The sequence below is a fragment of the Lolium perenne genome, chromosome 5 (assembly GCF_019359855.2).
Source record: "Lolium perenne isolate Kyuss_39 chromosome 5, Kyuss_2.0, whole genome shotgun sequence".
Taxonomy (NCBI): Eukaryota; Viridiplantae; Streptophyta; class Magnoliopsida; order Poales; family Poaceae; genus Lolium; species Lolium perenne.
In genome coordinates, this window is record NC_067248.2 from 57,870,069 (window position 1) to 57,941,205 (window position 71,137).

The 71,137-nt window shown below is 45.5% G+C and overlaps 5 protein-coding genes and 1 non-coding gene across 6 annotated transcripts; 4 read left to right on the forward strand and 2 right to left on the reverse strand.

Annotated features, from left to right (window-relative positions):
- Positions 1-18,346: 18,346 nt before the first annotated feature.
- Positions 18,347-20,031, forward strand: LOC127299244 (probable glycerol-3-phosphate acyltransferase 3). The gene has a single exon (XM_051329186.2). The coding sequence runs from the start codon at positions 18,347-18,349 to the stop codon at positions 20,024-20,026; it is 1,680 nt and encodes a 559-aa protein (XP_051185146.1). The 3' UTR covers positions 20,027-20,031.
- A 1,414-nt stretch (positions 20,032-21,445) lies between these two features.
- Positions 21,446-21,517, reverse strand: TRNAG-UCC (transfer RNA glycine (anticodon UCC)). Its single transcript has one exon. It is a non-coding gene; the product is annotated as a tRNA-Gly (tRNA).
- Positions 21,518-25,614: 4,097 nt separating this feature from the next.
- On the reverse strand, positions 25,615-28,335 carry LOC127299246 (protein REGULATOR OF FATTY ACID COMPOSITION 3, chloroplastic). The gene is made up of 5 exons (XM_051329189.2): positions 28,091-28,335; positions 26,892-26,946; positions 26,755-26,811; positions 26,562-26,639; positions 25,615-26,241 (listed from the first exon to the last, which is right to left on the reverse strand). The coding sequence occupies exons 1-5, from the start codon at positions 28,325-28,327 to the stop codon at positions 25,769-25,771; spliced, it is 900 nt and encodes a 299-aa protein (XP_051185149.1). The 5' UTR covers positions 28,328-28,335; the 3' UTR covers positions 25,615-25,768.
- A 258-nt stretch (positions 28,336-28,593) lies between these two features.
- LOC127299245 (rhodanese-like domain-containing protein 6) lies at positions 28,594-31,838 on the forward strand. The gene is made up of 9 exons (XM_051329187.2): positions 28,594-28,797; positions 28,879-29,040; positions 29,155-29,260; positions 29,405-29,606; positions 29,700-29,781; positions 29,886-29,968; positions 30,059-30,191; positions 30,331-30,502; positions 30,990-31,838. The coding sequence occupies exons 1-9, from the start codon at positions 28,594-28,596 to the stop codon at positions 31,715-31,717; spliced, it is 1,872 nt and encodes a 623-aa protein (XP_051185147.1). The 3' UTR covers positions 31,718-31,838.
- Positions 31,839-32,378: 540 nt separating this feature from the next.
- Positions 32,379-37,922, forward strand: LOC127303352 (intermediate cleaving peptidase 55, mitochondrial). The gene is made up of 13 exons (XM_051334094.2): positions 32,379-32,512; positions 33,409-33,519; positions 34,339-34,602; positions 34,684-34,776; positions 35,156-35,362; positions 36,010-36,113; positions 36,318-36,384; positions 36,461-36,568; positions 36,663-36,755; positions 36,864-36,954; positions 37,061-37,131; positions 37,320-37,448; positions 37,539-37,922. Exons 1-13 carry the CDS (start codon positions 32,465-32,467, stop codon positions 37,653-37,655), a joined length of 1,503 nt encoding a protein of 500 aa, XP_051190054.2. The 5' UTR covers positions 32,379-32,464; the 3' UTR covers positions 37,656-37,922.
- A 31,326-nt stretch (positions 37,923-69,248) lies between these two features.
- On the forward strand, positions 69,249-70,078 carry LOC127299247 (uncharacterized). The gene has a single exon (XM_051329190.2). The coding sequence runs from the start codon at positions 69,392-69,394 to the stop codon at positions 70,046-70,048; it is 657 nt and encodes a 218-aa protein (XP_051185150.1). The 5' UTR covers positions 69,249-69,391; the 3' UTR covers positions 70,049-70,078.
- The last annotated feature ends 1,059 nt before the right edge of the window (positions 70,079-71,137 follow it).

Consider the following 71,137-nt stretch of genomic DNA (forward strand, 5'->3'; position numbering starts at 1 on the left):
CTGGTAATGTTATTATTGATAATTTCTATGCAAGACTTTCTTTTCAAGACAAGACCTTGCTGGATACTTCTTGTTCTGGATCATTTACACGCAAGAATGAAGAGTTTAAAAGGGACCTTCTTGATCGGATCCAAGAAAATACTGAAGGATGGGAGAACGACAAAGATAGAGAATCAGGTATAATTTATGATTATAAATGCATTGAAGCTTTTATGGATACTGATAAATTTCGTAATATGAGTGCTACATATGGTCTTGATCCCCAAGTTGTTGCAAATCTTTATAAAGCTTTTGCCTCTCATTATGAATTGCCTAAGAAGAATTTTGATAAGTATCATGAACCGTATAAGGATAAAGTTGATTCATCTGTAAACAAATGTGTAGTGATTGAAACTGTTGATAATGTTATTCCTGAAGCTTATATTGAAAAAACTCCTTTCCCTGCTAAAATGAAGGAGTACTCTGTTATATCTAGTGCGGTTAATAAAAGTGAAAAGAAACCTAAAGAACCTGAAGAACAAATTAAAATTGAACCTCGTTGCAATAGTTAAAGATCTTGTGACTGAAAATGTGGAGGATGGTCATATTATTTTCTGTGAAGATGCTTCTAATATTGTTTCACATCCTAATAAACCCAAACAAGTTAGTGTTCCTATGCTATCTGTTAGAATTGGTGATCATTGCTATTATGGTTTATGTGATATTGGTGCAAGTGTTAGTGCTATTCCTTATGAGCTTTACACGGAGATTATGCACGAAATTGGTTCTTGTGAACTTGAAGATATTGATGTGGTTATTCATCTGGCTAATAGAGAAACTATTTCTCCAATTGGTATTGTTCGAGATGTGGAAGTTCTATGTGGTAAGATTAAATATCCTGCTGACTTTTTGGTACTTGGTTCTCGCTAGTGATCATTGTCCTATCATTTTTGGTAGACCTTTTCTAAATACTTGTGGAGCTATTATAGATTGTAAGAAAGAGAAAATTTTGACTAGATTTGCTGGTGAACCTTATGAATTTAACTTTTCTAAATTTACCAAAACTCCTTATAAAGCTGACTTGCCTAGTAATGATTTTAAAATGGAGCAGTGTGCATCTATTGTTCTTGTTCCTAATAATCCTTTGCAGCAACATTTGGAGAATAGTGAAAGTGAAGCTTTTAGGAAAGAAAGAGATGAGCTTGAGGAAATTTTTCTTCGCCAACCTATTCTCAAGCATGATTTACCGGTGGAAGATTTGGGTACAACACCGCCACCAAAGGAAGATCCTGTTTTTGATCTAAAGCCTTTACCTGATAATCTTAAATATGCTCATATTGATGATAAGAAAATATATCATGTTATTATTAGTTCTAAGCTTTCAGAGATTGAGGACGAAAGGTTATTGGAAATATTGAAGAAACACCGAGGAGCTATTGGCTATACTCTTGATGATTTGAAAGGGATTTCTCCTTCTATTTGCCAACATGCTATTAATATGGAAGAAGATGCAAAGCCTGTTGTTGAACATCAACGTCGTCTAATTCCGAAGATGAAAGAGGTGGTAAGGAACGAGGTATTAAAACTTCTTGAAGCTGGTATTATATATCCTATTGCTGATAGTAGATGGGTTAGTCCTGTGCATTGTGTTCCTAAGAAAGGAGGAATGACTGTTGTGCCTAATGATAATGATGAGCTTATTCCTCAAAGAATAGTTGTAGGTTATAGAATGTGCATTGATTTTCGAAAAGTTAATAAAGTTACTAAGAAAGATCATTACCCTTTACCCTTTATTGATCAAATGCTAGAAAGGTTATCTAAAAATACTCATTTTTGCTTTCTTGATGGTTATTCTGGGTTTTCACAAATTGTCATAAAGCTAAAGATCAAGAGAAAACCACGTTTACTTGTCCTTATGGAACTTATGCTTATAGGCGTATGCCTTTTGGTTTATGTAATGCTCCTGCTACTTTTCAAAGATGCATGTCTGCTATTTTTCATGGTTTTTGTGAAAGTATTGTAGAGGTGTTCATGGATGATTTTCTGTCTATGGGAATTCTTTTGATAATTGCTTGCGAAACCTCGATAAAGTTTTGCAGAGATGTGAAGAAACTAACCTTGTTCTTAATTGGGAGAAATGCCACTTTATGGTTAATGAAGGAATTGTATTGGGACATAAAATTTCCGAGAGAGGTATTGAAGTTGATAGAGCTAAAGTTGAAGCAATTGAGAAGATGCCCTATCCGAGGGATGTTAAAGGTATTCGTAGTGTTCTTGGTCATGCTGGGTTTTATAGGAGATTTATTAAAGATTTCTCTAAAATTTCAAAGCCTCTTACTAATCTTCTTCAAAAAGATGTACCTTTTGTTTTTGATGATGATTGTAAGGAAGCTTTTGAAACTCTAAAGAAAGCCTTAACAACTGCTCCTGTAGTCGAACCTCCTGATTGGAATTTGCCTTTTGAAATTATGTGTGATGCTAGCGATTTTGCTGTAGGCGCTGTTCTTGGACAGCGGGTAGATAAAAAATTAAATGTTATTCATTATGCTAGTAAGACACTTGATGCTGCTCAAAGAAATTATGCTACAACTGAAAAGGAATTGTTAGCTGTAGTCTTTGCTTGTGATAAGTTTAGACCCTATATTGTTGATTCGAAAGTTACAATTCATACTGATCATGCTGCAATTAGATACCTTATGACAAAGAAAGATGCTAAGCCAAGGCTTATTAGATGGGTGCTTCATTTGCAAGAATTTGATTTACATATTATAGATAGGAAAGGTGCTGATAATCCTGTTGCTGATAATTTGTCTAGATTGGAAAATATTGCTTATGATCCTGTTCCTGTTAATGATAGTTTTCCAAATGAACAATTGGCTGTAATAAAGGTGAGCTCGCGAGAGAGCCCTTGGTATGCAGATTATGCTAACTTTATTGTTTCGAAGTATTTGCCTCCAACCTTTTCAGCTCAGCAAAGGAGGAAATTCTTTTATGACTTGAGGCATTATTTTTGGGATGACCCACACTTATATAAAGAAGGAGTGGATGGTATTATGCGAAGATGTGTTCCTGAATATGAACAACAGGAGATATTGAATAAATGTCATGGTAGTGTTTATGGAGGACATCACGCTGGAGATAGAACCGCGCAAAAGGTTCTACAATCAGGTTTTTACTGGCCAACACTCTTCAAAGATGCAAGGAAATTTATTTTATCTTGTGATGAATGTCAAAGAGTTGGTAATATCTCTAGACGCAATGAAATGCCTATGAATTATACTCTTGTTATTGAACCATTCGATTGTTGGGGATTCGACTTCATGGGTCCTTTCCCTTCTTCAGATGGTAACACTCATATACTTGTCGCTGTTGATTATGTTACTAAATGGGTAGAAGCTATACCTACAAAGAGTGCTGATGGTGAGACCTCTATAAAAATGCTTGTAGATGTTATATTTCCTAGATTTGGAATACCTAGATATATTATGACTGATGGAGGTTCTCATTTTATTCATGGAGGTTTTAGAAAAACTCTTGCTAAGTATGGTATTAATCATAGAATTGCTTCTGCTTATCACCCTCAAACTAGTGGTCAAGTAGAATTATCAAATAGAGAGATTAAAGCTATCTTAGAAAAGACTGTTAATAAATCTAGAAAGAATTGGGCTAGCAAATTGAAAGAAGCACTATGGGCTTATAGAACTGCTTATAAAAATCCTATGGGAATGTCACCTTATAAAATGGTTTATGGAAAAGCTTGTCATTTACCTTTAGAACTAGAGCACAAAGCTTATTGGGCTGTTAGAGAACTAAATAAAGATCCTAAATTAGCCGGTAATAAAAGATTGCTGCAATTAAGTTCTCTAGATGAATGGAGAAGTGAAGCTTATGAAAATGCTAAACTCTTTAAAGAAAAAGTTAAGAAATGGCATGATAGAAGGATTATCAAAAGAGAGTTTAATGTTGGGGATAAAGTCCTATTGTATCGGTCTCGTCTCAGATTCTTTGCAGGGAAATTACTCTCGAAGTGGGAAGGACCATATGTTGTTGAGGAGGTGTATCGTTCAGGAGCAATTAAAATTAGCTCTCTCCAAGGCAATGCCACACAAGTGGTGAATGGACAAAGACTCAAGCATTATATCTCGGGTGATTCTTATAATGTTGATGTTGATATTATTCAAGTGGAAACACCGGAGGCCTTCATCAAAGGACAAATTGACAGTCCGCCAGAACTCGACTTTGAATAGGTAACAGTACAGGTAATAAAAAGTCTTCGTTTACCTTTCCAAACATTATTTCTGCTGTTTTTAGGAAATATGAAAAATTACGAGTTCGAAACGGAGTGGAAAGGACGCACGAGGGGGTGCCACCATAGGCCGGCGCGGCCTGGCCTGGGCCCGCGCCGACCTATGGTCTGGCCGCCTCGTTGCCCCTTTCCGACTCTGGTTCGATCTGGTACTTTCCTTATGTCGTGAAATTTTTTGCTATATAATCCCCCGGACCCCTGGAGGTCCGTAATATCGTTTTCTCGTCGTGTTTTGTTTCGAGCTGTTTTCTGCCAGATTTGTTTTGATCTAGAAGCACCATGGTCTCCAACAACAAGGACAAGGAACCTTTGAAGGAAAATATTCAAGACCCGGAACTGAAGGAAGAAGACGCAAGAGAGGATGAGGAAGAAGTGGAGGAAGCTCCGCAGGAACACCAGCAAGCCACCGTTGCAAGTATTGGCGTGATATCAAATCCATCCAACATCAAGAGGAGTGCACGAATCGCTACCGGAGGAGCGGTTCCACGTCATTACTTGGCTCCAAGGACATCTTCTCCTAGCAATTACAACCCTTACCGCAATCTAATCTATGATCGTCAAACTGAAAGGACCCCCAAGGTAGTGTTGCCAAGTAATTGGGATATAGATCGTTCTGACATTGCAGGAGAGATGAAATCTGAAGCTGAAGGATGGGGAAACAACTCTAAGAGTTGGAATTCACCACCTGACATGATTATGAGCCGCGTTGAGCACAACTCGGAGATGATTCGCAACCTCACCTATGAGATTGAAGATTTAAAGGAGCTGGTTAAGAAGCTTGTCGAGAGGAATCCATCGCCATCATCACCGAAGGAGTAATTCATCATCGGTATTGGCATCCCCTTGGTTTGTTCCAAGCTTGGGGGAGTGCCGCGGTATCACATCATCACTACCTTTATCTTTTACTATCAAGTAGTGTCATATCATGAGTAGGGAAGTTATCATATGGAATAGTATGCAATGTGGAAGTATCTCTCTTAGTTAGTTATCTATGTATCCGTTGGTGTGAGTTATCGTTATGGAATATTAATGAGAAGTCTTATCATTTACTTTTTGCACACCTTATTTTAGTTTGCAATCTCCATTATATGATTACTCTTGACATAAGTATTGATATCACTTTGGGAGCATCAAGTAAATCTATTTGGTTTTGGCAAACTTAGCATTGGTCAATAGCAGCAACACCATGATGTTTAAATAGAAGAGAGAAATACACTTAGATATATTACTCTATTATCTCTATGCTTAGTATTCTGAAGTTAAAATTGCTTGTGCTTATGAGAAAGATGCATGATTGTTTCTATCATATGTATATTTGTTTGTTTCCCTCAACCTTTATGCTTGCTATCAAACCTTGCTAGCCAAAGACCTGTATCGAGAGGGAATGCTTCTCATACATCCATAACCTTAGACCAAACCTATGCCATTTGTGTCCACCATACCTACCTACTACATGGTATTTTCTGCCATTCCAAGTAAATACTTCATGTGCTACCTTTAAATAATTCAAACTATACTACTCTTTATTTGTGTCAATGTTTTATAGCTCATGAGGAAGTATGTGGTGTTTTATCTTTCAATCTTGTTAGGCGAACTTTCCCCAATGGACTAGTGGCACATCCGCTTATCCAATAATTTTGCAAAAAGAGCTGGCAACGGGGTTCCCAGCCCCAATTAATAACTTTCATTAATAATTCTCTTCACATGTTTTGCTCTGATTTATCAGTAAGCAACTTAATTTTGCAATAGACACTCCTCCATGGTATGTGAATGTTGGAAGGCACCCGAGGATTCGGTTAGCCATGGATTGAGAAAGCCAAGGTTGGGGGGAGTGTCATCCTTAATAAAACTAAAATACATGTGTAAACAAAAGAGAAGGGGGATGATCTACCTTGCTGGTAGAGATGCCGTCCCTCATGGGAGCCGCTCTTGGAAGGTTCGTTTGGCAAGGGGGTTAGAGTGCCCGCTACCATTCGTTGACAACAACAAACACCGCTCAAAATCTTACTTTTATGCTCTTTATATGCTTTCAAAACTTGAAAAGCTCTAGCACATGATTTAATCCCTGCTTCCCTCTGCGAAGGGCCTATCTTTTACTTTTATGTTGAGTCAGTAAACCTATTTCTCTCTATCTCAAGCAAGCAATTGAGTTGTTGTGAACCAATCATTTATGCTATGATTCAGTTAATCATGTCTCTTATACTTTCTTGTTTAGTACCAATTTTATCTGAATGAATATGACTTTGAAGTTATCAATGATTATGAGGAGATTTTTATGCTTGAATATGAAGGCTCAGCTATAAAATCTAATATGAAAGCTTTGCTTAGAAGTACAATCCGTTAGTAGTTCTCTGACCAAGAACAAAGTTTGCCATCACCAATTATGATTTCTCATGCACCTTTACTTGTGATTTCTCTTTACTTATTTCAAGATGAGTTATATGAGGAAGTTGTTTACTAGAATGTCTTGTGTGAATAAATATGATGCTTCTTGTCCGTATTTTATTTATCGACTCTTCACTCCATAAACATGTGGTCTTGTTTATCGAGCTCAGTTTCGCTTGGGGACAAGCGAGGTCTAAGCTTGGGGGGAGTTGATATGTCCAATTTGCATCACTATTTTGTATCATAATTTGCTGTTATTCATTGATATATTTCACATTGGGACACAATACTTATGTTATTTCATCTATTTTGCATGTTTCATCATCATTGGAGGATCAAGCACCGGAGCCAGGATTCTGCTGGAAAAAGCACCGTCAGAACGCAATATTTCGGAAGATCAACTGTGGAAGGAAATTTCACGTAAATTCCTATTTTTCCAGATGACGGAGGGAGCCAGAAGGGGAAGAAGAGGGGAGCCACTGTGGGCCCAGACCATAGGCCGGCGCGGCCCATGGCCTGGCCGCGCCACCCTGTGGTGTGGGGGCCCCACAGCCTCTTTTGCCTCCTTTTCTTCGCGTACTCCTTCGTCCCGAAAACCTAAGCCACAGAGAGGACCTCACGAAGGGTTACAGCCGCCTCTGCGGGGCGGAGAACACCAGAGAGAAAAGAGCTCTCTGGCGGGCAGGAATCCGCCGGGGAAATTCCCTCCCGGAGGGGGAAATCGACGCCATCGCCATCGTCATCGAGCTGGACATCATCTCCATCATCATCATCATCATCATATCCACCATCTACACCGCCATCACCACCGCTGCACCTCGTCACCGCTGTAACAATTTGGGTTTGATCTTGATTGTTCGATAGGGGAAACTCTCCCGGTGTTATTCTCTACTTGTTGTAGATGCTATTGAGTGAAACCATTGAACCAAGGTTTATGTTCAGATTGTTATTGATCATCATATCACCTCTGATTGTATTCCATATGATGTCTCGTGAGTAGTTCGTTTAGTTCTTGAGGACATGGGTGAAGTCTAAATGCTAGTAGTGAATTATGGTTGAGTAATATTCAATGTTATGATATTTAAGTTGTGGTGTCATTCTTCTAGTGGTGTCGTGTGAACGTCGACTACACGACACTTCACCATTTATGGGCCTAGGGGAGTGCATCTTGTATTCGGTTGCTAATTGCGGGGTTGCCGGAGTGACAGAAACCTAAGCCCCCGTTAGTATATCGATGCAAGAGGGATCGCAGGATCTCAGAGTTTAAGGCTGTGGTTAGATTTATCTTAATTACTTTCTTGTAGTTGCGGATGCTTGCAAGGGGTATAATCACAAGTATGTATTAGTCCTAGGAAGGGCGGTGCATTAGCATAGGTTCACCCACACAACACTTATCAAAACAATGAAGATTATTAAACCACATGAAGCGAAAGTACTAGACTAAAATCCCCGTGTGTCCTCAGGAACGCTTGGTCATTATAAGTAAACAAACCGGCTTGTCCTTTGTGCTAAAAAGGATTGGGCCACTCGCTGCAATTATTTCTCTCGCATTTTACTTACTCGTACTTTATTCATCTGTTACATCAAAACTCCTTGAATACTTGTTTGTGAGCATTTACAGTGAATCCTTCATCGAAACTGCTGCCAACACCTTCTGCTCCTCGTTGGGATCGACATTCTTACTTATCGAAGATACTACGATACACCCCTTATACTTGTGGGTCATCAAGCACACACAGAATGGCGCCAGAAAAGTACTGTTACCTGGAACCGGAGTATGAGTGCCTTTTACCTTTCCTCCCGGCAACGGCGCCAGAAAAGTGCTTGATGTCTACGGGTGCTTCTATTCTTGTAGACAGTGTTGGGCCTCCAAGAGCAGAGGTTTGTAGAACAGCAGCAAGTTTCCCTTAAGTGGATTACCCAAGGTTTATCGAACTCAGGGAGGAAGAGGTCAAAGATATCCCTCTCATGCAACCCTGCAACCACAAAGTAAGAAGTCTCTTGTGTCCCCAACACACCTAATAGGTGCACTAGTTCGGCGAAGAGATAGTGAAATACAAATGGTATGAATGAATATGAGCAGTAGTACGGCGCCAGAAAAGTGCTTGCTGGCGTGCAGTTGATGGTAGTAATATTGCGGGAAGTAAACAAGCAGTAGTAACACAGCAGTAGTAACTCAGTAAAACAGTAACAAGCAGCGATAGCAGTATTTAGGAACAAGGCCTAGGGATTAGACTTTCACTAGTGGACACTCTCAACTTTGATCACATAACAGAATAGATGAATGCATACTCTACACTCTCTTGTTGGATGATGAACACATTGCGTAGGCACGAACCCTCAATGCCGGAGTTAACAAGCTCCACAATTCAATGTTCATATTTAAATAACCTTAGAGTGCATGAAAGATCGACATGACTAAACCAAGTACTAACTTAGCATGCACACTGTCACCTTCACATCATGTAGGAGGAATAGATCACGTCAATACCATCATAGCAATAGTTAACTTCATAATCTACAAGAGATCATAATCATAGCCTACGCCAAGTACTAACACGGATGCACACACTGTCACCATTACACCGTGCAGGAGGAATAAAACTACTTTAATAACATCACTAGAGTAGCACATAGATAAATTGTGATACAAAACACATTGCAATCATAAAGAGATATAAATAAGCACCTCACTATGCCATTCATAACAGTGAATAAGTATTCTGTGAAATATAGCCTAAGAGACCCACACGGTGCACACACTGTCACCTTTACACACGTGGGACAAGGAGTCTCCGGAGATCACATAAGTAAAACCCACTTGACTAGCATAATGACATCTAGATTACAAGCATCATCATATGAATCTCAATCATGTAAGGCAGCTCATGAGATTATTGTATTGAAGTACATAGGAGAGAGATGAACCACATAGCTACCGGTACATCCCCGAGCCTCAATGGAGAACTACTCCCTCTTCATGGGAGCAGCAGCGGTGATGAAGATGGCGGTGGAGATGGCAGCGGTGTCGATGGAGAAGCCTTCCGGGGGCACTTCCCCGTCCGGCAGGGTGCCGGAACAGAGACTCCTGTCCCCCAGATCTTGGCTTCGCGATGGCGGCGGCTCTGGAAGGTTTCGCGTACCTTGGCTTCCTCCGTAAGGGTTTTCGATGCAGGGGCTTTATATAGGCGAAAGGGCAGCCTCGGAGGGTCGAAGGGGCGACGACACCATAGGCTGGCGCGGCCAGGGCCCAGGCCGCGCCACCCTATCATCTGGGGCCCACAGGGCCCCCCTCTGGCGGCTCTCGGGTGTTCTGGATGCTTCCGGGCAAAATAGGAACCTGGGCGTTGATTTCGTCCAATTCCGAGAATATTTCGTTACTAGGATTTCTGAAACCAAAAACAGCAGAAAACAGGAACTGGCACTTCGGCATCTTGTTAATAGGTTAGTTCCAGAAAATGCACGAATATGACATAAAGTGTGCATAAAACATGTAGGTATCATCAATAAAGTAGCATGGAACATAAGAAATTATCGATATGTTGGAGACGTATCACCCCACAGCCCCTCTCACCTCCTTTTCTTCGCGTACTCCTTCGTCCCGAAAACCTAAGCCACAGAGGGTACCTCACGAAGAGTTACAGCCGCCTCTGCGGGGCGGAGAACACCAGAGAGAAAAGAGCTCTCCGGCGGGCAGGAATCCGCCGGGGAAATTCCCTCCCGGAGAGAGAAATCGACGCCATCGCCATCGTCATCGAGCTGGACATCATCTCCATCATCATCATCATCATCATCTCCACCATCTACACCGCCATCACCACCGCTGCACCTCGTCACCGCTGTAACAATTTGGGTTTGGATCTTGATTGTTTGATAGGGGAAACTCTCCCGGTGTTAATCTCTACTTGTTATTGATGCTATTGAGTGAAACCATAGAACCAAGGTTTATGTTCAGATTGTTATTCATCACCATATCACCTCTGATTGTATTCCATATGATGTCTCGTGAGTAGTTCGTTTAGTTCTTGAGGACATGGGTGAAGTCTAAATGTTAGTAGTGAATTATGGTTGAGTAATATTCAATGTTATGATATTTAAGTTGTGGTGTCATTCTTCTAGTGGTGTCGTGTGAACGTCGACTACACGATACTTCACCATTTATGGGCCTAGGAGAGTGCATCTTGTATTCGGTTGCTAATTGCAGGGTTGCCAGAGTGACAGAAACCTAAGCCCCCGTTAGTATATCGATGCAAGAGGGATCGCAGGATCTCAGAGTTTAAGGCTGTGGTTAGATTTATCTTAATTACTTTCTTGTAGTTGCGGATGCTTGCAAGGGGTATAATCACAAGTATGTATTAGTCCTAGGAAGGGCGGTGCATTAGCATAGGTTCACCCACACAACACTTATCAAAACAATGAAGATTATTTAGCTACATGAAGCGAAAGCACTAGACTAAAATCCCCGTGTGTCCTCAAGAACGTTTGGTCATTATAAGTAAACAAACCGGCTTGTCCTTTGAGCTAAAAAGGATTGGGCCACTCGCTGCAATTATTTCTCTTGCATTTTATTTACTTGTACTTTATTTATCTGCTATATCAAAACCCCCTGAATACTTGTCTGTGAGCATTTATAGTGAATCCTTCATCAAAACTGCTTGTCAACACCTTCTGCTCCTCGTTGGGTTCGACACTCTTATTTATCGAAAGTACTACGATACACCCCCTATACTTGTGGGTCATCAACCGTCCACTTCGGGCCTCGTGTGTCCGACGCCTTCTTCTTCTTCTTCGTCCTCGCGCCGTCCGCGTCTACCTCCACGAGATCATCGTCACCGGCACCCTCCTCGTCCTCTTCCTCGCCGCCCTCTTCGTCCTCCTCGTAGTCCTCGTCGTCGTCCTCCACCCCGTCCTCTTCCTCGTCGTCCTCCTCCTCAACCCCGTCGTCCTCCTCAGCAGCGGCGCCGTCGTATTCGAGCGGACCCCTGCGGCCGGTGAAAGGGTCGCCATCCGGACCGGGTCCTGGCTCGCGCTGCTCGTACGCTGGGGAGTAGAGGTTGTTGGGGTTGAAGCCGCTGTGCGGCAGCGCATCTTGGTAGTGCGGCGACAAGTTAGGCGTCACGCACCCGGGAGTGGCGGAGGGGCCGTCGTTGTAGAAGGCGGCTTGCGACGGAGAGATCACTCCCGGAACGTACACCGGCAGGGACGTACTCCATGGGCTCGCGTTGGTGGCGGCGATACACCCGGCCATTATGTGCTGGTGCTGGCGCGCCGCCTGAGCCTTCTTCTCCAGCTCCGCCGCCCTCCGTCCTTTCCGCTCCGCCGTCGATAGCTTCCGGCGCAGACAATCTTGCTGCCATTGATCGTCGGTCCATCCTTCAGGCTTCTTCTTCGCAGCCGGCGCCTTCCGCGGCTTCGCGAACGGCGCTTTCGCCCCTTTCGTCCCATTGCCCGGCGGCTTCTTGGCCGCTTTCTTCGCCATCTTTTTGGGGGCTGTCGGCGGCGCCATGTGGAGAGGGTAGCGGCGGCGGGTAGACGGCGGGAGGGAGAAAGAAATCGGCGGGATAGGAGAAATGAATCGGCGGCGGGATATGTTTTGGGAGGCCTGAAATGCGCGGCGGGATAGGCGCGATTTGGCGGGATTTGGCGGGAGTGTGAGACGAATTTTCCCTGTGCCGCTGACGCGTCGGGCCCGCGTCGGTTCGCATCGCTTTTCGTTGTGTCCGGCGTGCCCGGAGCGTCCCCTGTGGGACGGGGACGGGCTCGGGGCGCCGAACGCCGTATCGGGGCGCGCCGGACAAAAATGGGCTTTGGGGGACGCGGCTGGAACGCGTTTTTTGTCCGGCGCGCCCCAAATCCCTTTGGGGGACGGTTTGGGGGACGCGACTGGTGTGGTCAAGATCTCTTCTACTTTGCCAGGCTCGAACAAAGGTTGAAGGGAGGCGAACGAGGGCTGAACAAAACCATCTACAACCCTTGTCTCATGGGCGAATGGGTGGGGAGGGCCGTTGAGGGTGTCATATTCCTCTTCAGCTTGAGATTAGTCAATGATGCAACATACATGGTGCAACTACATATATTAACCTACAACATATATGCGCTCGGTCGTTAGTGATGTCTGATGAAGGTAAAGTTTCTTTAGAGATTTATCTTCCAACAATGAAACTTCACCTTCATTAGAACAATAGTAACCGTTGGATATACATAGTGCATGTCTTAGGACTCCGGCTAAGCACCTCCAAGATCAGCTCCACAAGCCCAGCGACAAGGAACCACACTAGGATTTTATAGATATGGCCAAAGGTGGTTTATAGGATGTGTAGATGAACATAAACCACCGCGCCAAACCTCTTGTTATCTCTTGCAGATAAAACGGGAAACCTTGCTACAAACCGAAACGAAAAACGTCGGGCTTCCCTTCACTTTGCGTCGCGAAACCGGAGATACTCCACACCATTTGCTTGTTTTTAGGAATAGCTAGACATACTCAAGCTTAGTATCAAAGTGTTGTTAACAAACATCAAAACAACTTAGGAGACGAAATGCTCTTTCACCCCTCTCCCCCACCAAATGGGGCACCAAGTTGGCTCCGACATGGGGAACCCATAATGCGTGCCACTTAGGATTTCCTTCATAGGTCCCGCTCAACAGCGACCCAATAATTTCATCCTACCCTAGGTTTTTCTCCGCGAGCTCTCGGCTCTTCTCCCACCTAGGTGTCCACCATCAAATCGCTTTTGAAGCCTCCCACAATTCGACACACCGATAGTTTGTAGTTGTCGCATCGCCTGCCCGCTCCACTCCCGTCATTGTTTGGAGTCTCCTTATCCGGCCGCTCCGCGTTACTCCGCGACCGTTGTCGATTGGAGTTGGACCAACTACCAACGTCTAACATACTGAGCTGGAACGATAGAGATACCTCCAGCGAGTCTTTGTTCGGCCATGTGAGTTCTTCTTCCCCATTGCACCAACAATGTAAAGATTCGGGGTTTGAATTAAGGAAATTTTTACCATTCGTGCATATTTTAGAATGCAAAATATGGTGTTGCCACCCGGTGGTAATGCCCCCCTCTGGAATGCCGTATGATCAAACTTAGAGATTCGTGTTGCATGCAATGGAACTATCAAATGAGAGCATCTCCAGCCGCGTCCCCCAAAGCGTCCTCCAAAGGGATTTGGGGCGTGCCGGACGAAAAATCGTTCCCAGCCGCGCGCTCCAAAGGCCCTTTCCGTCCGGCACGGTCCAATACGGTGTCCGGCGCCTCGATCCCGTCTCCGCTACACATGGGACGCTCCGGGCACGCCGGACACAACGAAAAACGAGGCCAGGAGACGCGGGCCCGATGCGTCAGCGGCTCGGAAGGATAAAACCCCGTCGCCTAACTTTGGTCAAGCGATGTTAATTGCGTCCCAGCTTTCCCAGGCGACGCAGGGACACGTCTCGTCGTGCATGGCTGCGTGGCCATCCGTGCCGACGTTTATTGCGTCCAACGCCCCGCTGTCGCTTCGCCTGCCGCCGATGCACATTAAGAGCACCCCTGCTTCCTTCCCAATACCAATCTCTCGCCCCTCCAACCTCTCGACGCTTCCAAATCTCCTCCTCCCTCGCCAATGTCGTCCTCATCATCCCGCAAGATCGCCGCGGCGAATGGCTTCGGCCGCGGCAGCCTCACCGTGGCGGAGGCGTGGGCGCTGTACCCCGTGGGATATCCCGTCCCACCGGACATGCGCCTGCTAAGTAGTGGCGGGTGGAGGATGGCCGTCAACGGCGTAGGCGTCCCGCCGCCGCCGTCACCGGGCACGGAGCGCTGGAGGGACGCGATTAGGGCCCAGCGGTCTCGCCTCACCGCCGAGGAGCGGGCCGATCCAACTTGGGCAGCCACCGGCAACGACGCCTGGTGGGTCGCCTACTTCCAGGCGCAGCACGACGTCGAGATGAACAACGCCGCAGGCCTCGTCGGCCGGCGGAACAGCTGGAACAAGGACATAAGCCTCCTCTTCTGGGGCGTTTCGGGGCGCACCCTGGAGCACATCATCGACAACATCCATAACGGCTCGCCGAGGTTGGAGACGCCGTCGTCACCGTCACCATCTCCTGTAGCGCGCTGGCAGCCGAGGAGGATGTACTCGTCCTCCTCCAACTCTTCCTCGTTAGGGCCGGCGCGATTGTCCCCAAGCGCGTGGTGAAGGAGGAGCCGGAGTTCGTGATGCCGCCCATCAATCCGAGGCGCGACAGCAGCGGCAGCCGGCAGCAGCAAAGGCGCGCCGGCGGCGCCCTCCTCATCCCGAAGCCGGAGGTGAAGGAGGAGCAGGACGACGAGGCAGCCGGGACGGCGGCGCTGCTGGCGGAGTACGAGCGGTAGCAGCGTCTCATCGCCAGCAGCGACGACCCCGAGGACTGTCCTGGCTTGCGAGCGGCGTGCTTGGCGTCGCTGAACGACAAGGACGCCTGGAGGGGTTACCTCGAGGCGGCGATCGCCATGTCCATCCGCGACACCGGGAAGCCGATCGTGGACCTCAACGACGACGAGGCTGGGCCAAGCGGCGTGGTGAAGGACGAGCCCGTGTCGACGAGCCCGACGAGCGCGTCAAGCAGGAGGTCGTCACCGACGATATGTACAACTTCCACCAGTACTACGATGCCGCTGGCCGCCGCAAGTACTTCTAGATTACGGTTTAGTTTAAATTTCATCGAATTTCTTTCGAAATTATGTAATATATAGCAAATTTGAATAAATTCGCTCAACTTTTAAATATCTAAAATTTTATTTAGGGGAGGCAACCTCACCCAAACGGCCACGAACGAAATACGTCTTCCAATCGCTCGATCCGAGTCGTTTGGGTGCGTTTTGGGACCCGTCTGCAGATGCTCTGATATGCTCTAATTAGCAACAGACATGCAAAACGTCTGGCCGGGCTGTAGCATGCGCAGTCACATAGCAGCAGGTTGGCGAAAATCAAGCTACTTTAGCGCCCCCCATAAAATGCCAAACTCAGGCGTGTCAGCACTCAGCGAGGCATGCATTTTATGTCTGACCGAATACTATTGAGCGTGTGCAGACAAGAGGAGTAGGACCATTTTGGTTGTATCGCCCAGGAGTACTATCAAACATGTGAATGAGCACGATAGGATCATCACTTAATTTTGGTTGGCCCGACCGTACGTGGAGTTGTTCTAGTCCTAGCTAGTATGTATATGTGGAGTAGTGCCCTTGTTGATTTGTACGTGGAGTACTAGTTTTGGTTAAGATTATTTCTACGTTGCTAAGGTAGCAAGAGCCTTGCCGTTAGGAGCTTATAGGTTTTATCGTGTTTGAGTCAGCTTCGATTAAACGTGGTAGTCTCCATGTGTTGAGTCTGTGGACGGCCGTGTATGAGTACCAATCTTACTAGGTTAGCTTGTGGGTATTTAAACACACCAGGGCATAAAATATACTATCATACATACAGCATCACGTAGGCAGCAAAAGTCGCAGCATCGTTCTAAGTTCTAGCGAAATGAACAGCACGTCGAAGCATGCATGAAGCGCTCATCATCCTAGCATAGCTGTACGTGCATGCAGGGCATAAGTACGGCGCACTTAATATGCAATTTTTCCGGCTCACTTTTTCATGTGTAAGAGCTGACATAAGCGGTCAGTTAGACGGGTCTTACGCTGCATTGCTCTGCAGGTCCCTGACACTTCAAGCGTCTAATTAGGTTATAAATCAGTTTACAACGCGATCGAGCAAGTACTAATTGCATCGTGGGTGACATCTGGCAACACAGAACAAATCTCCACCAACTCATCTGACGACAGCCACCAGGAAGGCATTGCCACCGGGTGGCAACAAATCCACTCTCTTTTAGAATTTGGGCTATTTTTGTTGATGTGCAGTACCCCGAGGTGGACTATGCACCAGAAAACGATTTTCGATCCAACATGGAACAACCTTTCCGATGCCGAATCGGTCAAGCATTGCTGCATCCACGACCGTCACCCCATCGGTTATACGCCCATTCAAAACATAACAAAAGTAGGGTGCTATATAATTTAAATTTAGTAGTGCGATGATTTACCCATGTTTGTTCATAGTTCATATGTGTAGGATACCATCAACTATGACTTTGTGAGTTGGCTGATCTTGAGTGGCATTTGTCATTACAAGGTGCACTATCTACTTTGTGGGGGCATGTATGAGAATATCAACAGTTCTAGAACTTATGAGAAGATGAAAAATGCAGAGTTGATCAAGAATTTGTTTAGAGAGAATAATAAGGTCGACAACAAATACACCATCTTATGGGAATGCGAAGAAGTGGACGGATACCACTCAGAACCGTGTGTCGGAGCAAACATGGCAAAAATGAAGGAGAGCTGTGAGGTGCAAGCTAGGATTGAGTCGGTGATGCAAGATGAAAAAGAGAGAAGAAACTTGCTACTAGAGGAAAAGAAGAAATAGGATGATTAAAAAATATAGAACTGAAGGAGCAGAAGAACAGGTTAGAATTCATGCCGTTTGATCTTGTGAAAGCTAGCTAGTATGCAAATAAGGACAAGATGAATATGGTAAGGCAAATTTGTGACCAGTGAGCGTTTACCTTTAGATCTTCTTAAGCATGTTTGCTAAACAAAACTAAGTATTAGTTGTAATGTTTTTTAAATTGTACCGTGAGATCGACTAGTTAGCATAGAAGTTTATGTAAAACTATGGTCTTGTTTTGAAAACAGAATTTTTTTGGGCTGGTGTATATGTGTCGCCGGTGTGAGTAACCGTCCCCAAATCTGCGGCAGTTTCTGCCGATGCTAAGCAATTGTCTGGCATAGTTGTCGGATGCTATTCGGACGACGCGGGTAAGATGACTTCGGAAAAAAGATGTTTCATACTCCCTCAGTTCCTTTTTATAATGCCTATAGATTTTTAGCATTTGTTTCAGAATATAAGGTTGTAGCTTGGCTTTTTTTCAATTACCCCCTCTATCGGTCAGCTCCCACATGACATGCATGAAAAAAATCCATACAAAAGGGAAACAATTAACTGAGATTTCTAATGCATGACCCAACGATTTCTTAGATTTAGGAATCATTGTTTTTCTTTCCTTAATAGTAGAACCTGACTGCACATATATGAAAAGTCAACCAGAGAGATTTGTGTGATTTGTTATGTTAATTTAGGAATTTATCAATTTTCCTCATTCTACTCTGATCTCAAATCGCTAAGTCAGGGGTCTTATGTAAAGAATATTCTTGCGCTAATTTCCGTGCCAAAAAACTATAGGCACTATAGAATGAACGGAGGGAGTACATCACAAAACTGTGCGGTATGTGTGTTTTTTTATTTGATCATATATCGTTGATGGTCATAAATTTATTGATTTAAACTTGGGGGCTTTTTGAGCCTTCCACTTTATCTCAGCGTGCTAGATTAGAAGAAGTGCTTCGTCATCTAAAAAAAAAAGTGCTTCGTTGACGACAAGACGCATCAAGATTAAGGAGTAGAGAGAGGACGAAGAAGATCTGGTCAGTAAAAGTCCAATTGTTGGCAAATTGATAAACTGTTGACTGTCAGCTAGCAATTTTGTAAAAAACATTGATTGGGCGTGCACACGTACAGTACGTGGCAAGTGGTACCATGCCACCGTGCAATATATAACACGAAAGGTGACTGCTACGTCTAGCTGCATGCTGATCACACAAGATGGCGGCAGCTCAAAATTTTCTCTTCTCCAACTTCCTCTCGCTGCTCTTCCATGGCAGCGGCGGCGGTGCCCCGCCGGCTGCATTGCGTCCACACTCCTCTGAAAAAGTGTGCATACACAGGCGTGCACCTGACGCGGCGCGGCTCGCCGAGGCCACCGCGCTGGTCGTCGACGTCGAGGGCGGCTTGCTCCTGTCGCACTCCCTCTTCCCATACTTCATGCTGGTTGCCGTCGAGGCCGGCGGATTCTTCCGTGCACTCATACTTCTCCTCCTCTACCCTGCGATAGCCTGCGCCGGCGCCATCGGTGGCGGTGACGTGGCCGTGCGGGCTATGGCCTTCGTCGCCTTCTGCGGGCTCAGCGCCGCGCGGTTCCGCGCCGGCCGTGCCGTGCTGCCACGGTGGCTCCTGGAGGACGTCGGGCTCGAGGCGTTCGACGCCGTGCGGCGGAGGCCGTCTGGTGCTGCCGGTAAGAGGGCGGTGGTGGTGTGGGCCAGCAGGATGCCGAGGGTGATGGTGGAGCCATTCTTGAAAGAGTACCTGATGGCTGACGCCGCTGACGTCGTCGCGGCGAGGGAGATGAAGGTGCTGTGGGGGTTCTACACCGGCCTCATGGAGGAAGGCGACGGAGAAGCGGCGTCGAAGGCGAGGAAGAAGCTCATGGAAGGGGAGAGCGCCTTCGTCGGCGACGATGTCGTGGGTATCTCCGGAGGATCCATGGAATTCTTCCTTGGAAACACTCTGTCTTCCTCGTGCAAGGAGGTGTACGTGGTGAGCGCCGAGGAGAAGAGCAAGTGGCGGCCGTTGCCGCGGCGCGAGTACCCGAGGCCCCTCGTCTTCCACGACGGCCGCCTCGCCTTCCTTCCGACGCCGCCCGCCACCGTCGCGATGCTCGTCTGGCTCCCCTTCGGCGCTGCACTCGCCGTGGCTCGCCTCACCGTCGCCATCGTGCTCCCCTACCGCTACGCCACGTTGATCCTCGCCGCCACGGGCCAGTCCTGGCGCCTCCGCGGATCGCCGCCTCCATCATCGCGCTCGCCGTCGCGCGGGCAGCTGTACGTGTGCAACCACCGCACGCTGATCGACCCCGTATACGTCTCCATCGGGCTGGACCGCCCCGTGCGCGCCGTGTCCTATAGCCTGAGCCGCCTCTCGGAGCTCCTCTCCCCCATCGGCCGCACCGTCCACCTCGCCAGGGACCGCGTTCACGACGGCGCCGCCATGGCGCGCCTCCTGGACGGCGGCGCGCACGTCGTCGTCTGCCCCGAGGGCACCACCTGCCGCGAGCCATACCTGCTCCGTTTCAGCCCTCTGTTCGCCGAGCTCAGCAGCCAAGGTGTCGTGCCCGTGGCGCTCGCCGTCGAGACGGCCATGTTCCACGCCACGACCGCCGGCGGCTGGAAGTCCATGGACCCGCTCTACTACATGGCCAACCCCAGGATGTGCTACACGCTGGAGTTTCTCGACATAGTCGACACGACTCCCGTCAGAAACGGCGCGGCGGCGAGCACCGACGTGGCCAACCGCGTGCAGCGGATGATGGCGGCGGCGCTCGGGTACGAGTGCACCATGCTCACTAGGAAGGACAAGTATCTCATGCTCGCCGGCAACGACGGACTCGTGGGCGCAAAGGGGCCAACACGTTTCAGTGAGTGTGGCTGGACATTATTGAAACCATAAGCGTCGAAAAGAAGAAGAAAAAGAGAGATTTGAAAATGAGAGCGACTGAAGCATATGTATGTAACTACACTAGTCCTTTTAATTCAAATATATATATAGGGAGTACTGTTAAGTGTTTGTCAAAACCTTCGACACGCATTACTTTTTATGTGAGTGTGTTAGTAAGAAAAGGCGTCTGAATATTTCTCAAAAAAGTATATTGATAATACAAATAATCTAACAAACAAATGGTAGTCTTAGGGAAGAAACCCCTATGTAGTCCACTGCATCGCTAGAGCTGTCCATGCCAATCCTATTACGAAAACAATCCAATTATTCATATTTAGAAAGATTACCACACATAGCCCACGATGTATCTAAGCAAATGCATCATATACTCAATAGTGACCACCAATAATCATTCTACAAGAAAAATGGTGTTGCAATACAATGAGAATTAGAAATGGTTTAAAATTATTGCCTATGAAAAAGGTTTGGAATATGTTGGGCTAGGGTTAGTTTTTAAAATATAATACTCCCTCCATTCCTTTTTAATTGACTCAAATTTAGTACAAAGTTCTACTAAATCTGAGTCAATTAAAAAACAACGGAGGGAGTAGAACTATAGCCACAAAAGTTTTAAAAAGTGTGTGACTAGTTCTTAGTCGACTAAGAAAGTTTTCATGACGTCATCGAATCCCAGTTACAACTCACCATTAACACGAATTACGAAACAAATCTAGGTTCGGAGTCATTTTTTTTTGTTGCAACTGAATTTTAACCTAACTCATCCCTCAAGTGCACAAATCATGATGCAAATCTACACTTAGTGTAGAACTCGACCAAGAACTAGCAAAATAGTAAAAGAAAAATGGTTAGCCATACGACAACATACTCCCTTCGTCTCGGTTTAACAGGCACACACGTAGTTCAAGAAATTACTTCGACCATTATTTTAGTTAATAAAATATGAAATAAATTTCACAAAAATTATATCATTGGAAAGCTTTTTCCATACGAATCTAATGATATAGATTTTTTAGACATACAATTTATATTTTGTTAACCGAATCGATGGTCAAAATTTGTCTTAAACTGTGTGCATGCCTGTTAAACCAAGACGGAAGAAGTACACAATCTGACTAAAATAGCAACACACACAAAATACCATTTGCATCTTAAAACGTTTATTTCTGGCTGTTTGGTAGAGCAACCCTGATTGCTGGAATTGTAGAGCAACTTTGCAGCAATGTGGCGACAGTGTGACCTCGTCTCGAAAGCAAATGAACTCCTACAAATCAAGTATCTTCCCAATTCTAGCTTTCAGACAAAGTACTTTCCTTAACAGAGCCAATTGGGGTGAAGACCTAAACGACAAGCATCTAGCAAGTTGATTTGTGACCCGAAAAAGAAAACAAACGTACGAGGGAAACAAAAAAGTGCGTCTGCCGGGAGTCGAACCCGGGTCTATTGCTTGGAAGGCAATTATCCTAACCGTTGGACTACAGACGCTTTCATGCCAGTGCAACTCGTTATGTCATAGTATTTGGTTAAGTATGACGTCAACACGCCTCCCAACTTGCTCGGAGCATGCAACTTCAAGACGCTACCTTGATTCTCTGTAGTCACCACACCATGATTAATCAGTGATCCACACTGTTTCTTTTAAGGTCTATAAACAGTGGAAAATCGGCTCCATTGATCACATGATAGACGGCCTGGATAAGTCTTCTGCCATGAAAAGATTTACTGGATAGTTCTTATACCATAAAGAAAAAGGATTACTGGATATTTCCTATATTCTTATACCTTACAAAAAAGGATCTGCTGAAATATTGTCCTGGTCAACTTTTGGGGAATGAACAGGACAAAGTAGTTAGGCAATGACAGCCTGCCACGATAAATAGGCACTAACCAGTGCAGGAATTGAACAGAAACTTATGGAGCTTTCCACATCCAAGTCCATACTGTTACGTTACAACATAGCCATAATGTTAAAGAGAACCTACGCTCAGTACATCACATGATGAACTAACAAAAATCCAATACGTTTATCTGTACAAGCATGGTGGACATCAGCGGGTAGGGTATTTGTTTGCAGGTGAATCAAACATAGCAATGATAAAACGACAAGATGTCACATGAAAAGATTTCTGCCATGGATAAGTTTCTGTTCAATTTCCTATTGGCCTGGATAAGTTTTCTGCCATGAAAAGATTTACTGGAAATTTTGCTGGATCTTATGCCATAAAGAAAAGGTTTACTGGAAATTTTCCTGGATAGTTCTTATATTCTTATACCATACAAAAAAAAAGGATCTGCTGAAATATTGTTCTGATCAATTTTTGCGGCATGAACAGGGCAAAGTAGTTAGGCAGTGACAGCATGCACGATAAGTAGCTACTAACCACTGCAGGAATTGAACTGAACAGAAACTCATGGAGCTTTCTACATCAAAGTCCATAATGTGCTCAGTACATCACATGGTGAACTAACAAAAATCCGATAAGTTAATCTGTACAGTGATGGTGGACATCACCGGGTAGGGTATTTGTTTGAAGGCGAATTAAAGAGAGCAATAATAAAACGACAAGATGCCAAGATGAAACTGGTCACTGGAAGATATTGGAAGTTCCCAGATCATTGTCAGATGGATAAAGGAGACCATAACGGGTGATCAAAGTTTCCAGACCATGGATACAGTGTTCAAAGCAAAGTGCATGATCATGCACAACAGTAGTACAATTTATTGCTAGTTGTGTACCCATTTCAACTCATCAATGCACCCCAGGACAGATAACGAATACAGTAAGTGAGAACTAAGTGAATTCTCTACGAAATGCAGCATGATTATGTTCGGCCCAAGTGAGATTTCTTTAGTCAAGAAAGTCTGAGGAAATAGCAGATCACACCACTTGTTGGTGCTATTTTTGCAAAGAACCACAACAATGGTTTGTTGTTGCAAGGAACACCATATTTTGCTTTAATTGTTTGCACAGAACACATAAAAGTAATTAAGCAGCTTGATGGCCAATCCGTTAGCCATGCTTACTGTTACGCGGGCAATTCCTCTTGGTTTGACGCATCGCCAGTTTGGACCGGCCCAACTACCATTTTTTTTTTGTTTCATTTCCGATTTTCCTTTTTTATGTTTATTTTTTCTAATATTCAAAATCAGAATATTTTTATAAATTGCATATTTTTAAAAGCCAACCAATTTTTAAACAATTTTTTGTAATAGTAAACTATTTTATAAACACTATGAACTACCCATGCATATTATCATCACATACTACCTCCATCCCAAGGCTTATGCCACCCTTTCTCATTATATGGTGACAAAGTACCTCGGGCAGTCATCGTCGCTGCTGTCGATAAGGCGCTGCTGTCCAAGGTACTCCGCTACCTTCACGGCCTTCGTGGCCTCCGCCTCGTCTTCCTCCTCCTCCTCCACCTCCGGCTTCGGGACAAGGAGGGTCCTGCCACCGGAACTCGCGCGTCTCCACTGCTGCCGCGCTGGTTTGCAGATTATGATTCCACCACTTAGTAAGTCCCATTGCATTGACAAGTTTAAACCGTGCCGAAGCGCGAGGTGAAGGAGTACACGACACCGCCCCCAAATCAGAGACGCGGCGGGTTCCGACGACAGGACCCTCATGGTCCCGAAGCCGGAGGTGAAGGAGGAGGAGGAGGAGGAGGAGGAGGAGGAGGAGGAGGACGATGAGGAGGCCGCGAAGCTATTGGAGTACCTTGGATGACAGCGCCTCATCGTCGGCGGCGACGACCCCGAGGACTGCCCGAGGTACTTTGTCACCATGCATCTAATGAGAAAGGGTGGCATAAGCCTTAGGATGGAGGTAGTATGTGTTGATAAAATGCATGTATAGTTCATAGTGTTTTATAAAATAGTTGACTATTACAAAATTTATGTTTAAAAATGGTTGGATTTTAAAAATATGTAATCTAAAAATTCTGATTTTGAAAAATAGAAAAAATAAACATAAAAAGGAATATCGGAAACGAAACAAAAAAAAAACGGCAGTTGGGCTGGTCCAAACTGACGATGCGGCAGATCGAGAGGAATTGCCCGCGTAACAGTGGCTATCGGACTGGCCATCAAGCTGCTTAATTACTTTTATGTGTTCTGTGCAAACAATTAAAGCAAAATATGGTGTTCCTTGCAACAACAAACCATTGTTGTGGTTCTTTGCAAAAATAGCACCAACAAGTGGTGTGATCTGCTATTTCCTCAGAAAGTCTAGATAAGCTGAATCACATTCTTAGTATAGTGGCATGAAGCAGATTATGGTAAAACATGCTGATTAATCAACAAGTGTCAGATTAGTAAACCACACGTGTTAATAATCTCAAGCAAGATACGCTTACGAAAATCACAGGCTACTTGTAACCAGCTCCAAGTCTGATCTTCCGAAACTCAAACTACAAGTCCTAAATACAACATAAAGCAGGTAATGACAGAAAAGAAATGATATGTCAACACTGCAAATAAATACATGCAAAGGATGGTGATAAGTATGCACAGATGAGCTCACTGGACACGAATTGCAAATCCTAATAATCTCTATCCGATAGAAGGTGTTAGAAACAACACCTGGAGGAGACCAGAGACAAACAAGTCGGGGGCATGATTCCCTACGTTAATGCTGGTTATTAATTGAACAATTCAATTCAATCACCTCAGACTTTATTGCATGCGAGGCAACTACTACAGTACAACTGATGAACAGTATTAAGGTATGATCATGAATGAACTTCACGACTTTCCATACCCAGCCAATCATTTTTTGCATCGCTAGTATGTCAACATAATGCTTAGATCGTCTCATCAGTTCAATCAAGTCAGTACTTCCTACTAGTAGGTTAGTAGTGCAAGTGGACCAAAAATACAGCTGGAAATGTAGTCCCTTGTATAGGAAAGGGAACAAATTCTAAAATTGTGTGTCTGGTTCAATGATGATGGAGGTATGCTAGAATTTTGGAGCAACGATATGAACCAAACGATGGACTGCAAGCACATATAGGCTACAAAGGTTACGATATGAAACAGACGGTGAATTGCAAGCACACACAGGCTACAAAGGTTTATCCCCCAAAATAAGGAAGTGCCCAGTAAACATGAAGACTCCGGAAAGGATTTCAGCAACTGTCATGCAGAATATGAGATACTGAAGCAACCTACTAGTTACTAAGCATTCTGTTTTTAACAGAGAAACACCAAATTGGATGCATATAGAAACAAATGATTCTGATAAATACTCAAACAAGGAGAATGTCAGAAGTAGCAGAGGCACATCCTCGTCAAATTATAGAGCAGCATAATGACAAATGAAAACATCTATTCCAACCCCCAATCACCTATATTTGTAATAACATCAGCAATTACTTGTATTGAGCGTACAAGATAGAGGAGTTTTACAAAATAAAGTTGTGTTAGTTTCTTAATTTTGTTTTATAACCCACACTATGGTATTTGGGATTTTGATACTTTTTAGAACAGGAAGGTGCACAAAAGAAGGCATCTACAGGGTAGTGATCATACCGCATAATTCTAAAACAACAACAGCTCTATATCTAGGGAGAACACCAAATGAGCTCATCTCACTAATCATATCATCATAATAGTTGGCGTAGTCTGGTACAGGGAAAACACCTAACTGTAGTTACTTCATCATACAAGTCTTCCTTTGTATAAGAACTAATATCCGACTTATACTACATGAAAACCATAGGTAGATACAAATGCTACCTCAAGACCTTCCCCATTGTATACTTCTCCAGTTTAATTTTCCTATTCCTTCTTCTCAGGTCTTCGGCGTTGTCATCATCAACTTCATCAACAAGAATGATTTCAGGTTCATCGTCAGCTTCTACATCATCATCAACATTGCCATCCTCACCCTCATCATCCCCATCATCCGCCTTCGCATATTCCTCATCAATATATTCATCATCCAACTGTTGAGATCGCATAGCGTGAAACTCTGGTGGGGGAGGGCAGTCTTCAGTAATCGCCTCATCTCGTTTCATCACAAGGTGTCTAATGATTCTTTCATCCTTATCAAGCAGAGTCTTGAAATCGTTGATGCATTTTGCCTGTATCTCAAAGTTCATTAGGACGTAGTTGGCATGTGTAGCTTTCTTTATCTTGTAAGCAAGTCTGCGCAGTCCCCAGTTGTTCACCCTCCATATCCGTCCTTTCCTCTCTCTGACAAATTCTACAATAGAACGATAAACATAGTTAATACTATACATTTTAGTGGTACAATGTTGGACTAGAACTGGAATAGCCAAAATAGTGTGTTTCAGGTGTTTAGATAACAAAACAGCCCGACAGGAGTATGTTTAACAGGACATGGCTCCAGGAGAATCTCAAACTCTTGCTAGCATAACATAACATGTGAATGCGATTAAGTTTGTCATACTCATCATGACTAATATTAACTCATTGAGGATTTATGTAGAACCAACCAGCACATGGACTAATCCACACCTTTATAAAAGTGAATAAATGATGCGTGAGTATTGAGAAATGCACCTTGTACTTTTGATATAACATCTTCAGCTTCCTCCACACGGTCCTCATGGATGAGGTAAACAACTTCATAGTGCCGCACTGCAGAAGGACGGGAGAAAGTTCATGCTGATCTTAGATCACCACATCTAAATTGGCATGCAAATGACACAATCATAGATAAGCAATTAAAACAGTTTTGCTAAAGAGGTCTTACTCCTTTGCAGATTTAAACCACTCTCTAGCTGAATGTTCAGAAGTTCATATAGTTTTTCTGCAAAGTTAGTTGGGTTAGACTGATCTCATCTTTACATCAACCAAAAAAGGACCATATGAGTGCAAACTGAATATCACCTTCTTCGGCATCAGCAAATTCAGGTGAATCCTCACCGTCCTCTTTCACCTTTTTCTGCAAAACAATAAACACAATCAACCATAAATCCCATCCTTCACTTCATTCCCAAGGACAATATTTATTGGAAGTTAAACTTAATCTAAGGAATCCAAAACGAAATTGATTTTAACTATTACAGTCGTGTGTCATTTGAGATTTTGCAGTTATAGTTCGGTCCAATTGCTAACTTGTACGAGATGGATAGGTGGTGATCAGCGATTGATACTTGATGCTGTAATTCTCTACAGTAAGTTATTTACAGAGCCTTATCCAATAATACTGCAACCGGTGGAAGGACAAGGAGAAGTTCAAATTGCTATCGGAGAAAGAGGAGTACGCCACAAAACGTTGAGTACCAACAGTGATTTCTAGGTCTGATGTGTAGTTCCTGCGGTCTAGCAACTTCCATCCTGCTTCAGCTAGTTATCGTTCTGTTTGCTGCAGGCTGAATGGTGGTTCACATTGCCCTCTGATCTCACAGTTGATTAAGTCTGCTGTTTAAGAGTTTCCAGCCCATTTGGTTGTTGTTTTGTAGATCCTACTTGTAACCTGGTTGCTCAGCATAGACTACTTTTATTGCTATCGAAGAAATCTGTGCTACTCTGCAGCCTGTCCTCTATTAGAAAGATGAGGGGTGAAATGGCAAGGAAGGCAGGTGAAGCTGCAAAGAAAATTGGCCAGAAAAATCCAATGCTTCCCCCACAATCACCATTATTTTGGCAAAAGCAAAACTACAAACATTGCAGTTTCTATCAAGAAAACTCGATCAGTGATATAAAAATCTCATCATTTGACACCTACACCCTTTTGATTCTACAGGTGCACACTACTTTTTGGAGAAATACAATACACTAACACAGCACCGTGTCACGCCAACATTGAGAAATAAATGCTACAGTCTAAAATGCTCTATGAGCACCGGATGGTATCATATTCAGATGAGCAAAGCTGTGGCATATGCGGCCTATTGCCTCCACTAATGCGCCTACTCTTTCGATCAAAAGTCTACTGAATAATCTGCACAATTCACCAAAGAACCAGTAAGCGGAAATTGACAACGAAACTGTACACCCAATTGACAACAAAACTGCACACCCAATTGACAAGGCTCTTCAGAACTAGTGTAACTACCCGCAGCACAAAGCAAGGGCGCACACACCTTCCTGAGCAGCACGGACTCGGGGAACGGGCCGGTGACCTCGCCGGCCTTGGGGTTGAAGCTGTGCGAGTCCACCCTCTCCTCTCCCGCGTCCCCGTCCTTCCCCCTCCTCTTCCTGGCCCCCGCGGCCACGAGCCGGCGCCTCCCCACGGCAACGGCGAGGCGCACCGTGCTGACCAGAGGCGGCGAAGGCGTGAGCAGGAAGAGAGTCCGCGACGAGCCGGCGGTGGCCTCCATGACCGGCGTTCTTCAGTTTCTTCTTCTTCCGGGGGTTTTGGGTGGGGGACGCACAGCGAAATGGAACCGAAGACGAGGATAAGGTGGATAACGGGCCGTGAGCCACCATTTAAATTTTGCACGGCCCATATGCTCTGGGCCTTTCGGTAGATGGGCCGAGCTGTATACGGCCCAGGTTTCGTGGAGAGCCCACTCGCCGTCTTCTTCCTCCTCCAGCCGCGGCCGCAGCCACCTAGGGTTCCGCTGTGCTCGTGGTCGTCGTAGCTATGGACGCGACGGCGGCGGCGCCGCCGACCTCGGCTCAGGAGCCGCAGCAACGAAACGGAGACGGAAGCTACGGCGTGCTCCTGTACTACAGGTACGCCGAGGTCCCGGACGCCCCCGCGCTCGCGGCCCTCTACGAGGCCCGCTGCCGCGCCCTCGCCCTCGTCGGCCGCGTCCGCGTCGGCCCGGACGGCGTTAACGCCACGGTGAGCAGCTCTGTTACTGGTGTGGATTCCTGTATGGTGTTTGGCGAGTCTTAATTCGCTACGACGTTTTGTGCTGGTAAGCTCGGGGGGAGGATGGCGGCGCTGGAGAAGCACGTCGAGGAGATGAGCGCCAACAGCCTGTTCGACGGAACCGACTTCAAGCTGGCCTCCTGCGAGGACCCGGTGGACGAGAGGGTCGCCAGGGAGTGCGGCTTCACGTCGCTCTCCGTTCGGCTAGTCAAGGTCCTCTTTCCTCCGCGAGGATAGCAAATGGTTTCACTGTTTATGAGCTTGCGTAGCGCAGTGGAAGTCTCGCTCGATCACATTGTGTGACTTGTGTTGTTCTTGGAATTGCAGGAGCTGGTTACTCTTTGTTCGAACCCATCGTTGACAACCCCGGAGATCTCATTTGCCGGGAGACATTTATCGGCAGCTGAGTTCCACTCGGTGCTTCAGAGTGTAGGTGGGTTGATTCTCGAACTGAAGCTTGCGGCGTTTGGCTGTCTGTGACTCTCTGTAACTTACTTTGCTTAGGAGCGAGATCACCTTTTGATGTTAGAGTAAATATTTCAGAAGAGCTCAGTGCTAAGTTGTACTACTGTTTTAGCAGGAACTAGTTCGGATTCTGAGGCGGCTACGGAGAAGAATGACGTGGTTGTTTTGGACGCAAGAAATCTCTACGAGACACGGATTGGCAAGTTCGACGTTCCAAATGTGGAGACGCTACATCCTGACATTAGACAGTACAGTGACTTGCCATTGTGGATAGATGAGCATACTGAGAAGCTCCGTGGTAAATCAATTATGATGTATGTGTGACCAAATCTTAGAACTAGTCATTGCTTTGTAGCTTAGGCACAATGGGCAAGCAATTTACTGAACTACCTTGTTGGTATGTTCAGGTACTGCACAGGAGGTATACGCTGTGAGATGGCCTCAGCTTATATCCGCTCCAAAGGTGAAGGCTTTGAGAATGTCTTTCAGGTAATATGTGGTGCCTGAAAAATTGACATTTCAGACATCTGTAGTCTTGACCGTGTTCTGTAGTTTGCGTTATGTATGATAATTTCTTGTTATGCTTGTCTTAGTTGTACGGTGGCATCCAGAGATATTTGGAGCAATTTCCAGATGGTGGCTATTTTGATGGAAAGAATTTTGTATTTGACCACAGGTTAGTGCCTTACATAGTGTGCTTGAACCCTCAAATTATCCTCTTTAGCAGTTCCTCAGGTCCTTGACTTGTTTCAGTATGGTTCTACAGAATCTCTGTGGGAAGCCTTAAAGACAACATACTTGGAACTTGTTTGATATGTGGTTTTACCTATGATGACTACTCGTCCCGGTGCCGTTGCAGCCACTGCAGAATGTTGGTTCTAGTGTGCTCCACATGTCAGGTATCTAAGATGTTACATTTTTATTGCCTTTTCGGGGGAAAAAAGATGCTGCTAATTAGCACCTTAACTTCATTCCTTGCTTGATGGCTGCTCCAGGCAATATAATCTTTCTGCTAAATATTCTCATTTTTTTCTGTAGGATTCTACAAAGGAGTATGTATGCGAGCTATGTCTAAGAAATGTGAAACCATGCTGTCCAACATCTGTAAGGCAAGACTGCCAAACAGAGTCAGAGGTATCTGAATCTTCAGCCTATGGAAAGCCATCAATAAGCAACAAAACTTCAACCTCCAAAGCTCCCATGAGTAACGGTAAGGTCTGTATCAATTTACCTTTGCACTGTCTCGATATCTCTGTCTATTTATGATCTCGTCATGTATGCCGATGCTTTAAATCTATAGAAGCTACATTGGTAGAACTAAAACAGTGGGCTTTTAAACAAGATGAATGCACATTTGATTTGGTACGCTTTTTAGAGGAGAAAGGATTGGTACTTGTGGGGTCAAAATTAACTTCATGTCTCATAAGATATCTTCATCAACACTCAGGCAAGCGTGCCTTTTTGTTTAAGCATGAAGTAAGTTTTATCTTGAGCCACTAGCTTATAAGTATAATGTGCTCCAGGCAAATGCTCTTCGTGAACTTTTATTTGTAGTTTGGGTAGCCTATTTCGGTTGACAAACTACTCATTTGTGTGGTCCTGTTCATTTTGGTCTGAATTAGTAATGTTATAATATGTTCGAATAGAAAATTTGCCTGTCTTGAGGTCGACCTTAACTCGTGGAAATGATTTAGCAGGTAGTGAGCAGCTGAAGAAGTTGAGGATCCTCTGCTTGCATGGTTTCCGTCAGAACGCGTCAAATTTTAAGGGCAGAACATCGGCGCTTGCCAAAAAGCTCAAGCACATTTCTGAGCTTGTCTTCATTGATGCTCCTCACGAGCTTTCGTTCGTATACCAACCAAAACCGGATCCCTGCTCCGACAAAGCCTCCCCTCCGTCTTTCACAGCCAGAACAAAGTTCGCGTGGCTGGTTTCTCCCAACACGAGTTGCCACACGGAGCAAGAGTGGAAGATTGCAGACGGACCATTTGACCCGCTTCAGTATGAGAAGCAAACCGAGGGCTTAGAGGAGTCATACACATACCTTGAAAACACAATAGCTGAGAATGGGAACTTTGACGGCATCCTTGGTTTCTCCCAGGGCGCAGCGATGGCTGCCTTGCTGTGCAGACGGCAGCAGAAGACTTGCGGTTCTCCCAAGTTCAGATTCGGGATATTTTGCTCTGGATATCCAGCACCTGTCGGCGATTCGGACAGCGAGCCAATCAGGCTTCCCTCGCTCCATTGCTTTGGTGGCGGCGGTGAAGGTCATGACAGGCAGATCGCGAGCAGGGCAAGCACGGAACTGGCCTGCATGTTTGAGGAGGACCGGCGCACCATTGTTGAGCATGACATGGGGCATATCATTCCTACTCGGCCACCCTACATCGATCGGATCAAGGAGTTCTTGTGCAATTTCATATGAAACATTTGGAGGATAGGTGATCATTTTGTTGTAACTCTAGACTTTGATGTATTTCTGCCCTTTTGTATCAGTTGCGCTGTGATGGTGCAAAATAGTTCCTGTCCTGCGTACGGCACTGTAAAATTCTGCTTCAGGATTTCTCAAAGATTTACTCTGCTGTTGTATCTGTGCAAAATTTTGTTATACCTGCTCTTGTGAAAGATTTATGGTGCGAACTTGGAAATAATGTTTGATAGTTGACATTCACAGACTTCCCGTCCCTTTATACTTACTTGAATCTCAATGATCAGATTTGATGGTTTTCGGCGTTGATTTGAAATATTTAGGCAAATAGCGCAGAGGTGAAATGTATACCCTGTGCTAATATAGTTTGCTGACCTTCAGAAGCAAACGACCTGGATCATGTACAAACACTGTCGGCTGAAATACATCTCGTGAACTCTAACCCTAACCGTTCGTCACCGCCGCAAGCTGCCTTTGCAACCAAAGTAAGTACGGGGTACTTTGTAAACTGCAATTTTGACATCTTGACGACGACGACTTGAAAAAGCTAGAGCGGTTTGAACATGGATCGAACAACGCTTTGTGATTAGTGACAGATACTGAGACACCTTTTGGACGGCCAGGATCACTGCAAATCCCAGGTTAGGGTCTCCGGGTCCGGGCAAAGCAGGCAGGTCAGGTCAGACTTCAGAGAGCCTCAGGGGAGAAGAAGAATCAGGAGAAGGGCAGGGTTTAAGGGAGGCCATGGCGACGGCGGCGCGATTCTTGCGGAGAACGCTGCGAGCAAGCGAGGTACTTTAATCGAAGCCACTAATTTTCCCCATCGCCGCCGGCGAGAGGCTCTCCTCGTCGGGTTTCCCTTAGGTTTTCTCCTGTGGCTGCTGCTCCTTTGGCGATTCGTTCTGAGCTCGGTGCTAGCTTCGACGGAGATAATGGATCCCCTCGTCGGTTTCCTCTTCCGCAGGAATTTGCTAAACGTCTGTATGTACGCGCTAGTGTTTAGCGTCGTGTGCTCGCCTTCCTGGCCTTCCGCTTGTCGCGAGCGTCTAATCACTAGTTCGATCTGTCGGGGCTGATGGGGTACTCTTGGACTGTTAAGATTTGTTGAAGATTGGATTTTGGGTAGCTTAAAGTTGGAATGGACTAGCTTTGGAACCAGTAGTGTATTCCTGATTCCAAGAGGAGGGGATTTTTTTTTTGTTGCTCAATTCGTTCCTGCCCTTCAGTTTCTAGATGACTGCTAGATAAGTGCCTTGGCTCGATTGAGCTATGCTTTCCAAGGGAATCCATTGTGCCATGTGAACATTTCAGTTTTTTCCGACATACGGTTCTGAAGACATTGCTTTTAATTCGGGTTTTGGGGTGAATTGTGATTTGCACATCTTGGCAGCACAAACAGAGTGCAATTATCCAAACTATGGTTTCCTAAACTCTAGGTGCCGACATGCCGTTGAACAAGTAAACATAGGTTTTGCTTTCCGATGGGAAATCGTGAATTCTTCTTGCAATTCATGACATCTCTTCAAGTAGTAATAATTCCGATTCACGCAAGCAATTTGGTGGCATGAACATAACACCAGTGCATCTAAGCAAACCTTCCTCCTGTAGTCCTTTTATAGCATTATTATTATTTTTACCTTTCAAGTGTTGGCTTCTGATTCACAACATTCTTTGAATCTTGCATGCAGCCAGCGTCTCGGTTGTTATCTATCTCTTACAGAAGTATAGTTGGGCGTGCAGCGTACACTACAGGCGGAATAATCGACGTTGGCCAACCAACACCCAAATCTCATCCTGAGGTAAATCTTTTTTCAGGCTTGTTTTGTGATTGCTGAACTTATTTTTAATCTGCTGTGGAAAAGTAGCCATGAAAGCAGAGAAAGCTGGTCGAACAAACTGTAAAATAGGCAAAGCAGGTTGAAAACGGGACCATCATAATCCATCGAAAGGCCAAACAGTCTTACTGGATTGGTGCTGCACTTTCTGCTTTTTTTACAGGCATTGCAGCATTGTAGTCTCTCTACTTTGGTAGTTAGTCCATGTTAGTACTCGCTCAGTGTTTGTCTGGCGCATATCCAGATGTTGTAGCTAGTAATTCTTTTTCTATACCTGGGTCATGCAACGAACTTCGTACATATACTTGTTGCCTTGAATTAAACGATAATGCTCATCTTATGAATGCGTCTGAGTTCTTACACATCCGCTATTATAATCATTTTTCAAGCACTCTAAATAGGATATTACCATTATGTAGCCATGGTGCTCCTAGCTCAAGCCATGGGCCCATGGCTAGACAGCATATTCGTTTCAAGATTAAGTCTGTCAACACCATGGAAGGTTATGGCTCTTTTTACCTGAAATTACCCCATTATCTAAAATGGTAAGCTGAATTTAACCAAAGTCCCACACTACTGAGCGTTTATCAAGTAAACTAATTAGTTTAGCTTATGATTATAGCTTTCATGGTCTGTCTACAGAATCATTATTAGCCCAAACAGGCCCATGCTTATTTTCTTCACATTCCCTGTGCTATTTCCGATGCATTTACTTAATTATTATTTTGGTTGTCAAAATGATTCTCTTCATTCCCTCTTAAATATTGTTATACGATTAAACAGTTATTAGCTGATGAGGAGATTACTCCAGGCATCACAAGCGAGGAGTACATATCTAGAAGAAAAAGGCTTCTGGATGTTTTACCAGAGAAAAGCTTGGCCATTATTGCATCTGCAGATCAGCAGATGATGACTGATGTAGTGCCATACTCGTTCAGACAGAATGGTGACTACCTGTACATTACAGGTTGTACACAACCCGGTGGTGTAGCAGTTTTGAGTAAGGAAACTGGTTTATGTATGTTCATGCCAGATAAACATAAGCAGGTAATGATGACCTGTTAGCCTGTTACCTCATACCTTTCCTAACTAAGCCAAAGCATTCTTACGAGTGTGACTTGTTTCCAGGATGTACTTTGGGAAGGTCAGACTGCTGGAGTTGAAGCAGCTGTGGATTTCTTTAAGGCAGATAAAGCATTTCCACTTAGTGAGATGAAAAAGGTAGCCTTCAGGTTTTGTTTTAGCATGATTTGGATTCAACAATCCTGAGCACTAACTATTACCTTCTAATTGCTACCTGCCCCAACTACTTCCTCCAGTCAAGATATACTATCATTTTGTAAATGCACATAGTCAAACTCTTGAACTTAGATATCAGTGTATCTCTATGGATATTGAGATTAAGCATATGAAAAATATATTTGTATGTTATACTAAAAAAATGCTTTAGTATTGGACATTAGCAAATTAGTGATCAAGGTTGCATTTTGGATGTAACGATTTCCATGACAACGCCCTTTCTGTGATCAGAGAGAGTACTTTCTTAGTTGCTGATTACTGTATGCTTCTCAATTGACACATTTTTTTTATTAAAATGTAGATCCTTCCTGAAATGATTGAGCAATCAAAAGTGGTGTATCACAATGCTAAGGCATCCACATCTTCTTATAGGAACTTTGATGCCTTCCGCAGGGCATCACTCAACAATAAAGTAAAAGATCTTACACGGTACACTGATGAACTTCGGTGGATCAAGTCAAAATCAGAAATCAAGCTGATGAGAGAGTCAGCATCTATTGTTTCTCAGGTATTTGGTTGAACTTCTGTTGTTTTCATGATACGTTCTTGGGAGATATTGAGATCTTACGCAGTGCACCACATTCTTACGCACTATCAGTTCAGCTTTGGATGGAGAGTTTGCTAAATTCTTTTATGATATTCCAGTAAAAAGCACTGGTCTAAATTATAATCCGTGGACGAATGATACGTACATTTGAAGTAATTACTGGGGAGTTGCTGGTTGGATTGAGGGCGATATTATGGTGGATTATCTGATTGTGGTGGCTGATGCTGGTCCATGTGCTGCTAGAGGATTTGACAGAACACTATTTACATTGAGTGAACTTTTTTCGAGACCACCAATGGGATAACTGATGTTGAGAATGTTATTGTGAACACTCCTCAACTACTTTTCTGCCCTATTTAGTTAGCCCCGCTACTTAGATTGCCCAGTTGTTTCGAAGTCACAACAAGATTCCCTTAAAACTAAAACTATTGATATATTACATCTAGAATTCTACCTCAAGTGGCAAATGCAATCAATTAGAAGGCCAGACCAAGTGGCTTAAGTTTGCAAGTTGCACACTGTACAAGTGACAACGGTTGGCTTGAAGACATGCGTGCAATGCTTCTCCTTTTCTGTTTACTGACATTACATTCTCTCTGCCTAGCCAGTCTCTTTTGCAGACAATGTTACTCTCAAGGACCCACAGGGAGGAAAGCCAATTAGCAGCTAAAATTGAGTATGAGTGCAAAATGAGAGGTGCCCAAAGAATGGCGTAAGCATTTATTGTCACTGTATATTCTTATTATCCATCTGCTGTACTATATAGATTGCATCTGACGTACAGACTGTGTAGCTAGTGAAATAAGTTTGTAGGGATCAATTGAGGTCCATAAGTTGAGGAACTAGTGATCTTTTTTGATTAAGCAAGGTGTCATGCTGAGATTATTTATCTTTTCTCCCTGTTGCCATATCGTAGGTTCCATCCTGTAGTTGGCGGTGGAGCAAATGGCAGTGTTATACACTACTCAAGAAACGATAAGAAGGTACAACAGCGTTTTTGCTCTTGTCGTACATCTCAGATACTTTTTTCTTGTATAGCTGATTTTAGCTGTTTGACAGATCAAAACGGGTGATCTTCTGCTCATGGATGTTGGATGCGAGTACCATGGCTACCTTAGTGACCTGACACGAACATGGCCACCCTGTGGCAGATTTTCAGCTGCCCAGGTAAATGCTTTTAGTTTTATACAGTGTACTTTTATTCAACAAAAAAAGACTTACTTTTGGAATTGTGAGTACCATTTTTATCTCACCTTCACAGGAAGAACTGTACAGCTTAATACTGGAGACAAACAAGGAGTGCATAAAGCTTTGTAAACCTGGTGCAAGCATTGAGGAGATACACCGTCATTCGGTAAATCCCCAGTATTTGTTCTCATTCAATATTTGTTTGTAAATACAAACTTCAAATTTTGCAAAAAAAAAAGTCAAAATTTCCACGTCTCTGATCTCCAAAGCACAGGTCAAGATGCTGATAAACGGATTCCAAGAACTTGGAGTTATAGGGAAGGGCAAATCTATCCAATACAATTATTTGAATCCAACCGCGATAGGTCACACAATCTATCTGTCCCTTCATTAGATTTGTCCGTTGTCTTTGATGCAAGAGATTTAGATCTTGGGACCAACTTAATAAGCATTTGTCTCTCTGGCATCCAGGTCATTCGTTGGGAATGGATATTCATGACTCCACAAGCCTCAGCAAGGACAGACTGTTGGAGCCAGGCGTTGTAAGTAGATCTCCAGATGTTCTCTTGTTACTTGCATCTAGATACAAGAGCCAGCTGTGCTCTGTAAACCAAAATTTACACGAAAGCTCGAAATTTAGCGCATCTCCCGAATCCACCAGCTATATTATCCATCTTCCGCAACATTCCAGGTTGTAACACTGACTGAGCTTTGATCTGCACGTGCACAGATAATAACCATCGAGCCGGGGATCTACATTCCCCCGGTCCCGATACTCAACGAGAATGCCCCGGACAGGTACCGGGGCATCGGAATAAGGATCGAGGATGATGTCCTCATCACCGAGTCTGGCCACGAGGTACCGCCATAATCATTTCATCCGGTACCGCCTGGATAAATGTTACCATGTGGATGGAATTGAAGATGATGACACCCTGGTTGCTTGCAGGTCTTGACGGCGTCGGTGCCCAAGGAGATCTCCCACCTCACCACCCTGATGAACATGGACATGGGTGGTGGTAGTTCCACTGCGGAAGCCCCTGAGCCGAGAGCTGCTTGCAGCTGATAGATAGTGGCGAGAGATATCAATGCTTGCAGCTGGTTACATTCCATTGATATATTTTTTTGTCCATTTCCTTCAAAGCTGTAGGTAGAAACTGGAACCGTACAGAAAACCGGAACTCGGCTCCGGTTTAAGGAAACCCTGTTTATCGTTTGGGTTTGTAATTCTCATTTTTATACAGTACATACAATGATACAACTGTAGCAGTGTAGCTGAAGATCACTTCACTGTTTGTCCAACAATGAATGCGGAAGTGGCATTTCATGAGAATTGTTTGTGCCGCGTCTCGGACGGAGCCTTAGGGCTGAAGGATTGGAGAATGGAGCAGGAAAGGCGCCGTCGCCATTAGTATCATCAGTCCATCTCCTGATGGGGTTGGCGTCTCGGCTTTTACACGGTTAACCATCGCCGTCGGCCGCGCGCGGTTAGCCGAAAGGTAGGGTCCTTTTTTGTCTGCTCGCCTATTGGCATTAATCGATGACGTATTATCCAGCTGAACAACCTCATTTAGAGCATCTCTACATAGACTGAACTCACTTAAACTGAAAACATTGAGTTCAGTCTCCCGAAATGGCTTGTTCGGTTGATTTTGGCACTTGCGAGAATAGAAACCGTAAATACAAACTGAAAAAACGAAACTAAATTTTCGCGGGAGAATTCGGCGATAAACACATATTAAAGGACGATAGTTGTTGCTGCTCTGATTGAGCATCATACTTACATAATTTGTACTACAAACATAAAATTAACTTAAAATCCTCCACCGTGCGACCTAATTACACCAAAATTCGGCCCATGGGGCCTCTACGCGTGGAGGCGGAGGGGGTGGCGGAGGAAGGCGATGCAACAGACGGCGGCGCGCGGCATACTCCGAGTCGAGCTCGACGATCTCGAGCTTCACGCGGCGGACGCGTGCCTCTCGACGCGCCGCCTCGTACACCGGCGGGAGAGAGGGGCGGCACAACCCGCCGGAGGAGCCCTCGTTGCCGTTTGCGTAGCGGGCGAGCTTCCCCGGGGGTGTGAGCCCCCAGTTCGTCCACCGGCAGGCGCAGCCCTCGGACCGGTTCCATTTTCGGCGCTCCGCCTCCAAGCGGAAAACGGGAGCTTCCGTGGCTGGCCATGGGGAGGTCGCGATTGAGAGAATGAGGCGCTGGAGGTGGGGAGATTTCTCGTCGGAGGAGGTGGAGGAAGACGGCGAAGCGGCGGCCGCGGCGGAGGGGAGTAGAGTTTGGAAACCGAACTCCTCTCCGCGTCCCGTTTTAATTCGGGGCGCACGTCGCGTTTCTCGAGCCCCGAACTGAGTTTACGGGCCAGGCCGCGAGGTTAGGCTCTCGTTTGTACCATTTTCGGCCCTAACCCGTAAACTCACCGGAAAAATACTGTTCAGATGGAGTTTTCGGTCTCTATTAGAGTTGCTCTTAAGTAGGCACTATAAGATCAATTGTTCTGAAAATGCAAAATAAGCTTACAATTCTAAAAAAAAACTAAAAAACACACACACACACACACACACACACATGTTACATTTACAACCCTAATTCACAAAATTGTGAAATGTATTTGGCTATAAATAATGTGAAATAATTCACCAAAGCTGGCTCAATTCATAGTCAAAATTACTTCCTCCATCTCAAAAAAAGCTACTCAACCTTTTCTAGATACGGATGTATCTGTAACTAAAATGTGTCTATATAAGTCTGTGTGTAAAAATAAAGTTAAGCAACTTTTCTAGAGATGTAGGAAGTATTTTTTTTGTTTCTCTAACTGTAGATCATATTTTGAGCTGGAATTGTTTTGAGATACTCCGTAGGTATGGTGCCAAAAGATTCGGTTTTTTCACTATCGTTGATGAATCTGGTTTTTGGAGGTAAACCCTACGATCTCACCTACTATATGCGGTAAGAATAGAACGGATGCAGCATAGCAGGACATCGGTTGGCGTGGCAGCCATGAATGCGCGCTATGGGTGATGAATGAATTCATGGGCAGATCACAGAACACAGATGGATGGAAGCCTGATCCGCTGGCGTCCTTCGTCCTGGTGGTGCCGGCACTCCGCCCGGCCGGCCGGCTTTAAAATCGCGCGCAGAGAAAGCGCGTCTGAACCCTAGAGATTGAAGTTTTTCTCCACTGTTCCGCATTTCGGATCCTCCACCAACCAATCTGGTGTCGACTTGAATCGGCTACAGTTTGAACGCCCATCTCGTCGTCCTTGAGATGCACTTGATTGCAACTTGCAAGAGTATGTATATTCGGAAGTTACGAAAAAAATGCTAAAAACATACTACCAAACGATACACATAATACATACCATGCCCCAAAGTTGCAGGGCCAATTTGATTCAAATGATTTGGATAGAAAACTAATACTCCCTCTGACCCACCAAAAGTGTCTATCTAAATTTTAGTAACAAAGTTAAGACACTTTTAGTGGGATGGAGAGAGCAGTAAAATTCTATAGGAAATTTTCCAATCGTGGGTTGTTCGATTTGTAGAAATGATTTCCATAAGAAATTCTAAGGAATTATTCGCACTAGATTTGATAGGAAATCTAACATCCACTGAGAATCCTTTGCTTTTTCTCTAGTGGAATCAAACAAGATTTGATTCATATGAATTCCTATAAGATTGTTGAAGCAGGGGTGACATTGCAATCCTACAATTTTGTGCTATCTTATATTTTTTCTATCCTATTAATCAGGCCTCCAGCTTCATATATAGCCCACAGGTTGATTAAAACAAAGGGATGTGCATCAGTGCATGGTTCTAAATTACTAATTAATTTGAATTGAATATACTCCCAATTGGTGCTATTAATAGCGTTAAGATAATCTGAGGTTTGATATGCATCGGTCCATTCCGAATGGTCCAACACATTTTAGTATGTATATTCACCTATTTCAATCCATATGTAGTGTATATTGAAATGTCCAAAATATCTTATAATTTGGAACGGGAATGGAGTAGCGACTAATGGTACAACCAGCATTTTAATTATCCAATGGATGGTTCCCAACAGTACTGCTACCACTGGATACAAAACTGATGATTCCATTTCTATTTCCATGAGGCCTAATAAACAATGCCTTTTTATTATGTGTCAGGCATAAAATGATTATTGAAGCAGTATCTCATGTTTCTTGAGAAGCTGCTTGAGCTCCTCATCCGCCTTCTTATGCTTGAGCCAAGAAGAATGTTCTTGTTTGCATTCTGTAAGAATATTGAACAGCATACATTAGTTAAAATTCAGTCCATTAAGATACACCAGAAGGAAGCTTTTATCATTCTTTCTTCTTAATAGGCTTTGGAACATCAAATTGCATTAGACAAGACAAGGAAAGTCTCCTCTTCTTTCTCTGTTTCGATTTTTTGCTCTGTCTATATTACTTTTTCAAGCCAACTTTTCAAATTTCTCATGACTCAATATGATTTCTTCTCTCCTGATCTCCAGTTCCTTCTGTAATCTTTGATTATCTGCACGTATTTCCAAAGAATTCCTACGAGGGTCTTCCTGCAACTTTCTTATCTCTGGTCATCAAATGGAAAAGGAAACCGAGTAAGTTGAGTGAGCACAAGATGATATTGGTGCTGCAAAGAGAACACATCGTCGGTCTAGTGGCAAACCATGCATGGGGAAGGGTATGCTGCCCACCTGGGTTCGAGCCTTGGGAATACCGTAGCAAACAGTACCGTAGCAAATAAGTAAGATCATTTAGTACGCAATATTCTACAAAACAATCAAAATATGTGCCCATACTTTCATTATGTTCCTCAACCAATCGATCTTTCTCCGCAGAGATTTGGAAGCTCAGAGATAAAATGCCCTGGAGAAGAGCGGTCAGTATTATGAGTGATTTGAAATGATTCATATTGGTAAAAACGTAAGAGAATAAAGATGTCAGGAGAAAAGCATAAATGCTTAAGCATTGGCACTGGAATGGGAAATCTGAATATTCATGTTAGAAGAGGTGATTCCACTGGAGGATTAGCTTCTTTAGTAGGAGCATAAAGATATGGATTATTTTCTAAGCGGGGGGAATTAAAATGATCAAACTACGTACCTTAAGCAGTTGTAAACTTTACCTATCGATGAGAAATAGCAGACCACATATATGATTAACCAGACCACGTTCCATTTACATACACTCAGAATAAATTCGTATACTGACAAGGAAAGTGAAGAAACAGTTATCAGAGTTCCAAAATGATCAGAAAAAACAAAACCTATCTATATATGGGATGAATATGGGGAGCAGCGTTTTGCCTTTGGGTGGATATACTAACTTTATATTAAATGTATTTTAAACGCATTTTGGAATGTTAAAAACTTGCAAAAAATATGTCGCATGGGCATCTTCACGTTCTATATGTGCACCAAGTCCTTTTACGAAAATCCAACTTTTTGTATGGCATATGCATAAAGACAAAATTGGATGCTGAAGTAAATGTTTGCACGAGACATTGTTTTTTTGCTTGTTTACACAGAGCACAAACATTGATGTTTTTTTTTCACGTGCGCACATATAATATCGATGTCTACACTCGACTTTTTAAGACTTTTTTCACATTGTTCACTCTTTTCGTAAAACTTTACGTGAGCATGGGCATGGTGTTCCCGGGAGTTTCACAAGCCACGGGAACGGCGCCAACGAGGAGGCTGGTTGTCGGGAGTCGACAATAAGACTAGTCCTAGTGGAAAGTACTCTATGTTACTATCTTCATAGTGGTTAGTAACATCAAAATAGTATCATAGTTGTTTTCGTTAATTAGCTTGTAAACTCATTGTATCTTGGGAAGTGTGATGTTACAGTAACTAGCTACTCCCTCCTGCCCATTTTATGTTGTGCATAATTTTCTGTGCAAGTCAAACTGTGCAAATTTTGACCAAGAATGTAGATAATAATACAAAGATCTACCATGTCAAATGCATATAATATGAAAATATATTTCATAACAATTCTAAAAATATTATTACTTTGTTGTATATGTTTATATTTTTATCAATATAGATAATTAAACTTTACGAAGTTTGACTTTGACCAAAACTTATATGCAACATATTTTGGGCAGGAGGGAGTATGTTACTCTATTCTCCTCTCTCCTCATTAATTCACTGCCACATAAGCAAATTTGCTGAGTTAGACACTTAGTTACTAGTGAAGTTACTCCCACTATGACTAGTCTAAGCGCAACATCGAAGCGGGGGACGGCGGCGAGTGACCTGGTGCCACCTTGTGGTTGTGTTTTTCCGCATGCGGTGTAGAAGTGCAGGGTGGGGGAGAAGGGTGAGATTCCTGTTGCTCATGGAGACGAGGGGAAACCAGAGGGAGGGGCAATTTAATGACATCAGGTATTGTTTCGTACCTGCGTCTTAACCTTAGATTAGGGCGGGAGTAAGTATTGAGTTTTTAACTAGCGTGAGAGAAGAGAGAGACAACGACATGGGGATGGCTGTAGACGCTTATTTTAACTTAGAGGTGTTTAGACTGGTCATAGTGGGGAGTAACTTAGACTAGTAACATATGTCATGTTACTAGTCTAGGTTACTACCTTCATACCAGATATATTTGTCATTAAGTTCTCTAGTTTTACGTGATATAATACGGTATCATATTACTACGTACGATACCACACCAATCTCTCACCTCATTAATTGGTGCGCCACATCAGAATGTGGTGTCATGTATTGTATTATTTATTATGTTGTAGACTCATCTTGCCTTGAGGTGTGTGATGTTATGGTAACATAGCTAGTTACCACCTCACTCTTTTTCTTCATTTATTAGCATGTCATATCACCAAAATACCTTGAAATGTGTGATGTTACTAGCTATGTTACTTCCACTATGAGCAGTCTTAAAGGCCACAAGACAAGTGGCCTAAATGTGGAACAACCCGTCCCATAAAATCGAGCCCAAACAGAAAACAATCTACCTAGAAAAGTCGGGTGAGGGAGGAAGCAATTTGCAGCAGTCGAGTGCCACCTCTCCCGCCCCGTCCCGGTTGGCACAAGAATGCGGAGTAATTTTGGTGAGGAATGAAAGGAGCGGAGGAGAAGGTAAAATTAGAGTACTAAGAGCATCTCTAACAGAGCCCTTATTCTGCCGATCCGAAAAAACTGAGTTCAGTCTCCCGAAAAACAAAAAGCGAGCGATTTTTAGCAACAGCACCCGTATTCCGAACCAAAAAACGTCGATTTCAAAAATTGCCGACAAATTGATCATCGCAAACACGCAGTAGAACTGAAATTCAAACATATTTATCATAGTTTTGGTGCTACGATCGATAGGTACATCGCATTTGAGGTGGTCGTTGGCGACCACCTCCAAAACTAACAAATTTTTGCCGGCGGCGAGCTACTATACGCGTCGCGGCAGACTATGCCGTCGGCGGCTTACTCGGAGTCGAGGTCGACGACCTCCTGCTTCACGCGGCGGACGGCGGCCTCCTTCTGCGTGGCCTCGTACTCCCGCACGGCACGGACGGCTTCCGCTTCCTCGCGGCGGAAGCGCGCGCGCGCCTCGGCGGCGGAGATGACGGACACCTGCTGCACCGCCGTTGCCTCCTCGTCGTCGTTGAGGACGAAGTCCCCGGACTGCAGCTGGAGGGTGCGTGATGTCTACGTTCCCCCTCCTTTCCTGTAGACAGTGTTGGGCCTCCAAGTGCAGAGGTTTGTAGAACAGCAGCAAGTTTTCCCTTAAGTGGATCACCCAAGGTTTATCGAACTCAGGGAGGAAGAGGTCAAAGATATCCCTCTCATGCAACCCTACAACCACAAAGCAAGAAGTCTCTTGTGTCCCCAACACACCAAATAGGTGCACTAGTTCGGCGAAGAGATAGTGAAATACAGGTGGTATGAATATATATGAGCAGTAGCAACGGTGCCAGAAAATAACTTGCTGGCGTGTAGTTGATGGTGGTAGTATTGCAGCAGTAGTAACACAGTAAAACAGTAAACAAGCAGTAGTAACTCAGCAGTATTTAGGAACAAGGCCTAGGGATTAGACTTTCACTAGTGGACACTCTCAACATTGATCACATAACAGAATAGATAAATGCATACTCTACACTCTTGTTGGATGATGAACACATTGCGTAGGATTACACGAACCCTCAATGCCGGAGTTAACAAGCTCCACAATTAATGTTCATATTTTAAATAACCTTAGAGTGCAAGAAAGATCAATACGACTAAACCAAGTACTAACATAGCATGCACACTGTCACCTTCATGCTTATGTAGGAGGAATAATACACATCAATACCATCATAGCAATAATTAACTTCATAATCTACAAGAGATCATAATCATAGCCTACGCCAAGTACTCACACGGTGCACACACTGTCACCATTACACACGTGGAGGAGGAATAGAGTACTTTAATAACATCACTAGAGTAGCACATAGATGAATAGTGATACAAAACTCATATGAATCTCAATCATGTAAAGCAGCTCATGAGATCATTGTATTGAATTACATAGGAGAGAGATGAACCACATAGCTACCGGTACTGCCCCGAGCCTCAATGGAGAACTACTCCCTCCTCATGGGAGCAGCAGCGGTGATGAAGATGGCGGTGGAGATGGCAGCGGTGTCGATGGAGAAGCCTTCCGGGGGCACTTCCCCGCTCCGGCAGGGTGCCGGAACAGAGACTCCTGTCCCCCAGATCTTGGCTTCGCGATGGCGGCGGCTCTGGAAGGTTTCGCGTACCGTGGCTTTCTCCTCAAGGGTTTTCGATGCAGGGGCTTTATATAGGCGAAAGGGCAGCGTCGGAGGGGCGAAGGGGCGACCACACCATAGGGTGGCGCGGGCCCAGCCCTGGCCGCGCCACCCTATCATCTGGGGCCCACAGGGCCCCCCTCTGGCGGCTCTCGGGTGTTCTGGATGCTTCCGGGCAAAATAGGAACCTGGGCGTTGATTTCGTCCAATTCCGAGAATATTTCGTTACTAGGATTTCTGAAACCAAAAACAGCAGAAAACAGGAACTGGCACTTCGGCATCTTGTTAATAGGTTAGTTCCAGAAAATGCGTAAATACGACATATAATGTGTATAAAACATGTAGATATCATCAATAAAGTAGCATGGAACATAAGAAATTATCGATACGTTGGAGACGTATCAGCGCGCACCGGCACCTCCTCCTCCGGCACCTCCTCCTCGTCGCTGCTGTCGGAGGCGGGCCGCCACAGCGCACGGCCGGACCCGGCCGACGACGACCCCTCGCCGCTATTTGCATAGCGTGCGAGCTTCCCTGCGGCGTCAGACCCCAGTTGGTCGAGCGCCGCGCGCTCCACTTCCGAGCGCCTTCGCTGCGGTTCCATTTGCGCCGCTCGGCCTCCGACTGGAAGACGGGGGGGACGGGGGGGGGGGGGGGGGGGGGGCGGCGGCGAGTTGCTCCCGCCAATCCGCCCGCGTCCCGTGCCTCCGATGTTCGCCCCGGCCATGCGGTCACGGTTGCTCCGCGATTGCTCGCCGGAAGTCCAACTGTGCGCACGGCGGCGGGGGCGGCGGAGGGAGTAGGGTTTTGGAACACAACTTCCCTCCGCGGCCTGTATATATACGGGTCGACGGTCCAGTTTCTCGGGCCCCCGAACTTCCTATTCGGGCCGGCCCACCGATTCGGCGCTGATCTGTGCCACTTTCAGCCCGAACTAGTAAATCCGTCGAAAATTTTTAGTTCCGGTGGAATTTTCGGGCTCTGTTAGAGAGAGAAGAAAGGTGAAGGCTGGAGACTATATGCACTTGTTTTTTGCCGAAAAGAAGAAAATTGAGGTTTGCAAGGGATGGACGCAATGCGTGCGAGGCCGTACACGCTCTCTCTACATGTCAACACCGGCTCGTGTCGGACGGTGTAATAACCAAGCTGCGCAGCGGGCCCGCGCGTTACGTACGCGTCATCTGTGCACACCTCCAGTTACGTGCTACCAGCTCCGGACTTCAATTAGGGTCAGAGATATACACGCAACTACTAGCTAGGAGTAGTGCGCGTCTAGCAGCTGGTATTGAATCGCCTGCGCATCCGCCGCACCGCGACAGGGCATCCCTCGGCGGAGCAGTCGCTTGCCCACGCCGTGGCCCCGTCGGATGGGCGGCGGACGGCGGCCATCTCCGCGCGCGCTTTGACCGTGGTGCGACCGGACAATGGCAATCTCCGGCAGGCAGGCAGGCGAAGCGGTCTGACGACGAGATTGAATGCACGGGGCTAGTAGTTGACGGCTCGTCGTTGGAGGGAGCTGTGTCTGTGTGCCAAAGAAAGATCGCCGAGCGTTAGAGCATCCCTAGTGATTCCTCTAAAGGTCCATCCAAACATATTTAGAAGGCCGTGAGGCTAAAAAACGTTCCCAGTGGTCTCTATATCCCATCCTCTAAATTTAGAAGGGCTGCCATATCCTCGCTCCATCCTCCAAATATAGAGAACGAAGCCACGACCATCGAAAGCAAAGTTGCTGCCCGCGCTCTTCTTCCCGCGCGCATCTGGAGAGCAGAAAAGGAGGCGGGAGCGTCTCCCGCAAAATCGCCGTCCCCGTCGCTCCACTCCGCCGGCCAGGTACGACTTTTTTCCCGAGGAATTAGCGAGATTGAGCGGTGGCGTTGGGCGGGGGCTCTGGGCGGCGGCGCTGGCGGCAGCGCTGGCCGGGGCGGTCGAAATCGAGGGAGGGTTGGGGCGCTGGGCGGCGGCGCTGGCGGCGGCGGCGGCGGTTGAAATCGAGCCGGCTCGCCGAAATCGAGGGAGGGTTGGGGCGGGCGGGCAAGCGGCGGCGCGCGGGCGGCGGCGCTGGGCGGGGCGGCGGCGCTGCGGACGCGGTCTCCCTCGTCCATTCGCGCGTTTGGACGGGGCCAGTGTTTCTGGTTTTTGTCTGTACCAAAATATGGTCTGTACCATTCTCTGTACCAAAATATGGTCTGTACCATTCTCTGTACCAAAATATGGTCTGCTAGTTCTATAGTATGTACTAGTTTCTGTACCAAATTTTTTGGATAAACACACATGATTGAATTGCCTGTACTGAAATATGTTTTGCTAATAGCGTCTGTGCTATTTCCTTTAGAAATTGCTGTTTGCATAAATATTGTTGGCTTTGGAGGCTGTTGTTGTAGACTAAATTATTGAATGAATTTTGTTGTAGACTAAATTGCTTGGAACCGCCATGACGTCGAGCGTTCCTCTTCTCTTCCTCCTCGCGCTCTCCAAATGCTGCAAGAATGAGTTCGTCATCATCAGATGAAGACGACCGACGAATTCATGAGCATATCCAACGAGGAAAATTCTCCATTCATCATTTTTCTGTGTTGGACAGAGGAATTCAAAAGAGAGATGAGAGAAGGCAAAGCGAGGAGTGTTGGATGAGAGGTGGGAGGGGGGGGGGGGGTATATATGGACCTGGAAATATAGCCGTTGGAAATATAGCCGTTGGAAATATAGTCATTTGAAATATTACTAAACTATATGAGAGAGAATTTAGATGTCCTAGATATAGAGGAACCACTGAAAAACTGAGATCTAAAAAGGAATCTTTATAGATGGCCATCTATATGGAGATATAGAGGACCTCATTTAGAGGAACCACTAGAGATGCTCTTAGGCCTTGCAACCGTGACGGGACTTCCTCTCCAATCTCCATGCCAGTACGGTACGGGAGCGACTATCACATGGCTTCCTATTTCTATTTATGGCCCCACGAATGCCATGACCGTGCGATCAAGAATCGATGACGATGGTCAAGATGATTTATGCTAGGTCGTACACAGAACCGCGACACGGCTTGTGCTTGGACGGGACACCCACATCCGCGACATGCCTTACTAACCAACTAATCTCTGTTCACGGCCGTCCACGTCAATTCAATTTCCTGAGGGGCACATCGATCGACGCAAACATGCTGAAAGTGTCCGTTTTAATTACACTGAACATATTTGGGAAAAAAATCTGGCCAACACAAACTGATCGACGTGCCTGTGCCAACGTATTCACGAGCAGATTAGAATCGAGTGGAAAAATACACGCGCGGACTAGTGCGAACTGGCTTATGTCCACGCCGTCGCACTCGCAGCACAAATTTAGAACCGTAAATCCACCTCGCTCATTCACGTCGATCCCTTGCAACTCTAGACCTAGTCCGCCGCCAACAATCCACCGAGAGCAAAGTGGTCCGACGAGATTGAATGAACGGGGTTCGTTGGGAGCTCGTCGCTGGCCGGAGCTGTCAGAGAGAGAGAGAGAGACAGACAAACACATGGCCGGAGCACGTCGCACGCCCAACGTTACAATTGCAACAGCATAGGTCATCGTCTTGGACTACGTACGTCTGTGTGGCTCGCTCACGTGTATACTGGATATGGGAGGTTCTCCACAGAGATTGTGCTGCGGCACCAATGAACGGATCACGAATAAGTGGCGATGCTAGGTCGTACACAAAACCGCGGCACGTCTTGTGCGCGGTGGACGGGACACTATGTACTGACCGACGTTCATGACCGGAGCTGCCTAACCAGTAACCAACTTATCCCTGTCCACGGCCACGTCAATTCAATTCCCTCACGCTGCTACGCTATATACACGTACGGCAAGAATTTGAGATCCAGTACTCCACACACCCTACGCTCACAACTAATTCTTCTTCCTAAAAAGGAAAACCAATGAAGGGTATCATTTGTTTCACAACTTTTTTTTCTTTCTAAAATACGCCCTGAAAAACGTATTATGTTTCGAACGCGAAGACGGCCGATATGTCGCCACTAAAGGCTACAGCTCCTGGCGCCGCACCAGCGAAGAGGCTTACAACACACCATCAACCATTGACATGACGATAGCAACTTGCTTTGCCCAACCTCCTTCCAAGGATGGTGAGGAGATGGCGCACAAAGACATCAGACCAGAACATGTCACGTTCCAACTAAGATACCACCATAGAACGAGAACGACTTCAACGTAACTCGGACCAACGCAACCTAAGAAATGGCGAGTAAAAGGAGGAATCCAACCAAGCTCAGTGAAAGAGCGGAACTGGGTGATGTAACAACCATGCCATAAATTGCGCCCCTGAAGCCCACTCCATGGGCAGCGGCGCATCACACCGCCCCGAAACATCGCCCATTGCCACATCGACCTCTCCGCTGATAGCCAAGACAACATCTTCAAGAAGAGAATGCCGCCGTGGTGTCGCTACTACCTGGTCCGGTGAACCCGACCTAGGGTTTGCCTTGGCACGGTTGGGACCAAGACGACACATCTTGGAAGGAAGTGGCGCCTGCAGGCGTCGCCATAGTTCGCATCGGAAAACGCCGAGCAAGGCTCGCACCCTCGGTCCTTCACCGTGTCCCCAATGTTGCCGGAGCCGGCTGAATCTGGACGAGGGACGGGGTTGCTGCTGCCGGATTGAGCCACCACCAGATAGACAAGAAGCAGCGCATGTCTCACCCTCGAAGAAGAAGGGCGTCGGTACTGGCCTTCCCATCAGCAAGCATGGGCTTGGGGGACGAGCCCCCATGCCGGTCAACCACCACAGTTGTCGCGCCCATCACACCGAAGCGAGCACCAGGAGTCGTCATGAATCGAAGCTGTAGCCTGCACATGCCCATATCAGGCCATACTGCCACACGTGCCCACGACCACATGAGCTCACTATGCGATGCAGCCTCCACGCATGCCCTCTGCACCGCCGCCACACGCCTTCATGCCATTGAAAGCCACCGCCTTCGCCTCCGCCTAGGCCATAGCCCTCACAACGAGGAACCGCAGGACAGAGACTTCGCCCTCGTTGTCGGCAACGCAGGCTTTGCCCGGCGACGTCCTCCGATTGAGGCGGGAGAGAGGGGAAGGATCATGGCCCCCGGTGCCACCCGAGCGGGCGACACGAGAGGAGAGCGGGGGCGTTTTTTCCTCAAGATTTCACATAGCTCGAGTAACTATAAAAATAAATGAGTCTCTAGGAGGGAATATTACCAGGAGTGATGTTTTGGCTCTTGGGTACATATGTTTACTTTATTTTGAAATACATCTTTATACATTTGTAAATTTCAAAAAAAAATCAACAAAAAAAATTACGAGTACATCTTCACATGTTGCGTGCGCACGAAGTGTTTCCTTTAAAAACAACTTGTCATTTGGTTTGTGTAAAAAAGATGAATTTTGGGGCCAAAAATAAGGCTTTTTTAGACATGTTTTGTCTTTTTTACATCGACCACAAAAATATTAGTTTTCAAGAAACTATACGAACGCAAATAGATTTTCGAGATGTGCATGTAAATTTTTGTTGTTGAATTTTTTTAACAATTAAAAATATGATTTTTGGGTGGAGGGATCATATCCACCGAGGAAGCCTAATTGAAATTTTGAGGAAGTAGAACACTAAGGAGGAGGAGGTGAGATTCGATCACACACTGCACCACCCGTGGTGCTATTAGAAATATGTCTTTTGAGTGAAGAAAGCATATGCACCTAGAAGCTGTTGAATATATTAGCAAATTTCTCCATGATTTAATCAAAGAAATCAGTAGATAAACCATGACTAAAAAGTTTGAGATTAAACTAGTCATGCAAATTACCATAGAGTAAAGGATCAACAAGTCTAAATTGATTGATAAGAGCAATATGTTTCCTGATAACGAGCCTAAACATGTTGCTAGGAGAAGGAAGAACATCATGATCTCATAAAAGGAAGAGAAGAACACATACGGTGCAGAAGAGGAACCAGCGTTGATGTTGTCGCTGTTGAGAGCCATGTCGCTGAAAAGATTGCTGATGTCGGGGAAGAAGTCATCGTTGGGGAAGTAGTCGTCGGTCTCCGTGTCGATGTCGAAGCCAGCAGTCGCGCTAGAGCGCTCTGATGTCTACGGGTGCTTCTATTCTTGTAGACAGTGTTGGGCCTCCAAGAGCAGAGGTTTGTAGAACAGCAGCAAGTTTCCCTCAAGTGGATCACCCAAGGTTTATCGAACTCAGGGAGGAAGAGGTGAAAGATATCCCTCTCAAGCAACCCTGCAAACACAAAGCAAGAAGTCTCTTGTGTCCCCAACACACCAAATACACTTGTCAGATGTATAGGTGCACTAGTTCGGCGAAGAGATAGTAAAACACATGTGGTATAGATGGTGGTAATATTGCAGAAAGTAAAGATGCAGTAAAACAGTAAACAAGCGGCGCCAGAAAATAGCTTGCTGGCGTGGAAAGCAATTCTTTGTGATGGAAACAAGGCCTAGGGATCATACTTTCGCTAGTGGACACTCTCAACATTGATCACATAATAAATAAGTTCTCTTCCTTGTGCTACATATACTCTTGTTAGATGATGAACACCACAAATTGTGTAGGATTACACGAACCCTCAATGCCGGAGTTAACAAGCGCCACAACATTCGATATTCATGTTTAAGTAACCTTAGAGCATAATAGATCTTTGCAAAATAAACCAAGTACTAACATAGCATGCACACTGTCACCATCACACTACGAAGGAGGCATAGATCACATCAATACTATCATAATGACAATTAACTCCACAATCTACAAGAGATTATGATCATAATCTACGACAAGAACTACACGATGCACACACTGTCACCATTACACCATGCAGGAGGAATAGACTACTTTAATAACATCACATGAGTAGCACATAGATAAATAGTGATACAAAACACATTGCAATCATAAAGGGATATAAATAAGCACTTCACTACGCCATTCATAACAGTGAATAAGTATTCCGTGAAATATAGCCTAAGAGACCCACACGGTGCACACACTGTCACCTTTACACACGTGGGACAAGGAGTCTCCGGAGATCACATAAGTAAAACCCACTTGACTAGCATAATGACATCTAGATTACAAGCATCATCATATGAATCTCAATCATGTAAAGCAGCTCATGAGATTATTGTATTGAAGTACATAGGAGAGAGATGAACCACATAGCTACCGGTACAGCCCCGAGCCTCGATGGAGAACTACTCCCTCCTCATGGGAGCAGCAGCGGTGATGAAGATGGCGGTGGAGATGGCAGCGGTGTCGATGGAGGAGCCTTCCGGGGGCACTTCCCCGTCCCGGCGGCGTGCCGGAACAGAGACTCCTGTCCCACAGATCTTGGCTTCGCGATGGCGGCGGCTCTGGAACTTTTCTCGTACCGTGGCTTATTCGTTTCGTGTTTTAGGTCAGGGACCTTTATATAGGCGAAAGGGCAAGGTCAGAGGGGGTCTGGGGCCACCAGACACTAGGGCGGCGCGCCCTGATACGTCTCCAACGTATCGATAATTTCTTATGTTCCATGCTACTTTATTGATGATACCTACATGTTTTATGCACATTATATGTCATATTTATGCATTTTCTGGAACTAACCTATTAACAAGATGCCGAAGAGCCGATTCTTTGTTTCTGCTGTTTTTGGTTTCAGAAATCCTAGTAAAGAAATATTCTCGGAATTGGACGAAACTTTCGCCCAGGGTCCTATTTTTGCACGAAGCTTCCAGAAGACCGAAGACCTAACGAAGTGGGGCCACGAGGCAGCCAGGGGGGTGGCCGGCGCGGCCAGGCCCTTGGCCGCGCGGCCCTATCCCCTGGGCCCCTCGTGTGGCCCCTCGCGTTGACCCTCCGCCTACTTAAAGCTTCCGTCGCGAAACCCCCAGTACCGAGAGCCACGATACGGAAAACCTTCCAGAGACGCCGCCGCCGCGAATCCCATCTCGGGGGATTCAGGAGATCGCCTCCGGCACCCTGCCGGAGAGGGGATTCATCTCCCGGAGGACTCTACACCGCCATGGTCGCCTCCGGAGTGATGAGTGAGTAGTTCACCCCTGGACCATGGGTCCATAGCAGTAGCTAGATGGTCGTCTTCTCCTTGTTGTGCTTCATTGTTGGATCTTGTGAGCTGCCTAACATGATCAAGATCATCTATCTGTAATACTATATGTTGTGTTTGTCGGGATCCGATGGATAGAGAGTACTATGATTATGGTGATTATCAATCTATTGTTCATGTGTTGTTTATGATCTTGCATGCTCTCCGTTATTAGTAGAGGCTCTGGCCAAGTTTTTGCTCTTAACTCCAAGAGGGGGTATTTATGCTCGATAGTGGGTTCATGCCTTCATTGAATCTGGGATCGTGACAGTAGGTTCTAAGGTTGTGATGTGCTGTTGCCACTAGGGATAAAACATTGATGCTATGTCTAAGGATGTAGTTGTTGATTACATTACGCACCATACTTAATGCAATTGTCTGTTGCTTTGCAACTTAATACTGGAGGGGGTTCGGACGATAACCTGAAGGTGGACTTTTTAGGCATAGATGCAGTTGGATGGCGGTCTATGTACTTTGTCGTAATGCCCGGATTAAATCTCACTATATTTACCATATCATGTATATGCATTGTTATGCCTTTCTCTATTTGTCAATTGCCCGACTGTAATTTGTTCACCCAACATGCTTTATCTTATGGGAGAGACACCTCTAGTGAACTGTGGACCCCGGTCCTATTCTTTACATAGCATACAATCTACTTGTTTTACTGTTTTCTTTGCAAACATCTTCCACTCGATACGCTTAATCCTTTGTTACAGCAAGCCGGTGAGATTGACAACCTCACTGTTTCGTTGGGGCAAAGTACTTTGGTTGTGTTGTGCAGGTTCCGCGTTGGCGCCGGAATCCCTGGTGTTGCGCCGCATCACATTTCGCGACCATCAACCTTCAACGTGCTTCTTGGCTCCTCCTGGTTCGATTAAACCTTGGTTTCTTTCTGAGGGAAAACTTGCTACTGTGCGCATCATACCTTCCTCTTGGGGTTCCCAACGAACGTGTGAGTTACACGCCATCAAGCTCTTTTTCTGGCGCCGTTGCCGGGGAACGAAAGAAAATTTACACCACAGAGAATTGCCTCCCACGGCAACAGCTCTTTTTCTGGCGCCGTTGCCGGGGAGATCAAGACACGCTGCAAGGGGAGTCTCCACTTCTCAATCTCTTTACTTTGTTATTGTCTTGCTTTATTTTATTTACTACTTTGTTTGCTGCACTAAATTAAAACACAAAAAAAAATTAGTTGCTAGTTTTACTTTATTTACTGTCTTGCTCTCTATATCAAAAACACAAAAAAATTAGTTACTTGTCTTTACTTTATTTGCCTAGTTTACTTTATTGCTGTTATCATGAGTAATCCTGAAGTTGAAGTTCGTTCTTTTAAGCAACAGGGTGGAGAAAGTTTTAAAGATGCTTGGTATAGAATTAGTAATGCTCATCAAAGGTGCATTAAGAAACACTCCACCACTATCCTTCTTAGGAACTTTTATGTTGGTTTATCTAGTTGGAATAGATATGTTCTTGATACTCTTTCGGGAGGTAATTTCCTAGGTACTCCCGCTTTAGAAGCTAGTTGCATCATTGAGAGTCTAGTTGGAATACCACCTATTAATGAAGTTAAAATTGAAATCTCTCTTGAGGATGTTATGAAAAAATTGGAAACCATAGAGAAAAATTTTCCAAGTGTTGAAACTAAATTGGGAATGTTATTTGACAAAACTTATGAACTTGATAAATCCCTAGGAGGAATTAATGAAAGAATTAGTGTCCTAGGAACTTGTGTTGTCCATGATAATCAAACCAATAGGATTGATGAACTTGAAAAAGCTATGGGAACCTTGGGTTCAACCTTTTCTTCTCTCAAGTATAATGAGAAAGCTTATGTGGGGAAAGAGCAAAAATTCATGTACGCCTCTAAAGTGCCTAAACAAAAGAACTATTATAAGCCTAAAATTTCTAAGACCCCTAGCACTACCATAGAAAATTTAGATAATGGAACACCTAAAGTACCCCCTGCAACAAGTTGTGTTTGCATGAAAAATAATAATGTTGATGCTTCATCTCTAGACAATACTTGATTTGCACTTTCTGCGCCTAGCTGAAAGGCGTTAAAGAAAAGCGCTTATGGGAGACAACCCATGTTTTTACCTACAGCAATTTTTTGTTTTGTTGAGTCTTGAAAGTTGTTTACTACTGTAGCAACCTCTCCTTATCATGTTTTTATGCCAAGTAAAGTTTCTATGCCAAAGTTGATGTTATATTTGGGATCGCTGCGCAGAAACAGCATTGCTGTCTGTCACGAATCTGGGCACAATTCTCTGTAGAAAATTCGAAAAAATCTGCCAATTTACGAGCGTGATCCTCAGATATGTACGCAACTTTCATTAGTTTTGAGTTTTTCCATTTGAGCAAGTCTGGTGCCATTTCTAAATTCGTCTTTACGGACTGTTCTGTTTCTGACAGATTCTGCCTTTTATTTCGCATTGCCTCTTTTGCTATGTTGGATTTATTTCTTTGATCCACTAATGTCCAGTAGCATTATGCAATGTCCAGAAGTGAAAATAATGTTTGTGTCACCTCTGAATGAGTGAATTATTAATTGTGCACTAACCCTCTAATGAGTTTGCTTGAAGTTTGGTGTGAAGGAAGTTTTCAAGGGTCAAGAGAGGAGAATGATATACTATGATCAAGAGGAGTGAAAGCTCTAAGCTTGGGGATGCCCCCGTGGTTCACCCCTGCATATTTTAAGAAGACTCAAGCGTCTAAGCTTGGGGATGCCCAAGGCATCCCCTTCTTCATCGACAACATCATCAGGTTCCTCCCCTGAAACTATATTTTTATTCAATCACATCTTGTGTTCTTTACTTGGAGCGTCGGTTTGTTTTCGTTTTTGTTTTTGTTTGAATAAGATGGATCCTAGCATTCACTTTGTGGGAGAGAGACACGCTCCGCTGTTGCATATGGACACATGTGTCCTTAGGCTTTACTCATAATGTTCAAGGCGAAGTTTCTTCTTCGTTAAATTGTTATATGGTTGGAATTGGAAAATGCTACATGTAGTAATTCTAAAATGTCTTGGATAATTTGATACTTGGCAATTGTTGTGCTCATGTTTAAGCTCTTGCATCATATGCTTTGCACCCATTAATGAAGAAATACATAGAGCTTGCTAAAATTTGATTTGCATATTTGGTCTCTCTAAGGTCTAGATAATATCTAGTATTGAGTTTTGAACAACAAGGAAGACAGTGTAGAGTCTTATAATGTTTACAATATGTCTTTTATGTGAGTTTTGCTGCACTTGTTCATCCTTGAGTTTGCTTCAAATAACCTTGCTAGCCTAAACCTTGTATCGAGAGGGAATACTTCTCATGCATCCAAAATCCTTGAGCCAACTACTATGCCATTTGTGTCCACCATACCTACCTACTACATGGTATTTCTCCGCCATTCCAAAGTAAATTGCTTGAGTGCTACCTTTAAAATTCCATCATTCACCTTTGCAATATATAGCTCATGGGACAAAATAGCCTTAAAAACTATCGTAGTATTGAATATGTACTTATGCACTTTATATTTTATTAAGTTGCCTGTTGTGCGATAACCATGCTTCTGGGGAACGCCATCAACTATTGTTGAATATCATGTGAGTTGCTATGCATGTCCGTCTTGTCTGAAGGATCTATCATTTTAGTGGTTGGAGCATGCAAAATTGTTAGAGAAGAACATTGGGCCGCTAACTAAAGCCATGAACCATGGTGGAAGTTTCAGTTTTGGACATATATCCTCAATCTCATATGAGAATAATAATCTTTGCTACATGCTTATGCATTTAAGAGGAGTCCATTATCTGTTGTCCATGTTGTCCCGGTATGGATGTCTAAGTTGAGAATAATCAAAAGCGAGAAATCCGAAATGCGAGCATTCTCCTTAGACCTTTGTACAGGCGGCATGGAGGTACCCCTTTGTGACACTTGGTTGAAACATGGCATGCGAAGACCCGGTAGTCCAAGTTAAGTAGGACGAGGTGCGGGCACTATTAGTACACTATGCGTGAGGCTTGCAACTTGTAAGATATAATTTACATAACTCATATGCTTTATTACTACCGTTGACAAAATTGTTTCATGTTTTCAAAATAAAAGCTCTAGCACAAATACAGCAATCGATGCTTTCCTCTTTGAAGGACCATTCTTTTACTTTTATTGTTGAGTCAGTTTACCTATCTCCTTCCACCTTAAGAAGCAAACACTTGTGTGAACTGTGCATTGATTCCTACATATTTGCATATTGCACTTATTATACTACTTTATGTTGACAATATCCATGAGATATACATGTTATAAGTTGAAAGCATCCGCTGAAACTTAATCTTCTTATGTGTTGCTTCAACACCTTTACTTTGATTTATTGCTTTATGAGTTAACTCTTATGCAAGACTTATTGATGCTTGTCTTGAAGTACTATTCATGAAAAGTCTTTGCTTTATGATTCAGTTGTTTACTCATGTCATTACCTTTGCTTTGATCGCTGCATTCATTACATATGTTTACAAATAGTATGATCAAGATTATGATGGCATGTCACTTCAGAAATTATCTTTGTTATCGTTTTACCTGCTCGGGACGAGCAGAACTAAGCTTGGGGATGCTGATACGTCTCCAACGTATCGATAATTTCTTATGTTCCATGCTACTTTATTGATGATACCTACATGTTTTATGCACATTATATGTCATATTTATGCATTTTCTGGAACTAACCTATTAACAAGATGCCGAAGAGCCAGTTGCTGTTTTCTGCTGTTTTTGGTTTCAGAAATCCTAGTAAAGAAATATTCTCGGAATTGGACGAAACTTTCGCCCAGGGTCCTATTTTTGCACGAAGCTTCCAGAAGACCGAAGACCTAACGAAGTGGGGCCACGAGGCAGCCAGGGGGGTGGCCGGCGCGGCCAGGCCCTTGGCCGCGCGGCCCTATCCCCTGGGCCCCTCGTGTGGCCCCTCGCGTTGACCCTCCGCCTACTTAAAGCTTCCGTCGCGAAACCCCCAGTACCGAGAGCCACGATACGGAAAACCTTCCAGAGACGCCGCCGCCGCGAATCCCATCTCGGGGGATTCAGGAGATCGCCTCCGGCACCCTGCCGGAGAGGGGATTCATCTCCCGGAGGACTCTACACCGCCATGGTCGCCTCCGGAGTGATGAGTGAGTAGTTCACCCCTGGACCATGGGTCCATAGCAGTAGCTAGATGGTCGTCTTCTCCTTGTTGTGCTTCATTGTTGGATCTTGTGAGCTGCCTAACATGATCAAGATCATCTATCTGTAATACTATATGTTGTGTTTGTCGGGATCCGATGGATAGAGAGTACTATGATTATGGTGATTATCAATCTATTGTTCATGTGTTGTTTATGATCTTGCATGCTCTCCGTTATTAGTAGAGGCTCTGGCCAAGTTTTTGCTCTTAACTCCAAGAGGGGGTATTTATGCTCGATAGTGGGTTCATGCCTTCATTGAATCTGGGATCGTGACAGTAGGTTCTAAGGTTGTGATGTGCTGTTGCCACTAGGGATAAAACATTGATGCTATGTCTAAGGATGTAGTTGTTGATTACATTACGCACCATACTTAATGCAATTGTCTGTTGCTTTGCAACTTAATACTGGAGGGGGTTCGGACGATAACCTGAAGGTGGACTTTTTAGGCATAGATGCAGTTGGATGGCGGTCTATGTACTTTGTCGTAATGCCCGGATTAAATCTCACTATATTTACCATATCATGTATATGCATTGTTATGCCTTTCTCTATTTGTCAATTGCCCGACTGTAATTTGTTCACCCAACATGCTTTATCTTATGGGAGAGACACCTCTAGTGAACTGTGGACCCCGGTCCTATTCTTTACATAGCATACAATCTACTTGTTTTACTGTTTTCTTTGCAAACATCTTCCACTCGATACGCTTAATCCTTTGTTACAGCAAGCCGGTGAGATTGACAACCTCACTGTTTCGTTGGGGCAAAGTACTTTGGTTGTGTTGTGCAGGTTCCGCGTTGGCGCCGGAATCCCTGGTGTTGCGCCGCATCACATTTCGCGACCATCAACCTTCAACGTGCTTCTTGGCTCCTCCTGGTTCGATTAAACCTTGGTTTCTTTCTGAGGGAAAACTTGCTACTGTGCGCATCATACCTTCCTCTTGGGGTTCCCAACGAACGTGTGAGTTACACGCCATCACGCCCCCCTCCTGGGCCGCGCCGCCACCATGTGTGGGCCCCCTGTGGCCCCTCTCTGGCGGCTCTCGGGTGTTCTGGAAGCTTCGTGGAAAAATAGGATGCTGGGCATTGATTTCGTCCGATTCCGAGAATATTTCCTTACTAGGATTTCTGGAACCAAAAACAGCAGAAAATAGGAACTGGCCCTTCGGCATCTCGTCAATAGGTTAGTTCCGGAAAACGCATAATAATGACATATAATGTGTATAAAACATGTAGGTATCATCAATAAAGTAGCATGGAACATAAGAAATTATAGATACGTTGGAGACGTATCACGCTCCCCAGAAACCTTATCGCCTCTCTCCCGTATAGGATCACAAGAGACGGGGTTCCGGAGGCCTGCTGTCCCGTCCAGCGGTGCATGCCGATAGACGGGATGGAGAAGTCTTGAGCGGCGGCGCAAAGCTCTGGAACCGAATGGTAAGCGCATATGGTGTTGTGTCTCGTTAGTGTGTCTCTGGAGAGGAGCGACCTCTTTTATAGGCACAGAGAGAGGAGCCGAACAAGTCGCGCAAGGATATGAAATGAAGGGTCAGGGAGGTGAACCGAACAGGCAGCAGCCGAAGTTGAACAACCTTCGTATTCAAAACCCACTGAAAAAATGTTTCAGATTCTGGCATCTCTTCATATACCCGTTCATGAGTGGAAAAAAGAAAGAGAGAGAGGCTCTCGGCTCGAGGCATTCCCGCAAACCGCGGCGTGACGTGTCGTGACGAGGCGATCGAGTGGCAGCGGCGTCGGAGGAGGAGCGCGTGTGTGATCAGCTCCTATTTCCTCCTATTGTTTCTCTTTTACAAATGGTATGAAGAGCTCTCCTTATAAACTGCTCCAACTCTTCTTCAACTAGCAATGTGGGACTAAATTTTTGTCCCACGCCCTGCCATGCATGAATGGGCCAAGTGGGCCTCTAGGATTTATTAGAAATTTATGGAATATTGTGCTGATTCAATATTGGCTAAAATTCCAACAATCCCCCACCAGATCCTAGAGGCACATAAAGTTTTCCTTTGGTTTCAAAACATTGTTTTATATACCGGTACTATAGCGAAGACTGTTAAGTTGAACTTTCACCAGAACTCTATGATATACTAGACTGCTACTTGAACAGTGGACTAAGCCTTTAACTGCAAGTTTTCTGCTAATCTAGCTTCACAAAGAGCCTTGACCGGTACTAGGCCGTCGCAGTGCTTCCCCGTGGGTGGAGCTTATGCGGCATACTCCATGGCCTTTCATGAGTTTATTAGAAAGCACCCAACTCTCATAGGTTGCGAGTTTTTAACAACCAAACTCATATAGGTGTGTTCTTCAACGGATGTTCTGCAGGACAACATCTGTTCTTAAATAAGCCACTTAGAACACATTAAAATAAATCAGCCTACCGTGCAGATTAGGAAAGTATTGCATCTTTTACGGAGTGGTATCATACAAGGATAAGGATACTTTCCTCTCAGTTGACATACAGCTTGTCTCCCAGTTCTAATTCACGGGATCTCCGATCATATAGAATGGGTTACCACTGTAGACAACTTAAACGGTGGGTCTCATACCCATCTCCTTTGATGCATTATCTATCATGATAGACCCTTTGCGAAGGGGTCTGCCAAATTTCTAGACGTATGGATATAATCCAATGCAATAACTCCGAAGTTTCTCATTTTTCTGACAGATTTTAATCTCCTCTTCACATGCCTTGATGACTTCATATTATCCTTAGAACTGTTAACCTTGATGATCACAGTTTGATTATCACAGTTCATTGGGATAGCGGGTATTGGAGCGCACGTGTGGTCAGCTCCTACTTCCTCCTATTATTTCTCTCTTACAAATGGTATGAAGAGCTCTCCTTATAAGCTGCTCGAACTCTTCTTCAACTAGCAATGGGGGACTAAACTTTTGTCCCATCCCCTGCCATGCATGAATGGGCCAAGTGGGTCTCTAGAATTTATTAGAAATTTATGGAATATTTTGCTGATTTAATATGGGCCAAAATTCCAACAGAAGCCTAATTGAGTTTTTGAGGAACTAGACTATTAAGGAGGAGGTGAGATTCGAACCTAGACTGCGTAGAACACCACCCGTGGTGCTTGCCAGTAAAGTCCGTGGCGACTTCTCATTTCGAGAACTTTCAACTTTTTGACTGCATTTCAGCGAACTACTTCCAAACGGCTATGAGCTTATAGTTTTTCGAAATCTTCTTACTACTTGTATTTTAAACAAATGGATGTTTCAACAAGAAATAGAAGAATAAGCTCGGGGAGCTCGAATTTGTCTGATTCTGCCCAGATGTGGCCTCTATGGTTGCGGTTGGAGGTGGGGGATGACGAGATCGGGAGCTCTCACGGTGGAGTTTGAAGCTTCTGCGTGCGATGTTCATCAGTATCGACAAGAATGTGCCACTGCTTCTTCCGGCCAAGGTGGCCACTTCGCTTGTCGGAGTAAAGTTCTCCCACAGATCATCTTCCTCGAGGCTAGCTAGTGAGACACATTGAAGGATCTTCGTCAACCCCGGCATGGCTCCACACGTCGGCATCTCCCCAAGTGGTTCCATCCCTGGCGGAGTGCTCGGCAGCTGTCGCTCGGTGGTTCTGCTGCAGTGGTGGAAGAGGACCTTTGCTTTTCCTAGTTTCCTTTGAGGTCCTCTTTGCAAAACGCGAGGACATGGTTGTAATTTCATTTTTCTTTCTGGTTCTCCATGTAATCTGTACCCAAGATTCCGGATCCTTTTGGACCCAACCCTGTTCCAATAAAAAAATCCGTCTAATAAAGTGTAGCCCAAACAGAAATCAATTTGACCTAACTCAGAAAAATAGGATAGCAAAATAAGTGACTCATCTTTGCATACATGTGAGTATATATACGGAGTAGATACTTTTAAAATTTGTAGATACTACGACTCCAAAATAGGTTTGCACGTGTTTGTCAAAAAAGGAAAATGAGGTTTGCACTCCAACAGCTTGCGTACGTTGCCGTTGTCCCATCTGGCCGTCCTTTTGCAAGCGATCGACGCGATGCGTGCTAGGGCCGTACAGGCGAACCCGAGTCGTTTCGGACGGTCTGCAAACAAACCTGCGCAGTGGGCCCGAGCCCCGAGCGTACGTACGCGTCATCTGTGCACTCCTCCAGTTACGTACTACCAGCTCCGGACTTCAATTAGGGCATCTCCAACCAAGCGACCTAAACGGAGGGCGCTGGCCGTTTGTTTTGGGCCGTTTGCGTGGCCGCGCGGAGACGCGGACATCGGTCCGCGTTCGTGTGTCCGTTTGGGTCGCACGCGGCGTCCAACGCGGCGATCCAAAGAGACGCCACGTGGTTCGTCTTCGTTGCGCGGCGCTGCGCCATGGCAGGCCTCGACGGGACAGCCATGGTGGGCGGTGGAACGCGCGGGAAAGTTCCCGCGCGCACCAAGGTTCCCGCGCGCGAAAAAACGCCATTGGCGCGTGCTCGCGCCCAAGTTTCCCGCCAGGCCTCCAGCTATAAAAGACGGCGGCGGTCTCACACAGACCGCATCACCGTCCTCTCCCCCTCCACCTTCTCCGGCGCCATGCCGCGCACCCTGCAGGCCACGCGGGCCAAGCTCTCCCTCGCCGCCCGGGCCAGGTTCCCGCGGACGGAGGAGGAGGAGCGCGCGGACTCGCGGTGGGTCGCCGACGACGAGGCGCTCCGCGTCGCTGCGAGGCGGCGGCGAAGAAGGCAGGGACGCGAGATGGTGGAGGCGGCCGCGGACGGCCGGCACGAGACCACGGACGGCCGGTACGAGGCCGCGGAGGAGCCCGTCGACGAGGAGGACCTCGCGCTGGCGAACATCAACGCTGCCATCGAGGAGCGTCTCGCCGACCTCACGCGCGTGACGAAGGAGCACGAGGCCACCTGCCCGGCCGGCCGCCGCCGATTAGGCGACCTCCTCGGCCAGAAGAACGAGCCGCTCGCTATGCGAGCAGCCCGTCACCTCATCCAGATGCCCTTGCCCGAGCGGCGCGCCCGGGAGGCCGCTTCGTCGGCGGAGCGCGGCCGGCAAGAGCGCATGCGCCGACGGCAGGAGAACCACGAGGCCTGTGCCGCCGGCCGCGTCCGCGTCCGCTCGGAGGCGCGCACCGCTGTGGAACGCGCGGCCCTGCAGGAGCTGGAGCTATGCGAGAAGCGGATGGTGCCGCAGCAGGAGGCGGAGCGCGAGCGCGCCGGAGGCGCGCGGACGGAAAGGAGGAGGATGAAGGCCTCCGCCCGCCGCCACCGCCGCGCCACTCAGCTCGTAAGCTGGAGTGGAATCCTCACGCGTACAGGCCGCTCGCGTCGAATAAAATCCACGGCCCCGACGGCGAGCCGGCGATGAGTCGCCGGTGAGGCCGCCGGCCCCGTACGTATTAGGATAGAAGTAATAGCTAATAAAAATTGTAATAGGTACTTTTTAATGAAAAAAAATGTTTATGCCTATGACACGCGGGCCAGGGGCGGACAAGGGGCGGACGCGAGCGACCAGCCTTTTGCATCCGCGACCACGCAACCCAGTCCAAATTTAAACCGGATTTGCGTCTTTCCGGACGCCGCGGCCATCCGTTTTAGGGATCGGTCCGCACGCTGGCCGGTTTTTTGTCCGGCTGGACCCATCCGAACGCGTGGGCGTGGGATGGGTCGCCGCGTAGAAAATACCCTTAGGGTCAGCTCGTATTGAATCACTGCTCATCTGCCCTCGGCGCAGCAGCCGGCCGACGCCGTGGCACCGTCAGATGGGCGGCGGACGGCGGCGATCTCCCCGGCGGTGGGTCCGTACGACGGGCCCAGCATCGGTCGCCGCGCTTTGACCGTGCTGCGACCGGACATTGACAACCTCAGGCGGGTACGCGAAGCGGTCTGACGACGAGATTGAATGCACGTACGGGGTTCGTTGGGAGCTCGTCGCTGGCCGGAGCTGTCAGAGAGAGACACACACACGCAAACACCGCCGAACGTTCAGCATGGGTCATCGTCTTGGACTACGTCCGTCCGTGTGTTGCTCGCTCACGTCCTGGAAATGTGAGGTGGGGGGTTACTCGACAGAGATTGTGCTGCGACATCACATGGCTCCCTAACTGCGCCCTACTTAACTATGGCGCCACGCGTGCACGGCCCTGAGGGTGCGATCAGGACTCGATGACGATGATGATGATGATTATGCTACTAGGTCGTACACAAAACCGCAGCACGTCTTGTGCTCGGTGGACGGGACACTATCACAGCATGACCGACATTCACGACCGGAGCTAGCTGCTAGCTGCGAGATGCCTAACCAGTAACCAACTATTCCCTGTCCACGGCCACCACGTCATGACGTCAATTCAATTCACGTGGAAGACTTGGATAGGATCAGGTCTTAGATAGGATCTATGAGAACAATTTTTTTTGTAAAGACAAAACATGTTCAAAAAATCTGAAAAAAAATCAGAACACACATCTATGTTATATATGCAACGCCAAAAATTTACAACTTCAAATTCGACATACATTTGGAGAGACAAAAAAGATAAAAAATTCACTGGCGCTGTGACGCTACATGCACGGCAACAAGAGACTACTCACCCTAGCAACTAATTGTTCTTCGTAAAGAAAAAAGAAACCAATGAAGGGTATCATTCCTTGGACAACATTTCTTCTTTCTAATAAAATACGTTCCAAAAAACAGAAATTTAATTTGGCATATGGGAGCATATCCTCCTGGCTAACGGAAAAAACATTTTGAAATGTTGAAAAACAGAAATTCAATTCGGCACATGGAAGCATATGCTTCTGCTACCGGAAAATTTGTTTTCGAAATGTTAAAAAAAATTGAATGAAAATTCCACGCTCACGTATCGACATTCTATGTGGGCACATCAAGTTTTGCGAGAAACCAACATTTTTGTGACTTGTGTATAAAAAGAGAAAAAACCGTCAAGTAGACAAAAAAAATTTACACCAAAATTCGTCTTTTTTACAAACGACACTAAAAATGTCGGTTTACCGTGGAAATCACTTTGTGAGCGTGTAGAATTTGGCGATCTACCCATTAAATTTTATGTTCGAATTTTTCAAGTTTTTGAAAGTGTATTTAAAACAAAATTTAAAAACCATGAGCATATACTCCTGGGTGCCAAAACACCATTCCCCTGAAAAAACATACTCCCACTCGTTCAAAATAACTGCCTAAGAACCAAACAAAGTATTATATTTCAATGAAGAAACGTCAAGAGCGTCCGGTACATCGCCATTAAAGGCTACAACTCCACACACCTCACCAACCAATAGAGGCTTACATCAAACCCTGAATCATTGACATGATGCCTTGCCCAACCTCCTTCCGAGGATGGTCAGGAGATGGCGCACAAACATACAACACCAAGTCATGGTTAAAGCAAGACACCACCATAGGACAACAACAAGTTCTAAGGCAACTCGAACCAACACACCTTTCTTCCATGAGCTTAACAGGTGGAGAGTAGAAGGAGGGATCCATCAGAGGTGATGTATCTGCCATGCCGTACATTGCACCGCAGAAGCCCACACCTTGGGCATCAGCCATCATCGGCAGCGCATCACACCGCCCCGAAACATCTTCCATTGCCACATCGACCTCTCCGCCGATAACAAGACAACATCCTCAATAAGAGAAGGACGTTCTTGCGTCACTACTGCCTGGTCCGCTGAACCTGACCTAGGGTTTCCCTTGGCATGGTTGGAACCAAGACCACACATCTAGGAAGTAAGCAAAACCTGCGGGCGTCGTCGTGCTCCGCATCAGAAAAATGTCGAGCAAGGGTTTTACCCCGGTCCTTCACCGTGTCCCCATGATGCCAGAGCCGGCTGACTGGAAAGGAGGGACGAGGCTAGGGTGCCGGATTGATCCACCACTAGATAGTAAAGAAGCAGCATCGGTCTCACCGTCGAAGAAGAAGGGCGCCGGTCACCACTAGACTAGCCATCAACCAACATGGTCTCGGGGGAGAAGGGCCCCCATGCCAGTCAACCACCACAACTCTCGCGCCCGGCACACCGGAGCTAGAGATCCATGAGTCGTCGTGCCCGAAGTCATAGCCCGCACAAGCCCATATCAGGCCCTACTGCCATGCGCAACCATGGGCACGGGAGCTCACCACGTGATGCATCCTCCACCATGTGCCCTCCATACTGCCTCCACGCGCCCTCCCTACGCCGCCACACGTCGTCACCTAGGCCAACGACCCTCACGACGAGGAGTATCGGGACAGAGACCTTGCCGCTGTCGACGGCGGGCTTTGCTCGGCCGTGTCCTCCGATGGAGGCGGGAGAGAGAAGGGGAGGGGCAAGCCCCTGGTGCCACCCGAGGGTGAAGTCGACAAAAAGGTCGAGTAACTCTGAAAACGAATGAGTGTCTAGGAGGAACTAGGAACTTAAGTGATATTTTGACTCTTCGGTGCACATGCTCCCTTTATTTTGAAATGCATCTTTGATACAATTTGAAATTTCAAAAAAATCAGATAAAAATTCATTTGAACATCTTCACACGCTACGTGCGCACGAAGTCGTTCCATGAAAAACGACCTGTCATTTGGGCTGTGTAAAAAATGAAATTTGGGGCTAAAAATAAGCCTTGTTGTGTCGACCACAAAAAATATTGGGTTTTCACGAAATATGTCTTTTGGATGGAAGGAGTATATGCACCTAAAAGCAAATGTTGGATTTTCACGAAATATGTCTTTTGGGTGGAGGGAGCACCTAAAAGCAAATATTGGGTTTTCACTAAATGTCTTTTGGATGGAGGAAGCATGTGCACCTAAAACTCAAATTGAATTTCTGATAAACTAAGGATGTGAGATCCGAACCCAGACGGGTAGACGACCTCACCACCACCGGTGGTGCTAGCCAGTAAGTGACTTCTCTGCTCGACGACTCTTAAGTTTTGGTTGCATTTCAACGAACTACTTTCGAGCGGCTATGAATTTATATATTTTTCCAAATTTTCTTACCACTTATATTTTAAATTAATGGATGTTTTCTATTTTTTGAACAAATCTTGGATGAAAGTTAGACATATGAAAACTCCCAAATGCTTGGGCGGAATGAGGTCCATGTCCATCGCACACCACCGGAAAGTACATATTATACAAAATATTGAAATCGACTACAACGTGAGATTTGGTTTCTTTGACACAACTTACCCACAAAGTTATGATTTTCAAATAAGTTTATTTTGATTGTGATGTCGTGAAACCCTCAGCTCCGGTAGTTACAGTTTTGTGGTACTTACTTTTGTCATCCACGCATGTGTTCCAACATCGTGCTTGTCTCATAAATCATCATAGACGAACCTAGCATCCCTTTTGATCGGGCAGCCGCCTAGCCTTCCGGCCGGTCGGCAAGCCTATTTTTATCCAATTTTATATGTATTTGATAAACATTTAACACACTAAGTCTGTTTGCCCAGACTTTGGTATTTTGTTGGGTCCGCCTATGTCGATCATACATACTAGTACATCCGTTTTAATGAATAAGATATTTTTTAAAGTCAAGCAAACATTTATAAGAATCTATCAACACATACTGATAGATATGATATGAAAACTTATTTTTATGATGTATTTAATAATATTAATTTGTATTTTGCATGCTAATATTTTTTTAATAAAACTTGGTTAAACCTTACATAGTTTAACTTTTTAAAAATAGAAATATAAGTCTTTGTTCATTGAAACTAGATGGAGTATTTTTCTAGTGGTACACCAAACAGTCACACCAGATAGGCAGGGAGAGTTGTCAGCTGCTTGTAGAATTTACGACCACACGTGCATGCACATGTATGTGTATACCGCATGTTTCTCTAATTATTGTTTATTTAATTTTGTGTCACGATGAATTTTCCAAATGAATCTATCAAAACATGTTTATGGATTTCCATATTAGTTGTTGCTTGATATAACAAATATGCAAGATTTTGCCCACTATCTAATCTTTCTGAAAAGTGAATCTGATTTTGAGAGAATTTTGCAACATATATATATAAACAATTGATGTCTGCACGTAAACTTGAGACTATAGGCTAGCAAGAGGGAGTTCAACACCTACGTAGTACGGTACATACTAGTACATAGGGAGACATTTAAACAGCTAGGCAACAGGCTCAGTCGGATGAGGCACCAACACCAACACCAATGACAAAACTGTCACCTAAAAACAAGGAACAGCAAACGAATGAGGAGCTACACTACACTACACTAGTATTCATGCTCTACTTGCTTCTCCTTTGAGTGAAGAAGAACGCCTGCCCTCTTGAATGCACCGATAAATCTATCCAGATGCAAAAGAAAATGGGCATGGCATGGCCACTCTAGCCAGAATAAGTCATCACATGGTGGCCTCCATCGTGTAATAAATCCTCACATTAATTCTTAATTTCAGAAATATATATTACTCCTAATAAAATGTTTTATGGCATTTGACAAACAACTCCCAACTAGACATATGCCATTCCAGGTCATATCATTCGTACAGTATACCAATTTTATCATTTCGATTTGCTATTTAAGAAGCACGCATCCTCACACTCTTCTCCCCCACCCACCCATCCAAACAACACAACACAAACCAGCTCCCAGCAAGCAAGCAAGCTCGTGTGCGTGCGTGTGTGCGCGGGTAACTGAGCTCGCTCCCTCAAAGAAGCTCCGGCACACAAGCTCGCTCCGACGATGCCGATGATCATCCCGGCCGAGGTCCGCGCCAAGGCGGAGATCTACACGGGCGACGCGGCGGGGCAGGAGAAGACGCGGCTGATGCTGGCGGAGACGGAGCTCCCCAGCGGGCTCCTCCCGCTCAAGGACATCATCGAGTGCGGGTACGTGGAGGAGACGGGGTTCGTGTGGCTGAAGCAGAAGAAGAAGGTGGACCACTACTTCGCCAAGGCCGGGCGCTACGTCTCGTACGGCGCCGAGGTGTCGGCCATCGCCGAGAAGGGCCGGCTGAAGAAGATCACGGGGGTCAAGGCCAAGGAGATGCTCATCTGGATCACCCTCAACGAGATCTGCGTCGACGACCCGCCCACCGGCAAGCTCCACTGCAAGGCCATCGGCGGCCTCTCCCGCAGCTTCGCCGTCGAGGCCTTCGAGGCCGACGTCCCCCTCCCCGTGCCCGTCACCGGGCGTCTCAAGAAGAAGACGGAGGCGGAGAGCAAGGACGGCAAGAAAGAGGAGGAGGACGCGGCGACGGAGGAGGCGCCAGAGGAGGAGAAGAAGAAGACGAAGGATGCTGCCGTGGCCCCCGCCGTCGTCGAGGAGATCGACCTGAAGATGAAGGAGATGAACAAGGAAGCGCCGGTGCAGGCGGAGGCGGTTGCGGCGAAGAACTAGTCGGCGACGGCGACGCTACTGCAGGCGCGCGGTTATAAGAACCTGGCGGAGCTTATAGGCTGATCGTGTTTGTATCTTTTAGGGGCGGGTTCTTCTTTCCCGCCTTGTCTTTTTTCTTTTGTGGCTTTTGTCACCCCCTGTTTGCTTCTCCTTTATTAATATAAGGCAAAAGATTTTTTTGCCCGTTTCAAAAAAAAAAAGAAACTAAAAATCTGTTTCGTAATAACGCATTGCATTTGCATGTGTCTGTCCACCATCCGTCCGCATATGTATCACACCTGAGCTCTGGTCAGTTCAACCACGATGTAATTTTTATCTTCTTTTATCTTGTTTATTATTACATATCCAATTAAGGAGATGAAATTGAATGGATGCCACTAGAGCTGCTGCTGCCCGATCGACCGTCCGTACTGCCTTCTTAAATTTGATGATCTGTTAACTTTACTTGAGGTGGCAGGAAGCAAGCAAATGCCTGCGTGAATAAATTGAGGGGAGCTGTAGTGGTCACCTCGGCTCTTCTCCACCGTTCTTCTTCTTCTGGATGAGCATTGAAATCCATGTGTTCCTCTTCAATTTTGCGGGACCTTTAATGGATTCTGCCACCTTCAGCTGCAGTGCCCTCCGAGCTGCTTTGCCACTGTGAACACCGCTGTTTGTAGGTACAGCTGAAGACAGAGACTGAGGAAATTACCGTTGAGTTCACGGTTATTGCAGAAGATGCCCTTTGGTCACGGCTCAGGTTTTTATGCGTGCCCGTATGTACGTCCGAGTGACGCATGCAACTAAGTTCCGTAACAATCCATGGATCACCTAGCGATAATATATCATCAACTCAACCTTAACAGTAGTAGAAAATAATAAATTACAAATAATTAAGCTATTAGATCACCTAGCTATGACTACGAGCACCCGCGAGCCGAAGGCGGGCACCGCTGTTCTCATCCCTCAATCACTAGAGCCAGATAAATCTTATCGAAGTAGAGCTTGTTATACTAGAAAACAACAACACTAAGTTACTCAGGAAAATTGATTTTATTGGAAGCAAACCAACTACCCCACGGTAGTCTGTTCTACTATTTTTTAATAAGG

Coding starts and splice junctions, on each gene's coding strand:
- LOC127299247 (XM_051329190.2), top strand. CDS start 69,392: ATGCCGATGATCATCCCGGCCGAGGTCCGCGCCAAGGCGGAGATCTAC.
- LOC127299244 (XM_051329186.2), top strand. CDS start 18,347: ATGGCGGCAGCTCAAAATTTTCTCTTCTCCAACTTCCTCTCGCTGCTC.
- LOC127299246 (XM_051329189.2), bottom strand. CDS start 28,327: ATGGAGGCCACCGCCGGCTCGTCGCGGACTCTCTTCCTGCTCACGCCT. Junction 26,812..26,891: donor ATTTGCTGATGCCGAAGAAG/GTGATATTCAGT, acceptor CTAACTTTGCAG/AAAAACTATATGAACTTCTG. Junction 26,640..26,754: donor TGGTTTAAATCTGCAAAGGA/GTAAGACCTCTT, acceptor GTCCTTCTGCAG/TGCGGCACTATGAAGTTGTT.
- LOC127299245 (XM_051329187.2), top strand. CDS start 28,594: ATGGACGCGACGGCGGCGGCGCCGCCGACCTCGGCTCAGGAGCCGCAG. Junction 29,261..29,404: donor CTCGGTGCTTCAGAGTGTAG/GTGGGTTGATTC, acceptor CTACTGTTTTAG/CAGGAACTAGTTCGGATTCT. Junction 29,782..29,885: donor GCTTTGAGAATGTCTTTCAG/GTAATATGTGGT, acceptor TGCTTGTCTTAG/TTGTACGGTGGCATCCAGAG.
- LOC127303352 (XM_051334094.2), top strand. CDS start 32,465: ATGGCGACGGCGGCGCGATTCTTGCGGAGAACGCTGCGAGCAAGCGAG. Junction 34,777..35,155: donor CACTTAGTGAGATGAAAAAG/GTAGCCTTCAGG, acceptor ATTAAAATGTAG/ATCCTTCCTGAAATGATTGA. Junction 36,114..36,317: donor AGAGGTGCCCAAAGAATGGC/GTAAGCATTTAT, acceptor GCCATATCGTAG/GTTCCATCCTGTAGTTGGCG.